We start from the raw sequence: 72089 nt of genomic DNA on the forward strand, positions 1-72089 counted from the left end.
AAAGAAAAAAAAAATATCTAGAGGGTCCAGATCCATTTTCACAGAGCAAGCAAAAAGAGTGAATCTAGAGTAGAGAGGTATTAATAACTGGCTCAGTATCAGATTCTTTAAAAATGACTATGTTATATTTTAATATTGGCTGTAGCCACGTCAAATACTGTTTTGACATGGACGTAATTACATAGTACCATAGATCGATTTACAGGAGCAGATTTTATTTTAAACAATTCTTGGAAATCAACATTCATGTGAGGTAGTACTGATTCAGCAGTCAAACAGCCTTCATTCCTGGTTCTGTTCCTACTGACTGTGACCTGGTCAAGGTTTTTCACTTCTATGTACCCATTTTCTCATCTGTAAAATAGGATCAAAATGGGTTGTTGAGGGGGTTAAATGAAGATAATATATATATAGCACTTAGATCTGTGGCTGGCATAAGGTAAGTTCTCAAAAATAGCTACTCTTCTAAATTAAGCTTTTATATCTATCAAACTGAGAGTTTAAACTTTTTGTATAATTTTATGTCAACACAATTTATTCTTCAAGGAAAATCCTTTGGAAGCTCAAAGTATTTAGAAACTTATGAGGCCATTGTCTGTTCTTTAGTTCATGTACACAACTGACCAACAACTGTGGATGTAAATGGGAGCGGATCATCGTTCCAAATGAGAATTACATTTTTGAATGTCTTAATTTCAATGCTGATTAATCAGTATTCAGAATAAATATGCTGTAGATAAATGTACATTTTAGTTAAGGGTGCTGTAGTTATATTGATGCCCGGTGTTAAAATACTTCCTAGGAGAGGTGGTTCAAGATGGTGGTGTAGGGAGATCCACAGACCCAATAAATACACAGCTACATCTGGAGCAAGTCCCTCTTGATGAGAACCTGAGAACCAGCTGGACAGCTGATCCACAACAGAGGATCGAAGGACCACACTCTGAGACAGGTAGGAGAAGCAAACACACACTCTTGCCAAAAACTTCACCCCCTGTGCAGTGACCCACCATCAGCAGGGATCTCAAAAAGCAAACCAAATACAAATGGAGCATGTACCTAAGGAGAAGTAGGTGATAGAGAGTAGGAGGTAGAAAATGGCAAAGCACTTTATGGAAGAACACCAGGATGTAGGTAGCTTGTGAAATGATAGGTTATTAAGGAATATTATGAATGACAATTATCATTTTGCCATTTGCAATTATTTTTGTGTTCCCTGGGAGGTGGCGGACATACTTATTAATTATGACTAATAAACTTATGTGTTAGCCACTTTGGGTTTGCATATTAGAAAGCTTCAGTGTATATTTTCAAAGATCCCAAACAGTTTGCTTTACTATTGTAATAGTTGCCATTCTGAAATCAGTTCCCTGGTTTTCTGCACCTTTTAACCAGCTCTTCATGACCTACATTGGTGTCCAAAAATTTTCCCTGCTCTCTTTCCATACAACTCTCATAATGGGCATCACACTATCATTTGTGGCTGGAACCCCACCTCCAACCACATAGCTTTTTTAAAAATTCTCTTTTTAGATTTCACCTCACCCACTAATGACTTAATGTTCATCAATCATCAGGCAATGTGGTAATAAAAAACTATTTTCTTTCTTCCAAACATTGACATCGGTGCTTGGATTTTTTTTCATGGTATTTATGTCATCATACCTTGGTTTGGAAGGCAGGGAGAGAGTCATGATATTAGGGGAAAGGAAAACCATATTAACTGACACTTTATCATAAAAATGGAAGAGCTTGTGCATATTTGGAATATTATTGGCAGGATTTTAAATTCACAGTTATGGGAAGCAATATATATTTATATTTTTAGCTAAAACATTTATTAAAGCAGTCTCAAAAGAGATCTACCATGATCCAAACATTCGTATATGTCTGCCAAGGAAATATGGCGTCTCGGTACCCTACATTTTGTAGAATGGTAGATAAGCCTAGCTTAAATACCCTGTCAACTGCATGGCCCTAAAGTTGAGGTCACTTTGGTTTAGGCCACCTGAAAACTTGTGCTTTCTCTCCATTGGGTATGCTCACCAAGGCAATTTCTTCCAACCAGTTTCCTTTGGGGCTGAATGTTATCTTAACCCTCTTTATGTGTTTCTTTAGCTTGGGAGGATAACATATGTATGAGGTTATGGTCTAAGGATGCTGCTTTTCCAGTATGCTTCACATTATGTAAAGTTACAGGGTCCTTCAAATTAAAAAAAAATTGCTGCATGATAAAAAATTATTTCTGTATCTAAACTAGTAATTTGCCAACTATAGTTTTAGAGATATGTTTCTACAGGCTCTTGACTTTTCCCAAATAAAATTTGAGAGTCACACATTTTGGGGGCATATTCTTATACTCTAACATCTTTACAATATTTACCATTTTTTCACTCACCATTTTACACAGGCTAAAGCACTTATTGAAATAATTTTACAAATTATTTTTTATTTCTAATAGAAAATATGGTAGGATCATTCACATCATAGAGTCATCAGCAAATTTGCTATTTGCTCTTGTAATTTATCTAAAATGTATACTTCCTCCCTAATCACTAACAGTATACTGCAACAAAAGGGAATCAGTGAAGTATGTGTGTGTGTGTGTGTGTGTGTGTGTGTGTGTGTAGAAGAAAACTTGCTAGCACTATTCTGAACTCCTTCCTGTCTTTCTAGGATATGTTCCTCAGAACTACCTGCTTTACTCAATATCATGCTTGGGCAATAACTTCAACCCATAGTTGTATTTATTGACAAGGATATTTTATCAAGAAACAAATATCATGATTTCAGAAGTTTCCCTATTTATGATCAAAATGTGTGGGTGGTTCCTAGCAGGTTAGTTTACATCTAGTGAACCATGGTATATTCAGTTGTATTTGTACCTAAGCCAATATCAAATTATTATATAGTTGCTGGCAAATTGTGAAAATCAAAAAATGTTAATTCCACAAATATATAAGACTATTATATAAGAAAATGTAAGACAAAATGTACTAGGACTAGGGCAAAATATTTTGGCATGTATTTACTACTCAACATTTGATGAACGTTAGTCCTTGCGCAACGACTGTATGTCCAGAACCATCATTGACCTTTTGCGGTTTGAAATAAGGTAGAAAAGTTCATTTGCCTCTCAAAATCTTTATAATAAAATGTCTTCCAGGATGTTCCACAAATATTTGTGTTTTCCCCCAATTGAAGTGTGCGTCTAAGAAAGTCTAAATAAAGCAACAATTTATTAAATACCCACCATGGAGAAAGCACTTGCAATTTTAGTGATGGAATTTTAGTTCTCTGTTCAGAGGATTGTCTTTATCATCATTGTTTTCAACAACATTGTTGCCTCTGGGCTCATTATTTCTATGCTTCTTATATATTCATATGTCAGGCTCATAGTAGAACTGGTCATATAGCGTGAGTTTGGTTTACAGTATCTGTGCAGTATCGCAGTTAAGACTATGGGTTTTACATACTGACTCCATAGCCAATAGCCGTAACTGTTCCATTGTATTGTTCCCGCTTATTACTCTAAATAATATATTAAATTCTTAAATTAGGCCATTACCAGAGTAAGTATTCACTAAATATTCTAGATAAATGTTTGAGACTATTTAGGCTTTTCAGAACTGAAACTAGGGGAAGTACACTGTAACCTTATGTAACTAATGGGGTAGGACTGAAAATGTGGTGACCATCCCCTAAAATAAAAAGTCCTGTGAACTTTCAGGAAAATTCAGAGTTAATGTGATGGCTTTTGAAGTTCCAAGTGAAGAATCAGAAAACTTTAGAGTTAGAATTAGGGAAACTCACATTAAGGTCTGGAGGTAAGTTGTCTAGGTACTTCTAGACTTTACATTTCTGATTTGAGGAAACCCTGATGGGCAAGACTCCCCTAGCCATTGCCATTGTTAGGAATCATTTAAACAAAATCAATGACAGTGGTCTCTGTTATGAACTGAATGTGTGTGTCTTCTCAAAATGCATATGTTGAAATTTAATCTCCAAATGATGGTATTTGGAGGCAGGGCCTTTGGGAGGTAATTAGGTCATGAGGATGGAGCTCATCAGTGGGACTAGTGTTCTAAAGAAGAGTCCAGGGAGGTAGCTTGCCTTCTGTCTGCTATGTCCAGATATGAGGAGAAGTCTGCAATTTGTAACCCATAAGAGGGCTCCTACCAGAAGGCAACTATGCTAGCACCCTGATCTTGGACTTACAGCCTCCAGAATTGTGAGAAATAAATTTTTGTCATTTATAAAATACCCATTCTATGGAATATTTGTTGCAGCAGCTCAAGCTGACTATAGTCTCTAAAATTTAAATCTGTATATTCTTTGCGTTACAGAGAGCTAATGCAGAATTTGGAAATTTTTATAGGTCAACACATTGTAGAAACTTTAAAGCTAAAATTGGCTGAAATTCTTTTCTATGGCTTTTGATTAAATAAAATTTTAGACAGAGTTAAAGCAGGGAAAGGAAATTTTTGGGAGGGGAGAGGAAAATATTTATACTCCTGACAAAATCATATCAATAATAAGTGATGTGATCTCAGGTAATTTATATTTTTTTATATCTCAATTTACATAGTATTAATGATAAATAATACAAAGTATCAGGACTGTTTTTTAGTTCAAGTTGTTCATTTAAACATTTATTTAATATTTGCTTGTTAAACATTTGTCGAGTTTCCTCTATGGGCCAGGTGGTAGAGGTACAAAGATGAGTAAGTCATTTGTCCCAGTTTCCAAGAAGAAATTCAGTCTAGTAGGAATAAAAATAGTCCCTCAGATGAGAAATGTTTGAAGTTTCGTGGGTGAAAAAGAAGAAAGAAACTGCTTAAGAAAGTCAGGGAAATCTTCAGAGAAGAGGCAGGATCTGCCCTGAATCTTCAGAGTCCCAGAAGAAAGGAACAGCAGGCAAAAGTATGGGAAGAATGAGTGTTTTTGAAGAGCAGCGAGAAAGTTGGCCATCTGGGGATAGGAAAAGTGAGGAGTGGGATCGCATGGTAAGGGAAAAAAATGAAAGAAATACATGGTCGGGTGCTGGGTTACTTAGTCACTTGAGGCTCGGACTCTTGATTTCAGCTCAGCTCATGATCTTAGGGTGGTGGGATCAAGCCCTGCGACAGGCTCCATGCTCAGCAGGGAGTCTTCTTGAGATTCTCTCCCTCTCCCTCTTCCTCTTCCTCTACTCCTCCCTCTACTCACATACTCTCTCTCCCTTTCTTTCTCTATAAAATAAATAAATAAATCTTAAAAAAAAGAAAAAAAACACACGGTGAAAGATTTTGTTAGCCACATGAGAAAGTCTGGACTTGATCCTGAAGATAATGAGGAATCACTAAAGGTATTTAAGCGCTGTGATGATTTTTAAAAACTCTCTGCATTTAAAATGTATGCTACATAATCTCTTTTATATCCTTCCTTAATTTTGTTTAAATGGCTTGCTATTGGAGTCCTCAGAGTATCACTATTTTTATACTCTTCAGGGCCTCATTGACCCTTTCCTGACTCTAAATTACTTCTATTATAAACTGCCTTTAAGTCCATGCCAATTGTGCCAAAGCGAAGATACGGTTAATGTAATCCCTGAAGAGAACTCACTCATGAAATGTAATGTATATTCCTGAATCATTCGGTATGAGGGTCATGCATTTATATTAACTGTGTAATTTCCATACTTGGCCTTCAGTCACTGCATCTGGCTCTACACAGCTGAAGATGGTTAATAGTCACACAAAACATGGAACTACCTAGGAGTATAAAAACTTAAAATTAAGAAATGTGGACAAAAAAAAAAAAAGAAATGTGGACAGGTCCAGTTGGTCAAACTGAGTTTCTGTGGGCATAAAGAATTTTGATAGTTATTTGTAAAAGGGACTTATATATTTTTAGAATACTATGACATTTTTGGATAAAAGTCTCTGAGTAAGGCATCAAGTATTATTTTACTGAATGTCCAAGGCTTTGAAATAATCTTAACATTCTTGCATATTGTAAAATACTTGGATTAATTGATATTTCGAAATTTATCTTTCCTGGGACTTGAAGGTTTCCTTGGTGCTCTAGTTTGAGATAAAATGTTTCGTATCTTCTTAGTCCATTGCCCTTTTCATGAACTTCTTAAGAATATGTATAATTATAGCTCTTGGCTGCTGATTAGACTATCTAAATTTAATTAGGATGAAAACATCTTTTTAAAATGAATTGATAGTTCATGTTGATGAATAAAATATCTGCACAACTTGTTCAAAGTTGGGCCTAGAATAGGGAAAGAAGATAATTAACACATGTGAATATATGGTACACTCTCTATATATTTAATATAAAACATACATTAGACAATTTAGAATTCCACAGGCAAATGAAACACAAATCCTCCGAGACATTAAAAGTTGTTTCATGAAAAAAGACCATAATCAAGTAAGTCTGGCAATGCCGAATTATTATGTTACTCCCCCTTTCCTAGAAAACATTAACACTTATTAGTTCTTTAAAGTCTTCTAGATTTTCTCCCGTAAAGAAACCCATTGTTTAACCTAATACTTCCAAAACTTATTTGTGTTGGGAAACTTTCCTCTCCCTAGAACATTTATTAATATCTCATGGGACTCTAGTATTCTAAGGAACATTTTCTGGGAAAAGTTGACATAGAATATAAGTAAATATAATTTATTATATACACAGAGGTGCACCCAATAAACACAACACATTGCCCCTGATGAAGTAGAGCAGGCTGTCTTGACATAAGCTGTGTACTTTGAAGTTTTATAATTGAATACAGTGCCTGGAACACAGTAGGTATTAAACAAATATCTACTGGAGTGACCTTCTTTTATCGTGTAGTCATTCACTCTCCCCACCCCCGCTCCAATGGCCAATTTCCTATAACACTCCCTGAAGCTACTTTTGCCTGTGGTCAGTCAAGCCAAGTGAGTTATTAAGACCCCTTGTAATGAAAACCCTGTGCTCAGCATATTTTAACTTGTGTTATAGCAAGGAGCTTCTTTTGATGGTTGTAAAACTCTCCTTCGCCCTGAAACCCTAGCATGCTGGAATAGATCATGCAGCCATGAAGCATCAGAGGATTGTTTTCTCAATGCTACATTATCTCCGCCCCTGTTGAAGAAGGTACTAGTCTTCAGGGCTCACTGCTCTTCTCGGGCCTCACACTTTCTCAGCATTCTCTACTCTGATGACATTTCTTCATGTAGGGTTTGATCATTCCAGGTTCAGGATTTGGGGTTCCCAAATCCATGGGAAGCCATGTGCTGAAGTCCACTCTGTATTTCCTGAAATTTAGAAGAATATAATGGCTTTTCTATCTCCCAAGGTTTTTCTTTTCCTTTTTTTCATTTGCATAAACTTAAATGGCTTCTATTTTTTAAAGTAAATTTATTTTTTATTTGTGTTCAATTTGCCAACATATAGAATAACACCCAGTGCTCATCCCATCAGTGCCCACCTCAGTGCCCATCACCCAGTCACCCCCACACCCTGCCCACCTCCCCTTCCACCACCCCTACTTCGTTTCCCAGAGTTAGGAGTCTTTCATGTTCTGTCTCCCTTTCTGATATTTCCCATCCCAAGGTTTTTCTATGAACTCCTTCAGCAAACATTTTAGTGCTGACTGACTTTTGAAACTGTAGAGGTGAGATATAGATTATTCAAAATGTTCTCCTGGTCTAATTACAAAGCATGCACATAACCAACAATCACAGTTCCGAGTGATAATAAATATGATCATAGTATGCACAGGAAGCAGTGTTATCTCCTGGAAGAGGAATAGTCAAATACCCTCAGATTCTTTGTCTTTCTTCCTCCACTGTACAACTGAAAAAAAAAAAATCCACCTTTCTTATCTCTTCTGGACCCAAACCACTATTGAAGGTAGTGGATCACACAACTAGGCTAATGGATCCCTTTAAAATTTGTGACTATGTACTCCGAATAAGGTCTCAACAACACTCAGTAATTCTGTTATGCCTTTTTTTTTTTTTTTTTTAAGGCTCAGTTTGGAATTCTTTAAGACCATTCTTACCAATTTATCTTCTTCCCTTAGACCTCCTTCTTTGGAAACCTTTTAAATATACACTCTTAGTTGCTAATCTTATTCTTTTTTTTTTTTTTTTTTTTTTTTTTTTAATAAATAGAAGATCTGTTAGTAACTTCCTCACCTTCCCACCAACCAAACTGACAGGCTACCTGCCTCTGTACTCCTTGCCCTCCTTCTTCCTGCTACGTTGGAAGAAGTGTCCCTCCTTTAATCAAAGGTCAGTGTCTCCCTCTTTTGCCTTATATCTCTACTAGTGTTTCTCTCTTCTACTCAGTTAATCTCTCTGTCTCTGCTGGGGCATTTCCACCAGTTGAACATCTTCCAATATCTCCCATGTTGAAAAAAATCAAAAGATGGTGGAGAAAAGAAGGGAAACTTGTTTTTTAAGCACTCTAACTTCTAACCCATTTCTTTGCCCCATCTCACATCCAAATTTATTGAAACAACTCTCTACACACTCTGCCTGTCCCTCCTCACTCTTCTTTACTTTTCAATCTCCTCCAATCTGGCTCTGTTTTCATATCTTCATTGATGCTGATCTTTATGCCATTAAAACCAATAAAGTCTTTTTCTGTCCTCATTTTACTAGACCTGTCAGCAACCTATAATATGACATGTAGGCCCTTATCGAGCCCTCTCTGGCCTTGGCTTCTCTATCTGTTCTCCTGATTATTTTCCTATCACATGGGCCATTCCTTCTTTCATTCTTCTTTGGTGCTCTTTCTAATGATTATTATTTTTCAGGACTTGGCTCTCCCTTTTTATTTGGCTGAACTTTCTCATTATGTGATCTCATCCATTTCCATGGTTTTATATTTCTCTGTTGTGTTGTGACTCCTTTGAGCTTCAGAATCATATCCAACTACCCACTTGAAAATATTTCATCACTGACTCAGTTTGGGAAGTATCATGAGGTGGCCTCATTTGGCATTCTATTCCACTCGCTACAGGTGTGGGAAGTCTCCCTTCCAGACCACCATCTCCCCACTAACTATCCAGGGCTTTCTCAATATTATGAGTTGCTGGGATATTGAAAAATGATTTGTGTACTTGTCCATATGAGGTAAGTCAGAGAAGAGTCAAGCAAAATCTGAAGCGCCAACAGGTGTCACTCCTGCTGAGCAGTGGCTGGGAGAAATGCCAGAAGCTATTGAAGAGATGCCTTTATTAGACATTGATGAAAAGAACAGCTTGCATAACCTCTGGGCACAGGGGATGGACAGTGATTATATAAAAAATAGGCCAGGGTACTCATCAGATGATGACTTCCACATGGTTCCTAGGTGTTTTAGCAATGCTCCTCAGTATGGCCCTTTCCTGTCCACATGGCCCATTTGGTCTAGCCCTCTTGACCCGTACCACCAACCTCTCTACTCCCATCACTGCCATCTCATTGTTCCTTTTCATCTCAGGGAATCTCTTCTTTTCTGGCTAATGGGAAAGGGAATAGGATTGCAGGGGTGGGTGAGGGCATGGTAGAGCAAAGGTCTGATCAGCCTTAAGTCTCTCTCAATCATTTTATCCATTTAATCCTGTCATGTTTTAAAAGGATCCAAAGCCAGGAAGTCTCCCTCTTTTCTCTGGATTCTACAGCCAGATCCTTACCTTAATTCAATTGAGTACAGAATAACATGGCTGTTTGAATAGAGCTTGGGAAGGGAGAAAGTAAACATCAGAAAATATATCAAACTGTTATCTCACCAAGATGTCTCTTGAGTCAGCTCAGGCTGCTATAACAAGATACCATGGGCTAGGTAGCGTAAACAACAGAAATGTATTTTCTTACAGTTCTGGAAGCTGGAAAGTCCAAAGTCAAGATTCAGTTTCGGGTGAGAACTTTTTTTCTGGCTTGCTGTCCTTAGGAGGCCTTGCTGTCAGAATGAGGGAGAAAATAAGGGAGAGAGAGGAGGAGAGAATAAGGGAGGGAGGGAGAGAGAGAAAATGTAAAAGGACACCAGTTTTATAGGCCACTCCACTTTTATGACTTCATTTAATCCTATCATCTTAAAGGCCCTATCTCTACTATAGTCATATAGGGAGTTAAGCCTTCACCATATGGATGGGGTGGAAGTCCATAGATTTGTCTAATAGGAATTTCAAGTTTTAACATGTCTTAAAACAGATCACCTTCCCTCCTCAAATCCCCACATTCTCATCCACCAAAACTTCCCATTACAGTCTTTTTTCTCAGATTTAGTAATCAGCACAATTATCTGACTACTTGCTTTAGCATAAAACTTGGAGCCATTCATTCCTGAGTCTTCTAATTTTCTTATTCTGTATATCAAACCCCAAAGCAAGACTGTGCCTTTTTCCCTATATAATTCCTTGAATTTTTCACCCCTCCACGTCTACAGTTACATCAGTGCATGCCACCATCACCTGGACTGCTATCCTCCTTAAATGATATCCCCACTTATCTTTCCACCTTACAATTCACTCCTGCAGCTTGAGTAATTTTATCAAGATGTCAATCAAATTATTACACCTTCCTACATGAAACTTTTCAATGACTCTCATTGCACATAAAATACAGTCCAATTGTTTACCTCGGTCTACAAGACTCTGGTAAAATCTTTGGGTCTTAAAGAAAAAATATTTAAATGTTACTGAAATTCAAATGGGGGAAGAAATGCTTAAATCTACTTTGTGAGAAACAGCAATGTGGAAGAAGAGAGATGATAGACAGGAGAAAGACAGCTGGTGACAGGAAGACATATATAGAGTCTATTGATACAATCCAGAGGGAAGTTATAGAAGTCAAAACTAAGGTAGAAGGTATTGAGATGAGGGAATATATTGAAGAATATTTATGAGATATAGAAAAAAAAAAAAGCCATGCTGAACTGGCATGACAATGGAAGATACAATAAGGGAGCAGGCTCCTCCCAGACTTCTGACTCTGGTACCTGAGTGCACTGCAGGATCATTCACTTAGGTAGAGTTGTAGGAGGAGGAAAGATTTGTGAGGGTGTCAATAAGTTCCTTCTGACACATGCTAAGTTTAAAAGTCTATGGAAAAATCATGAGTCATGTTCACCAGGCTGCTGGATATAGATTTCTGGGACCTATGGTGTAAAGATTTGACAATAAGAGAGGGTTCAAAGTCCAAAGGATGGAATCCTTAATTGCAGACTTTTTCAGTATATAGAGGAAGAAAAGGAGTCAGTGGAAGAGATGGAGGAGAAGGGGATAGAAATATGAATGGAAAACCAGTCTATCAGAAACCCCTAGGGAGGTGAGTAGGAGATGACAGCAAATGTTGCAAAAGAAATCAAAGAGATGGGAACTAAAACTTGTTCTTTGGGTTTACAGACAGAAGTCATGAGTGGTATTTGGAGAGTAGTTGGGGAGAGATTGTAGGGATAGAGGTGGATAATAGTGTTTTGAGGATAGAATGAGAGTTTTATTTTCAAGAAGCTTGATTGAAAAGGAAACGACAGAGCTAGAATGTTGTCTAGTGGGAGCCATACTGTCAAAGGAAGGTTTTGTTTTAGATTTTGTTGTTTTTGCAATTAGAAGAGAAGGAGCCATGAATTATGCAGACACCTGTCAACGAATGCATCTACTAACAAATAGCAAAATAGGAGAATAGGATAGTAGATGGTGAGGGAAGGAGGAGCCTTCGTCAAATAAGGTAACGCATCTCTTTAAATTTGTCCTTGTCAAATATCAGAAAGGGAGACAGAATATAAAGACTCCTAACTCTGGGAAGTGAACTAGGGGTGGTGGAAGGGGAGGTGGGTGGGCAGTGGGGGTGACTGGATGACGGGCACTGAGGGGGGCACTTGACGGGATGAGCACTGGGTGTTATTCTGTATGTTGGCAAATTGAACACCAATAAAAAATAAATTTATTATTAAAAAAATAAATTTGTCCTTGTCACCCACCAATCAATAGCATGGGGTTGATGCATATACTTTATTTCTTATTGAATAGAACTTTATGTTTTCTATGAAGTTAAAAAGTTAATGAGACATTTCTGTGTGTTTTATCTCCAAAATGCCTAAATAAATTTTGTTTTTGACTTTTGTATGGCTTATAACTGATTTATTTCCTTCTTGGTGGGTGGTCTTAGAGAGATAAAATTTGACTACACGCTGCAGTGACATTTTATTCTCCCTGAACTTCTTCCTGTACAAACTGAAGTCTATATGACTCTTATGAGTTAAACTATAAAAATTTCAAAATACATTACCACTTTTGTGCTGTTGATCACTGAAGTCCTAATCATTCCAGCTACAGCATGTTTTACTTTGTTGTTTTTTTTTTAATTAGACCTTAGACATCAATTCTTTTCTCCACAATTCAGTTAATTTTTATTTGACAACTTAGCTTGTTATAGGAGCAATTGAAAAACTCACCTAATTAAAATTTACAGATCATAAACTTTAATTCAGTAGTAAGGTTAACTTTACTCTAAGCTATTGAGTGTCAGTGATTACTTTTCCAGTGGGAGTGAAGACAAAAGCCAAACAGAACTTTTCATCTCTTTTATCGTTAGCGTAAACTATCCCCAACCAAAATACTAAAGTGAAAGCCCTAGGAAAAATCCTCGATATGAATCAAAACTGCACTACTGTAGATGGCAAAGATTCTGTTCTCAAGAAGTATGAGATGCTTTAAAAAGAAAGTGTTAAATGTAATCTTATCAGAACTAGATGGAGAGGGCTTGATCATCTTAGAAATAGTTCACTGCTTAGAAGTTTCACTAGTTGACATTAGTTCTAATTCACTAGTTCTGGTGGCCTGAAGCATTATATGCACTTCTGCTTTGGAGAAAGAGAATGGGTTAGAGGAGAGAATACTTGGGAATAGACATCTCAGAATTGCAAATCTTTTTCCTTTCTGCTTTGTGAGTGGCATCCAACCATGCTAAAGATATCTGGCCATGGCAACAGACTGCATTTGTCTTAACTGCTTCTCATACAAAACTTGGATACACTACAATGAGATTATTTTTAAAAGATAGGGGCACAGAAGTATTTTGCTGTGAATGGAATTAAGGTACCCATATCCCATTGTCCTCGGTAGACATAGTCCACTATACCCACATAATCCCGTTGTCCTCCATAGACATAGTCCAATGTAGTCCTTAATCTACGTTGTGGAAAACTGTGGGAATTTTCAGGTCTTCTCCCATTTTTTCTTTATACCTTAGATGAAATTACACAGTATTTAACACACAGTTTGGCTTATTTGTATATTTGCATGTTTAAATCCATTCATCTGTAAAATGGCATTATAATGCTACATAGTCCACAGGGCCTTTTGAAAAGAAAAATGAGATTGATCTATTTACAGCAATTAGAATTACCCAGCACAGTTTAAACACTCAATAGGTATTGGCTATTATTATTAATTATTCACTTATGCAATGCATATTTGTTAACCACGTGTCATGTTCAGGGTGCTGTGTTGACATAGTGCTCATTTATTTATTCATTCAATATTTACTGAGCATATATGATGAGTTGGGTTTTATACTAGGTGCTGGGGACACAACAGTGATTACAATAAAGTTCAGTCCCTCGTGGATTTTATAGTATAAGCAGAATGAGAAATGATAAACAAATAAGTATAGAATATAGAATACAATATCAAGAAATAAGGCTCTGAAAGATAAATTGTGTAGGATATAATAGTAAGGAAGATAGACATAGACCTTACACTCACTAATTAAACTCTAGACAAAATAAAGACAAACATGGGAATTTAAAATTAAGGAATGGAGCAGTTCTGAATGGTCACAGGGTCCAAGGAGTAGCTATGGGTATGGATGGTTGAAATGATGTTTATTGGCGGGGAGTAGAGGGTGATTCACTGATGTTGCAAAGGCCAAGAATCTGTGAACTTGGGAGTTGAATGGTTCATCCATACATACCCTGATTTGGCATTGACTTGTAACCTGGGAAAGACCTGAATAGGAACCTCCTTAAGTCAGAACATAGATGTTATTATAAAGTTCAAATGAGATATTGGTCTAGATAGAAATTCACTGTAATGGAAAAATATTTGGTTTCTAATTAAGGCATTCCCATCCCAGAGTTTTAAGAATTTTTGTTTTTTGTTATCTTTTTTTTTTTTAAGTAAAATGACAGTTTTTAATAGGCGTCTTGAAGACTTGATTGCATAAAAAGACCATAAGAGCTCCATATATTGGGAGATTGATAAATTGAATTCCTTCAGAAAAATAAATTTGGTTCAAGTTTATATGATAATGAACCCAGTTCACCATCAACCCTGACAGCATTCTTGGCCAAGCAGATTGTCAGAAAGGGTTATATAGAGTGTTTTAGACTATCTGGGGGTACCTGGGTGGTATAGTGTCTGACTCCTGGTTTCGGCTCAGGTCGTGATCCCATAGTTATGGGATTAAACCCTGGCTGGACTCTGCACTCAGCAAGGAGTCTGTTTGAGACTCTCTCCCTTTCCCTCTGCCCCTCCATTTGTGCTCTCTCTCTGAAATATATAAATAAATATTTTTTAAAACGTTTTAGACAATCTATGGTGGCCTGCTAGGAGTGTCCTCGCCTTAGACCCAAAGTTCCACACTCTAGTGTATTCCACTTATCCCCAGTGAAAAAAAATATTGACAAATGAGGACCTTTCCTCTGTTCCTGGTGATGTGCCTGTGGCCAGATGTGGCACCAGGACTCCAGCTCCCCATTTGTAGCATCTTTGAGTCGCTATATTGGAAAGATAAAGTTTGGCTCTTTATTTTTTTTAAAGATTTTATTTACTTATTCATTCATTCATATTTGAGAGAGCAAGAGAGCAAACACACACAAGCATGAGGGGCAAAGAGGGAGAGAGAGAGAATCCCAAGCAGACTTCATGCTAAGTGAAGCCTGATGGGAGTCCAACCTCACAACCATGAGATCATGACCTGAACTGAAACCAAAAGCTGGACACTCAACTGACTAAGCCACCTAGATGCCCTTAAACTTTGACTTTTAAAAGAGAGATTAGAGGCCTTGCTTTCTCAGTTCACAACTACTTCCACCTACGTCTGATGCTACCAAAAAAAAGAAGAAATGACATATCATAGAGTTTGATTCGGGGAAAGGAGGAAGCTAATAAAAAGAAAAAAAATGTGTGAAACCATAAATAAAAAGCACATAGATTGTGAAAGCTGTTCTTTTTAATGCGTTGGAGATGTTAATAATTTACTTTAGTGTTTCTTATTCAATAGGACATTTTGAATAGCAACATGGTGCCAGTTATATTACAAAGACATTTTTAGATTAATCATTGATTTTTTTAAATAAGTAATTTGTTTTTTAAATGTAGAAATGATGAACTCTTTAAAACAGAATTCATTTGTTTCAGTTTTTCAAACTAGAAACTTAAAAACTAAAGAGTTATCACAGAATCCTCATGCAGGGTAAGTTATATTGCATTGCCTGGAGAAGCACACACTGTATGCCTTCTACAGTTGACATTGCTGAATGCCTGCCGGATGAAAAACAATTGGTAAAAGAAACCATGGAACTGCCACTTTCCAAAACTACAGTAATTCATCGAATTAAAAACTGAGCTACAAAATATTAAGATCGAGTCAATATTTTCTCTATAAAACTGTACGTTTTCCTTAAAAATGAAAATACTTACAGATATGGCTGGGTTTGCCATTTTGCTTATATTCCAGCATCAGCTGTTGAGTATCAGCACAAATGAATAATCAGAGGTCCTTTATGTGAATGCTTGGCAGCAACAGAAATGCTGCTGAAATATTCAAAGGATTGAATATCTTCTTTTGACCTATATGGTTTTCTTTGAAAAAACTGTTGACATTTGTTCCGATGGTGCAAGGGCAGTTGGTGAGTAAAACTGTTAACACAAGTCAAAGCTGTGACCCCAAACCATATTAGTAGTTGTCAATTTCTTCACCACTACACATTTGCAGAAAAAAGAAGGCACCAGTTTTATTCAAGAATGTCCTTGAGGGGCCCCTGGGTGGCTCAGTCGGTTATGCATCTGCCTTTGGCTCAGGTCGTGATCCGAGGGTCCTGGGATCTAGCCCTCATTGGGCTCCCTGCTCAGTGGGGAGTCTGCTTCTCCCTCTACCTCTGCCTCCCACCCTCCCACTCATTCTCTCTCTCTCTCTTTCTCTCTCTCTCAAATAAATGAATAAAATCTCTTAAAAAAGAGAATGTCCTTGAAAGAGCAATAAAAAATATTTTTAAATTAAATCTTAACTGAGTAAATGTCCTTTAATATTCTTTCAATTTTAATATTGCATAATACACATCTTCTGCAAACAGAAGTATGTTTGTCAATAAGAGTTGCAGTCATGTGAGAGTGTCAGTTGTAAGCTGAAATGGCCACTTTTTTTCATGGAACACCATCTGCACTTGAAAGAATGGCTGACATACAAATGGTTGTTTAGACTTAGGTGTTCGATGGACATGTTATCAAAATAAACCAAATGATTTCTAAAACTGAATATAATTTTTTAAAGATTATATAGTAAAATAGGTCAACATTTAGAAGATCTGTAAAACTCAGTGAACCAGTATTTTCTGAATAATTGATAAGAATGCAACAAAATGGGATATGAATAAATGATTCACTTAAAGTACCAGAGGGATTGATAGACTGTAATGTCACAGAGTACATAAAAGTCATTGATGTTCCGGCTAACCTTTGAGAAACTACCATATGTTGAGTTTTGGTGTGCTATGAAAGAAGAATTTCCAGAATTTTCTGAAAAGGTTATCAAAATAACCCTTTGTTTTCTCATTACATATATGCATGTGGCTGGGTTTTCTTTAAATATTCACTTGGCTTCCATTAAGTCAGACATAAATGAGATTTACAAAAATATAAAACACCCCCATTTGTCTCAGTAACATTTTTTTGTTTAGAAGAAAATGAAGTTACTTTTCTTAAAAAAATGTTGTTTATGCTAACAAGGAGTGTATTTATTTTCATTTAAAAATAAATCAAAAAGTAAATATTTTTAAAAAGCCAACTAGATGTTTTTCTTACTTAAGGGACCAACATTCAGCACTGGCACAGTAAGCCCCAAAGCCCCAAAGCCCCAAAATCTTAAATGTCCACCCTTGTGATTAAAACTGTTCAGCCCCAAGGAAATGCTTCTTCATATCTCTTGACTTGCCTCTGTGAACCAAAAGGCAACTCCTCTGAATATCTTGAAAATTTGTCAGTTATGCAACTGCCAATATTGGTGATGGACTCAACCTTTAAGTAGAGGGAGGGGTTGAGAAGCAAGAGGGCTTAGGGGGTAAGAGAAAAGGCAAATTAGCTTGTCAAATCCTTCGTCTTAGCACTAACATAAGAGTCTTACAGAATGAAGTATGGCGTCATGTTAATGTTTAGTGTCTATTTCCTCCTTTATAAACTCCGTTTATGTTTTTGAAAGTAATCATAAATTTGAATAGTTATTTGTAATAATTGTACCTGGTGACTGAGGAACATTTAACAATATGACAACAGCAATATAAAATAATTTATATTATGCCTAAATCCATGTATAATGATAGACATGAGTGAAGTATGATAGTGAGTTTACATTATTGTGTGCATCCAGTTATTTCTTTAAGAGATATGGGAAGATTGGTGAAGCAGCAGTAATTTATTGAATGAAATTAAAATATTTTGTCACATTTTTTTGATTACAGGTATCTCTGATCCCATTTTAGTGTTTGAATAAAATAGGTAAGATTTATGGTTTATTTTCAATTCCTTGAATTTCTTAAATAATTTTATTAATTTTATTGCTACTACTTCAGGAGGAAAAAGTTTCTACAAACTACAATTTATATAAAATCATAATGAAGAACTACATTGGCTCAAGAAGAATTGCTTAATTTAGCATCACTTTCATTAAGACATCAATTGTGTAAAATGATTGATTCTAACAGCATAATTAGGATTTTGTTAAATTGAATGTACATTTTATGACATAAATACATAAGCAATATTTTCTTTATTTTATTACTTACCCAGATATTGCTAGCTTGGCAAATAGCATACTCAGAAGTACCCAGTAATAATTAAATTCAGTTGTTTCTATCCATTTTAATTCACATGGAAACCAGAGCTACACACATGGTTTTCAGTTTTGTTTTTAGAAAGGTATATTTGTCAAGGTTGGAGGGTAAGATGCATTTTATATAACTGTTTATTAGCTTGATTTGAACTTCTAAATATTTATATGAATGTTAGGTGGGCCTCCATTTGTATCCTGAGCTGGCCCTTCAAACATTAGAGGAGGGTGTGAGTTTCCACCGACTCATCATCTGACCCTAGCCCGCGTACAAGTGTTCATTAGAGAATGAAGATGTGGTTATCAATTTATTTCTTGAGGGCGTATTAGTAGTTTATTATGTATTCCTCCTATCCTGGCGGTGGGGACATGATGGGGAATATTCTTTTCAGTTCAAACCAACCAAGGGATACTTCAGGAATATCATTGGAGAGCATATGTCCCTATTAGGTGGTCAGAGGGACGTAATGACTGATATGTGACTCTTGCCTATTAAGCTTACAGGCTGGATCAAACAGCCTGACAGCAGAGCAAAGCGATGGCCATATTGTGAGTGAGGTGCATTTACAACAAAGGCGAGGGAAATTGGATGTTCCCAGAACCAATGTGGATCTCACAAAACAGCTGGTTTGGAGTCGTTCTAGGGACCCTACTGGATAGGCATAAAGGGAGAAGGTATTCTAATAAAAGAATGAATTACTGTAAACCAAGCACTGAGAGAAGACTCAGTCGTGGTCTCCAGAGGAGACATTTCCTATATCAGGGAAATAAAGCCAGAGTTCTCCAGCAGGCAGACCATGCACGAACCCACAATTGTCCCTCCTAAGAGAGAGGATGTGGACCTCTGTACCTAGCATGCACCAACACCAGATTTCAAATGCACCAGTCATGTGAGGAGGGTGGAGGATGGAGCCAGGATGCTATGACAATACTTTGACCCTGCCCTCCACTCCCTTCTTCCCTTACTTCTGTGACTCTGCCAAGCCCAGTGCAGTTCCAAGCTGCAGGAAAGGAGAAGTTTTAAGCTAGATTGGAGTTCTAATATCACACTGGACTGGACTTTAAATTACTTTGAAAAGGGGAATGTCCATAAATTATTTATGAGTTGTTATTAAAACCATAGGCATTCCTCCAAGATTTCACTCAAGGGCAGGGGAAGAACTATCTGTCAAAGTGAGTTTAACAGGAAGTTTGAAGAAAAAATGTAGTTGCTTTTTGCTTGTCTTCTACTGAGTACAGTGTGTTCACTAAGTACATCAATTTGAGAACGTATTAAAGGAAGCCATCCCCCGCCTTTTTTTTTTTTTTTTTTTTTGTGCATTACCTGGAAAAATATTTGGAACTTAAGGCAAATTTTGAGCTTTGGCTTATGAAAATACTAAAAAAACACCCTATAAATAGTATGACCAAGTAACTAAAAAAGCCTAGGGTGGACATTTTAGTATGAAAAAAAGCATGGCCCACATTGAAGAGGAAATGCAAAACCTGAAGAATATATGAGGTAAAATCCACAATAAACCCAAACACAATCTTTGAAGATATTTATAAGTTACTAAGAGGAACTACAAGTGCAAGTCAGAACTTTTCATACAATAGTCAAAGTTAGTAGCATATATTTCTGTGATGGTTATGTGGAGTAAAACAAATGTCACGGTTGTGTGCCTTTGGTTATCTACTACTGTGGAACCAATGATCCCCGAACTTGTTCAAAATAACGTTTTATTATCTTCCATTGTTGTGTAGATTGACTGGGCTCAGTTCTGCTCTAAGTGATGTTGTAGTTATTTTAGAGTTCAGCTGAGCTAGGACATACGGGACGCTCACTCAATGGTTGGCTGTGGAGGTTGACTGTCAGGAGGAGACTCATCTAGGACTATTGACCTGAGGGCCTCCATTCTCCTCAATATGGCTTTTCCTTCTGTCGTTGGTTTCACATCACATGTGTTCGGGTCAATGGGGTGGGGGATGAGTGTTTCTCAGGAGCAAGAATTTCAAGAGTAAGGAAGCAGAAGCTGCCAGTCTTCTTAAAGCCTTAGGTCAGGAGTCCCAGAATATCACCCCTATTGCATTCTGTTGGTCAGAGGAGTAAATAGCCAGCCCACATTCAAATGAAGGGGAAATAAACTCTGTCTCCCCTTAGTGGCATGTACAAATAGGGAAGGAAAGAATTGATGGCAGGTATCTTTGGAGACTGGAAACTATGGAGAGCAATCATCCTCAAAAATCCTTTGTTTTCATAAAACTATGACTTCAAAACATATTCAGGTTTTATAGATCAAAGAGATTGTGTAGACTTTCTGATTTAACACAGATAGTTCTCTGGCAACCAGAGTAGACAAATTAGGGAAAGCAAATGCCTTCAGAAGGCTTTCTGTTTGTTTATGTAACCTGGCTTGGGGTCTAAGATTGTGAGCTTTCTCAGTATATTCTTTAGTAATAATAGTGACTAACTTCCAGTAAGTCAAAATGTTTATTTTGACTCTTCCATCTCGAATATTCATATTTGAATTTTTCAAATCCTACTAGGTGATTGGGAGGAAATGGTTTGAAGACAGTGGTGGATATATGTTAAATATATGTATTAATTCGATACAAAGTAGCCAGAAATAATATAACATTTCAATTAAATTCACTTTAAAAAAAAAATCAAGCACAAGTATTCTCTGTATAACACCTAGTTAATTTTTTTTTTAACACCTAGTTAATTAAGGGAATAAGATCTCATTGAACCTAAGGCTGGGTCTATAGGATTTAATTTAAAAACTTATTTTCTTTACTAGAAGTTAAACTTCATATTCCTAATATTTGACAATCCGACAGAAGTATATGTTGAGCAAATTGTCAGTATTGGCCAGAATCAAAATCCTGGTAGAAACAAATGGTCTCAAGTTACTTTATGCAGGTCCCTTTATGGGGACCAGGCTTATCACACAAACAAAATCCGACACAGTATATGAAAACTTCTTTGCAGTCCCTGGTCCCTGATCTCCTCATCTCTGGATTATACCTATATGCATTAGTCAAGGTTCTCCAGGGAAACAAAACCAATAAGATGACTGTGTGTGTGTGTGTGTGTGTATTCATTCATTAATTTGTTCATTCATTCACTTACTCTGAAGAATTGCCTTATGTGATCACAGATCCTGAGAAGTGCCAGAGTCTTCTGTCTGCAAGCTAAAGACCCAGGAAAGTCAATGGTGTAATTTAGTCTGAGTTAAAAGGCTTGAGAACCAGGGGAGCCAATGGTTTATATCCCAGTCTGAAGCCAGACAAGATGAAATGAGATGTCAAAACTCAAGCAAGCAGGCAGTAAGAAATAAAAGGGCAGGTTCCTCTTTTCTATGCTTTTTCTATTCAGGCCCTTGAACAGATTGGGTATGTCCATCCACATTAGGAAGGTCTATCTACTTTACTGAGTCCACCAATTTAAGTGCCAATCTCATCCTGAAATACTCTCACAGACACACCTAGAAATAATGTTTAATCTAGATCTCCCTGGCCAATTTGTCATATAAAATTCATCATCACACTCTATGCTTCCACTTGCTGCTATTTGAGTTCACTTCTCTGTTTTTTTTTCCCTTGAATCTTGACACTTTCTTTCTTTTCTTTTTCTTTTTCTTTTCTTTTTTTTTTTTTTTTTTTTGAAACTTGACACTTTCTTGAGACAGGTTTCAAACATAATTTTCTACTTGGCCATTGGATCCCTATACATAGCACTGGAGAGTTGCCCTCTGGTTTTACACAACAGGACTTAGCCATTAGGTACTTAGTCTTTCCTCCATTTCTTTCTCCCTCTCTTCCTCCCTTCCTTTTTTTATCTCTTTCTATTTCTCTCCTTCCCCCTTCCTGATTTCTTTATTCCTCCCTCCCTCCTTGTCTGCCTGCCTTCTTTCCCTCCCAAATAACTATTCATATACTTAAGTATTTAGAGCACTAATTTTAGTATTTAGGACCTGATGACCCACAAGACAGACAAGATCAGTGTTTAAGAAAGCTACTCCCCCCAAAAAAATAAATAAATAAAAGGAAGCTACTCCCAAACACTAAATAAATAGATTCAAAATTAAATATTTGGCTCTAATTGTAAGTGCTAAGAAGAAGCAAGGATGCAATGAAAGAACTTGATTAGAGTCTTGGGACAATGTTGATGGGATGGGGGTGTGCAGTCATCTTCCTGGAGTAAACACTAACTTTGAAATCTGAGGAATGCATGCAAGTTAGTCATGTGAACCCTGATGGGAAGTGGTTTTTCAGGCAGAGAGAGTAACATGTGCTAATGTCTTAGGCAGAAAGACGTGTATATGGGGGGGGGGGGTGTGGATTTGAGGAACTGAAAGAAATTTAGTGTAACTGGGGCTTATTAGAGAAAGAAAGAGAGTAGGCAAAGATGAGGCTCCAAAGGATAGTAGGAGCTAAATAATGCAATGCCTTGTGAGTGATGATAAATCTCCTGAATGGAATGAGGTGGAGAGGGATTGAGTGTTTTGCTTGCATGGGACATAAATGACCATGGCTAACCATTAGTGTAGGGAGGAAGAGAAATGAAAGTACAAAACCTACAATTAAATGAAGCTTTGAGATAATTCTTGATTTGTGCTCACTTATTTTATAACCATTAGTGAATAATAGTTTTAAATCTTTCAAATTGAACACAACTGTTTGGTTTTTTTGTTTTGTTTTGTTTTGTTTTTGTTTTTTACAACTGTGGTTTTGTTTGTTTTTACTCTTACCTGGAGGATGCTCTGCCTCTATTCTTAACATATGAATTCCTCTTTTCAGAACTGAATTCAGAAGCTCCTTTAACTGATACATTTTTGGACTTCACATAAAAGTGAAGGAGGATCAAGAGAATACTACAGTACTGTTTGTAGTTCTCTGTTTATAAGAACACATAGCAATCAATGTTTGCACCCCCTGGAAATATGGTTCCAATTTTGTCCTTGAAATATGAGAAGAGATGTGTTGCCAGCACATATTTATTCCTGCAACACATCTTTTTATTGCTGGAGTGCACAGACATCCTATGAAGTTTTGCTTTCAATTTTTTCAAGTTTAGTTTCACTTTAATGTGCTGAACACCTGATAAATGACAGCACTTGATGCAGCACTGAGAATACTAAGCTGGGATGATATGCCAACAGAGACGGCAGATGGATACCAATTGCCATGAGCCTACTAAGAATATCAACTACTGCCTTACTTATTGGGATTTATATTTGAACATACTGGCTAACTTTCAAATCTGAACTTTGCATTGATTAGAGTCAAAACAGGGGGCCAGGATTTTGAGGCTGGGTTTTTAGAACTTGCATATTGAACTGGGTGGCTTATCACTGTATTGAATAACATAGCAGAGAAAAGGTGATTAACATTCATGACCTTGAAAGTTCATTAGAAACATGATGCACATTCATTTACCCCAAATTTGAAGTCTTAATTTACTTATGACCAACAATACGGCCTATGAATAGCAAAAGTATGGCAAATGCTAGATTTTCAAATCAATAGTCCTTGGTTGGACTTCATGTTCATGCTTTTCGTCTTCTTTTTTATTTAGCATTTCTGGAGAAATAATAGCATACAATCCAGTATTGGCACAAAGAAAACTAAAATATGAAATATATTATTTTGGTGAATTCACTCTGGGGTATAAAAGTTCCATCATGATAAATAGGTAAAGGCCATCAGAGTTGGCCTTGAATATATTTGGGTTTCCTCTTACCATTATTGTATCCAATCCTACTTCTTCTCTTACATCAACAACGTGGTTCATTATTGTTTTACAGTGTGTTACCCACACATTTGAGAATCTCAGAAAAAATTCCTTGACTTCATATCCTCAAGTTGATATCAAATTCACCCTGTCGAAGAAATGTAGAAACATTTAGAATCTGAGTGGGTATAAAGGCTTTGTTAAGTTTATCCAGCACAGTATTCCTCACTGTTTCTCCAAGTGTTGTTTACATTTCTGCACAATTAGCTATTGATGTTCAGTTAAGGTTTAAAAAAGTATCCTCAAATTTAGCTTCTCCCATTACTTTGCTGAAGTCACTTGTATGAAAGTCATCAGTAATAGCCTACTTGTAAATTTCATTGAATTTCATAATTTTTTTAGTACTCTTTGTCATTGTTGACCACTTTGCTGCCTACCACTTACCTTTTTTCCTGCCTCTGTCTTCTCTTACATAAATTGGGTTGCTGTTAAGTACAATGTATATTATGTTAAGTAACATAATATAGGCAGAAATCTTAAAGTCTTAAAGTAGTGTCTAGCACATAGTAAACACATAATACTTTTTCGCTATTATTTTATTATTATTTGCCTTCTTACCATGCCCTACTCTGTGTTCCCATGAAAGCAGAGCCTGAAATAAAGCTAGCATGAAAGTGGTTTATTGTGAAATGATCCCAGGAAGCAGTAAGGAACTAGAAGAATGAAACAAGGAAGGAGAAAAAGCCAAGATGAGGTCCTATCTATGGGAGTTTACGTAAGGCATTTGGAAACTGACTACATTTGTTCATTGTCTCTGCTACCCTGTTGGTCAGGAGAGCTACATGAACATTAACTTCCCTGTATTTTCAGGTTGAGAAACGTAGTATTGAGCTGGTTCAGCATGCCAGAGGAGCCAAGAGCTGATGGAACCAGAGCACAGGCTGAGGTGACAGGACAAGCTGTCAGGCTGCAAGTGTGCAAAGCTGGTCATAGACCACACAGGTCTGGTCACTGCTGTGTGGCTATGGTTGGACGTGTGGCCAAGAGTATTTTAAGTAGTGTTCAAGAGGTATCTAATACATTCTCTTGGAGTTTTTCTTATCTCCTTGGCTGCTTTTTCTCCCTCTGCTCACATCGGGCCTCCTTGCTTCGTAATGCTGTTTCTTAAAATCAAATTTTGTGATACAATTCACATAAATGTACTGATTTTAAGTGTACAGTTGGGTGGTTCTGACAAATACTTATACACCTGTTTAACCACCACCTCAATTGTGACCAGTGGAAGTCACAAATCGTATCCAGTTCTCCCCCCAGTTCTCTCTTACCTCTTTGTATTCAATACCCCCAGCCATGCCTTCAGGCAATCAGTGATCAATAAAGATGCTTAGCATTGTTTTATATGCACTTTGGCTATTTTTCTTATTTTGTGAAATTTTTGTTCAAGCATATTGTCCAGTTTTACTTCCATATGTTTTCTTGTTATTGAGTTAGAAGACGTCTTTATGTGTTGCGGTTATACGCCCTTCATCAGATGTACGTATTATGAATTTTTCCTATTCTGTGGTTTGCATTTTTATTTACCTTTAGCAATGTCACTTAGAATTTTGATGAAGTCTGATTTTCAATTTTTTAGTCATACAGTTCTGCTTTTTGTGTGCAATCTAAGAAATCTTTGCCTATCCTGTTACAGCAGATTTTCTTCTGTTTTCTACTAAATGTTTTATACTTTCAGCTCTTATGTTAGGCTTGTGACACATTGCAGATTAATTTCATATATTAAATGAGTCAAGAACTAAGTTGTTTTTTTTTAAAAAAAATATGGCTCTTCTATTGTTCACTACTGTTTGTTGAAAAGATTACCCTTTCTGCATTGTGTTGCCTTGGCATTTTTGTAAAAAATCAGTTGACCATATATATGTGGGTTTATTTCTAGATTCTTCTGTTTCTTTGATCTACATGTCTGCTCTTACATTAATACCACACTAACTGTATTATTGCAGTTTTATAGTAAGTACAGAAATCAGGTAGTATAAATCTTCTAACTTTGTTCATCTTTTAAAAATTATTTTGGCTCTACTTGTTCCTTTATACTTACATGAGAATTTTAAAATCAGTATGTCAATTTTCACAAAAAGCTTGCCATATTTTGGTTGAAATAACATGGAATCTATGGACCAATTGGGCAGAACTGACGTTTTAACAATAGTAAGCTTTCCTATCAATAAATGGGATATACTGGTCCATTTATTTCACACTTCTTTAATTTCTCTTAACAGTATTTTGTCATTTTCAAGTACAGGTAGTTTCTATCTTTTGATAACCTTATCCCTGGGTATTTTATGGTTATGCTACTATTGTAAATGGTATTTTATGATTTTAAATTTCCAATTGTTTTTTGATAGCATATCTTCATAAAGTTGATTTTGTATATTCTTATATATTTTCATGAATTGTATCCTACAGCCTTCCAAAATTCATTTATTAGTTCTCCTAGTTTTCTTTGCTGATTCATTATAAATTTATATGTACTCAATAATCTTATTTGTGAATGAAGATAGTTTGCCTCTTCCATTTACATCTGTATACCTTTTATTTCTTTCTCTGGCCTGATTTCCTTGATAGGACTTTCAGTATAATGTTTAATAGAAGGGATGAGAGAAGATATCCTTGGTTTGCTCTTGATCTTGGAGTGGGGGAGGAGAATTCTGTTTTTCACCATGAAGTGTATAATAACTATAAGGTTTTTTAGATGTTCTTTATCTGGTGAAGGAATTTTAATTTTAGTTCCAGTTTATTAGAGTTTTGTCATTAGTGAGTGTTGAATTTTTTTGACAAAAGCATAGGCCCAATTTCAATACTGGCTTTCCCTTTGATCTTTAATTAAAGCATTTACTTAATACAGTCATATTATTCAGATATTAAAAAGTGCTAGTTACTTCCATTCATCTTCCGAGTTTCCATTCTTTGCCCACAGATGAACACTTTTATCAATTTCCAATATAATAAGATTTCTGAATTTTTAAAATATAACTTACAGAAAATATCAATATATATTCTAATTTGCTCCATCTTTTAAACACATAGCATTCTATGAAATGGTTTTGCAAAGTGTTTTTTTTACTTAATGGACCTTAGAAAGCTTTTCTTGTCTAGTGCTGTTATGGACTGAATGTTATGTCTCCCCTCCACTTCCCCTAAAATCCCATGTGATGATATTTGAAGGTGGGACTTTTGGGTTGTAATTATGTTTAGATGAGGTCATGAGGGTGGAGCCTCCATAATGGGTTGTGTCCTTACAAGAAGAGGATGAGACCAGAGCTCTCTGTCTTTCCATCATGTAAGAATTTGGCTAAAAAGTGACTATCTACAAGCCAGAATTGGCAAAGAGGACCTTTGCCAAGAACTGGATCCCTGCTGGTACCTTGGTCTTGGCCTTCCCAGCCTCCAGAACTGTGAGAAATAAATTATGTTATTTAAGCTGCTTAGTCTATGGCAATTTGGTACAGCAGCCCGGGTGGACTAAGACAATGTGTGGAGAGATACCTTATTATCTGTTACAGCTACATAGTATTCTATTGCAAGGATATAGCATCATTTAGAAAACTAGTGCCCTTTGATTAAAATCTGGGTTGTTTCCAATTTTTTGCTGTTGTAGTAACACTGCAGTGGATAAATCATGTATGGATGTCAAATCTCATAATTAGCAACCAGTTCAAAGGGTACATGCATTTGTAATTTTGTTAGTACAAATTTGTATTAACTTGTTATTTCTCACTACTATGAAAGGATGAGACTCTTGCTGAGATGTGTTATGGGAATACTCTGTCCTTCTCTTGTCTAGATCCTGTTCTTCATTTATTGTTCTGGCTCCAAGTCATGTGCTTTTTCTCTTTTAGTTGTCAACAATGTATCTCAGAATAGGCTGTGTCAGAATGATTACACTATTTATCATGATTTTATAGTGACTGTAAAGAATTCATAATCTTTTGTTTTGCTCTTGCTTCAGCTCAATATCAGTTACATTCAGTTGTATTTTTGTGACTAATGCTGCTGGTGTTGCTAGATTACTATAGAAAACATACATGCAGAATTACAGCATAAAAAGATTTTTACTCTCCAGTTAGGCTAGAAAATACCTGCTATAAAATTAAGCTTCCTATCTTTCTTTGCACCACACTCCTTCTTTGCACTATTTCTCTCTGTCCCTGAGAAGAGGGTTATACAGTTCACTTGGAGTAGAAGGAGGAAAAAGACTGAAAAATTCAGTACTGATTTCCCACATTTTGAAAAAGAGATTGGCTCTATCTTCTATCAAAAACAATTGCGTTGGCATCTAAGCATGTTTTACTGAACTGTTTATGTACCCTGGGTGGATACCATCCCTACTTTTGTTATCTCATGAAACGGTATGATAGGAACTTTCACAAATCCAGTAGATGGGGCCTCAAATATTACTTGCCTATATGTAGGGCTGACTCTGGATTTATTCATTACATTAAAATAAATGCCAGCTTGTACTCCTTGTGTAAAAGAACTAGAAATGGTTATGTATGCTGGAAATAACACTTTAGATGGCCAGTAAATCCAAATAAAATAACACACTTTGTTAATATATTATCCTGCTGTCTCTGAAATTTATGATGATAGGCTCTTTCCTATTATTTCTATTATTCCTATTATTTCTATCTTTGGAAGCACCTCTGAAGAGAGTAAAAAAGGCAGAAGGGGAGATATATGCCAGGAGAATAGAACTCACTGTACAGAAACTAAAAGGGTGATGAAATCTCTTGAAGGAACAGAACAGTATGCAAAACGTTCTTGTGTGACTTTACCTTGAGCAAATGACAATGTGATAGAATTTAAATAATTAACAGTATTTTAAGAAATGGTGTAGAAATGTAAAGTGTCAAAATATTTCAGACCCAATGTTAGATTTATATTCCTCTCAAATAGTTTTGTTTTGTTTTGTTTTTTGTTTTTTTTTTCTCAAATAGTTTTGGATGTTGGTGTGAGGGAGCAAGGAGACATTTAAGGCTAGAGACAGCAGAGCAATAAATTCCCTCCTACTGCTTTTAGTTAGAATGAATATATTTTATTCATTTATTATGATCTTTCAATTAAGCATATTTAATTGGAATCACTTTTATATCCCTTTTGTACTAATATATTGAGTTAGTTATTGGTTTGCTGACTTGAAAGAAATACTGGTTAAGAGCAGTGGCTCTGGAGTTGAGCCCAAATTTGAATTTTGGTTTCCCCATTTATTAACTAATTGTCTCACATAAGCCCTGATTCCTCAGAGGCATAATTTCCTCCTTGGTAAAACAGACAGAAAAATACTTATTTTTTAAGGTCATTGTAAGGATTAAATGAGATGATATGTGTTAGACATTTAACGTAGATTCCTGGCAAATAATTGTTCAATAAATGATAGCAAAAATGAAAAGAACAAAAATCATTTTCCATTCCAGGATAGGTACACTAATTAAATATGAGGAAATATGCTTCGAGATTATTACTTTAAGTAAAACAACTCAACATACAGCAAAACTTTATATAGACATACATATATTGTGTATATGTACACGTGCGCACACATAGACACACAAACCCAGATACATATATGCATATGTACAAAGTAATGGGGGAAAAGCACTTTAGGTAGCAAGAAATGAATATGATTAATCCATCTATGTATGTTTTACAATTCCTTATTCTAATATTTGTATCTGTTTCTATATTAGCACATTCCAGAAGAGTAAGCAATATTTCTAGCACTGCTTATTCAGAAAACACATCTGCATGTACTTTAAGAATCCACTGGGGTTCTAGGCTCCCTGTAGGATAATGCTGTTGAGTATAACTTAGGCTGGAAATCTTTCAGGGATAGCATCATAACACGTCCCGTGACTTCATGCATTATCTGCCTGGCATTGTTCCCAGTGGGGCAAGAAAGACACACACCAACATGGCTGTCGAAACAAGTTAAGATGAATCATCTGAAAATATTTTACAGAATAGGATTAGTGAGGACAGCCTACTAATTTTCATTTAAGTGTTTTGTAATATCACTTGATATTAGGCTGTCTGTTCAGGCACATACCACCTGCAAATTCTATTTCTTTATTAAATCCAAAAAGTCTAACTTTAGAGTAGATGACAGAGAGCTAAAAGGAAATGGGGAAAACTAGAAACTTATAAAGAAGAAGTTTTTTTTTTTTTTTTTTTTTTTTTTTTTTTTTTAAGAAGAAGTTTTAAATGAGATGACTGAAATTATCCAGAGAATCACTTTTATCATCAGTAAATATGCTTTTCACCCATTCCTCTTGATTCACATAAATTTAATAAAGAGAGTAAAAAAAAAAAAACGTGTGCTGGCCTGCATTTTATTATGTCATAACGTTTGCATGGTACCGCTTCTCTGTTTCTCACTTCATCAGAGCTGTTTTTCATTTGGTTGGACCTCCTCAGCTGTGACAGTGTCGGAAAAAAGCATCTGTAGTTGTGCAATCATCTACTGAAAGCTATTCTGTTTCCATGTAACCATACGTCTCTTTGAGACCAAATGGGAGATGGTTAATGTTAATAAATAAGCAGTTTCTGCATAAATAAAGACCAGGCCCTGAAATCTACAGACTTGATTAATTATTTTTTTCTGTGCCAAGCCAAATGGACTCATAAAACAAGCGATAAAGCTGTGAATTGTACACTTAGTTACAAATGCATTCAGCATAAATATGGTTTCTATTTGTAAATACAAATATTATAGCGCTACGGGATTCAACCTTAATCCATTACAATAGAGAAAAATACAAATACATGACCCTTGTGCATAAAGCACATTTGTGCCAAAGTACTGCAGCAATGGATAATATGTTTGTCTTTGTTTTAGATGCCAAAAATGTGCTTCAAAGCCCTGGAAGATGTGATCAACTCACCTCCTCTCTGGCCTCTCACTGTTCCTCACAAACTTTAATATTTAATCTGATCAAACGGGGACATTGCATGGTGATTTTCATACTAGCTGTGTATATTTGTGTGCATTTAAGAACATGGTCTTTAAAAAAGTCATGGTACTAATTTTTAAAAGAGGTTTCTTTATACTTCTATAAATGTAGAAGCCGAGGAGTGTAATAAAGGAGGAGCTATGTTAGCTTTTATTTTTCTATTGCTGTGAGGATCATTTTTACTACTGTTTGAATAATTTGGACAAATATTCCCTTTTGCTGCAATTTTTCTCATTTGCTACAGTGACACCATAAAGTCACGACCCACCACAGTAAAAGTCGGTTGCCCTAGATTGGATTTTGATGCCATAAATTTACATTTCACTTTAGGGTCCAATAGCAGGAGAACTCAAGCTGGGAGGAAGGAAAAACCCTGATTAAGTATAAATAGCTTTGACAATCATCTGGATAGTTAAAAGGATTATGAGAAACACGTGAAAGGTAATAGATACTTTTTTTTTTTTGACAATAGAGTTCGAAGTTTCTTCTGTTCTGAATGTTCTACTCTACAAAGAGAAAATATAAACCAAAAAGATAAATTATTATATTGATTTGTGGACTTGTTTCCATTTAACAACAAAACTATGATGATAAGATTCTGGTAAACTATTGTCTTCTTTTTAAGAAGGAGATTTAGAAAGATTGGCACTTTAAGAATACCCATTTACAATTAACATAAAAATATAATTAAAAAAATAAGCAATGCCTTCAGGTTCCCACTAAGAAGCCCCATGTGTTTTGTAAAGTCCAGATAGACGTTAGCTGGTTCCAAAGGCAATTGCCTTATGCCCAGTCTGTGTTTCATACCTTCTGCATTCAACTCTCCCTGTCCAATGTGGATCCAGTATCTATGTCCCACTGTGTAAATATTCATATATTGACCCCTGAAAAGGGGGATGGTGACCAAAGCCACTTCTACACCAGTATATATTTTTCAGGCCTAAACTGAAAATTGAATTCAATTCTCAAGTCAAATGGTACCTGCCCTATGAAATTCTCTTCAATTTCTCAACTCTAAATTTAAGTCTTCCTCCTTCTATAATCCTATTACTTATGTAGATACACATGCACACTTCCATTAGAGACACAATCACACTTTAATGTATGCCATGAGTTTGGCCGAGCACCTCTTTTGTAAGATATGGAAAATGTCTTTTTATTGTACACTTGGGTTTGACAATCACCTGGGATAGTTAAGATACCCAAGTAATATGTGATGAGTAACTAATTAATTCAAAGTACTTAGAAAATTTAATTTGAAATCCTGGATTGCAGATAAGTTACTGATTTGATACACTCTTTCTTCAGTCTACATGAACCTGTTTCCAGGCCCATAACCTAAAATGTGTTGAATAGTAGAATGAAACAATATTACTTATATTGTGTTTCCAAATTCTGAGGGAATTAAATGAATTTCTATGAAAAGTATGTGAAGCCAGAAGCAAATAATAATAAAAATCATTCATAAGAAGATTCTATAAACACAAGGTATCTTAAATATTTTGGAAACACTTGGAATGGGGTGTTCAAGTCATTAGAATTTTGGAATCCAAGTGGTCTCTTGTTACTTCAAGTCTTTTTTTTTTTTTTTTTTTTTTAATAAGGAGAGTAATAAACAGGGGAAAGCGAATACATGCATTTAGAAATGTTTGGATTTAGGCAATTAATGTTCTATATGTTCTCTTTTGTTTTTGTTGGATAGGGAAATTTATATATTTATCTTCCTATTATATATATTTTGTAATTGAAAGCAATGCTCTTATTAACCATTAATTAGTCTGTTCGAACTTGCTATACCTAGCTTTAGTCTCCACAAAGGACCTAAAAAAAAGAGGAGTATAAACCACTTAGGCATCACAAGATCCCGAAATTGAAAAGATATGCTTGTCATTTTCTATTGCTATTGTCAACTCATTCCCTTGAATGTTAAATTATCTTCTTTTAGTCTTTGTTTATGGCTTTACAGCCATTGGAGTTACTTTAATATCAATGGTATTATAGTTGCCCCTACAATGCACTTACTTCTCTTAATTTGGGTTTAAAAATTTTAAGGTCCCACACATGATATTCACTTTAAGAAATGAACCATCAAAATCTTACCCATGTTTGGCTAAAAGTGGTAGAAGCAGCTCTCAAATCAGCTTAAATTAAAAAGGAGATTTATAGGAAAGATGCCAGGGTGGACCACTAAAGGAAGGTAACAGGAACTAAGACAGCCCCAAATGTCAGAAACTCTCTGCCTCTAATCAGTGCTTTCTAGGTGTTAGGGACATGGCTGCCGGAAATTCTGATGTTGTCTTTATATTGGAGTATCAAGATCAGAAAGGAAACAGATTCTCATCATCTCTAGCAGAAAAATCCTAGAGGAGACCTCTGACTGCCTTACTTGAACACATATAGCCATCCCTGGACCTATCCATGTAGCCAAAATTAAAGCAAATTATGAGTTATCCAGTCTAGGTCTCATGATGGGCTCTCTGGTCAAGATATAGGATTGTTTTGTTTGTTTGTTTGTTTGTTTGTTTGTTTTTAAAGGAGGGTGATGGGGATGCCAGGCCAACAATGGCAATAGCAACTACAAAAAGAACCCAATTATTTTTATTTCATTAACTTTTTATGACTTATTCTGTAACATCATCAAGATTATGGAAAAATAGATTTACAGTAGGTGTCAAATATCTGTAATGGTTCTATTAATTTGAAGGTGGAAATATTTCATCTGTATAGCATTTAAATATTTGCTCTAAGTAGGGATTATTACTTTTTTATTTTAGCTAAGGGTTATTAAAACAAAACAAAAAAAAACCCACTATTGAGGCCAGATGTTAAAGTGAAATTTTAATTGAAATATTAGAATGTAATGAGCTATGAAATTCTAGAGTGAGATGCCAAACCAAGATGAACATTTTCAAAGGAAATGTCTGTACAAGGGCTTCTTGATGCTCAAAATCTCTTACTCTCATTGGGAATATAAATAACAAAGAGCAGAGGGTGTGGAGATTAGTGAAAAGGATTTTTCGAACAGAATTAGGATTCCCACTTCATCTACAGTGAAGAGAGGATTTCTAACAGGATGATTCAGAGACTGGGCAATGGCCCTGCCCTTAGGGAGTCACAGAAATGTGGAGGGCAAGGGAGCGGCTAGCTACAATGGGAGTGGAAATGTAGCTCCTCTGTTGAGATTGTCCTGCTATACTCCAAGTAGGGGGAAAAGGATGCCTCAGCACTTTGTGCTCATCATATATGGTTGAGAAAGAGACTTTTCATAGATGTTTATTAGATAGCATACAGGAAGGTCCGCAAGAAGGCAAAGAAGCCTCAAAAGGGAGGTTTGGAGGGTAGGGCATCCCAAACAAATATAAAAGTTCCCCAGAAGAGAAAGTATTAGCTTTAAACATCCGCCGGTGCCTGAGAGATAGATGGCAACCTAAGACAATGGTGGTCAAATAAGAATGTTCTTGCTCCAGCTCATCCCTTGTCCTTCCTCTCATGTCTTCTCTAGAGGGAAGCTTTAATAACCACAGTTGGTGAGAGAGTGGTGTAGGAATGACGGCCCAAGGAGAAGAGTTAAGAGGGAAAGAGATACCAAATGAGTACCTCTCACCACTTTATTGGCTTCTTAGAACAGGCCTGTATGCTCCACGTCAGGATGGGGTGTAGCTCTAATTTTCAGTGAAGTTGGATACTTTGACTATTACATGGGCCTGGACATTCTGAGACCAACTCTGAGCTTTGAAACCTGGAGTCATCATAGTACTTTTTATTATCCGTAAGTAAGTGAGAAGAACAGTGACGGGGCTACTTGGGTTTTATTCCAGAGTCAAAGTGAAGAGTTCCTATCGCCGAATAAATTTTGAAAGGAGAACAAATGGGGGAAGAAAAGTGCATTTCTGATTATAATCTTTGAGTTATTTTTTTTCTTGCTTGCTTGCTAAATTTTTCTTTTTCATTTTTAAGCAGATATAAGTGCTTTAGCTGAATTATCAGGTTCTTAGGCTATACCTAGCCGAATAATTCTTGTGAAGTGGTGGACGTTTTGTTTTATCATCTTTGATATATAGAAATTCTGTTTTCTGCATTATTTGTGTCTGTGTGCATGTACCTTTTGTGTTCTTTATCATTTAATTCGTCTGATGTCCCAGTACAATATCAATTATAGGAACACCTTTGTTGAACTTAGAAATTATTTGAGAGTCAGATTCATATTACAAAAGCAATAGAGAAAAATCACCCACTAATTAGAGCTTGGAAAATATATTTTTACAGATTAAAATGAAAAACAAAATGCCATTTAAATGTTTTAATTGGTTTCAGTTTTACAACTGCAAACCAGATGGTTTCTTTTCAAGTAGTTTACAGTGTCTTTGCCGAATAACTGAATTACCAAACCAGCTGTTATTATTAACATTTACCTAAACAGAAAAACATGTCTGCTATTTGTTTGCTAAAAAAAGTACCTGCTTTGCAAAAGTTTGGCAAGCAAATCACGACTCTGCTCTGGATAGCATAGTATTTTAATAAAATAAAGGGCAGAGATAAAGGTGCACATATTCATGTATATCCTAAAATGAATGCTAATTTAAAACTTTAACTTATTTGCCAGGTGTCAGAACCAAGCAATCTCTTATGGATCCTTCCAATTTTATAATTCTACAATTGTAAAATCCATTTACATTTTTAATGTGAAGAGACTGCATTTAGACTTGCTTTAAAACCCTGTTAGTAATTCTCTTTAACTGCTTGTTAAAATATTATATTTTGGAAACAACTGGTCCTTGCATAAATTTGTTTCTGATGCAAACTGAGGCTGTCTAACTGTAAACTACTGACAAATGTAAACTCGTAGATACCAGCTGTAGTCGGAGTGCTGAATGCACAATCACTTCTCTTTAGAGTCAGTTAAGGAAGAAGACATTTAAGGGGAAGTAATGGTGAAGAATGCTGTTTCTATCCTTTTACCCGAACGATAAATTATCAGGGAAAACTCTGATTACAAAAATGATGTTGTAAACATTCTATCTTCGTCGCTTTCCAATCATAATTTTCCTTGTCACTTACCTCTTTGGTGAAGGGAGTGAAAAGTAATTTTTGTCCCACAGCTCTATGATTGCCTGGGTATTTTTATTGATCTGGGGTTAGCTTACCTGATCTCAGCAGGACTCTCTCAGACATCTCTCTCTAGTCATTTGTAGGCTCTGAGGGGGCTGGTTGGTGCAGGATGGTCAACGTAGTGCTGACTCAGCTGTCCTCCTGGTATTCCTCACATTTCCTCAGCAAGCTGGCTCTGGCATGTTCTCATGGTTCTGGTAAGGAGCAAGAGAGCAAGTCACAGTGCATAAGAATTTTTTCTCACCTCTGGTTATGCCATGTTTGATAACGTTCCTTTGGCCAGCGCAAGTGCTGTAGGTGAGCCTGGCATCAAGGAGTGGGGGAAGAATGCCCTGACTTCGAATGGGAAGCATAAAGAACTGGAGCCATCAATCAATCAATCAAACACACATTCCTATAGGTTTACAATTAACAGCATTCCTGGGTATGATATACTGTAATTTACTTATTTTTCTATCTAAGGATATTCAATTGATCCTTTTTTTTTTTTTTTTGTAATTACAATCCATGTTGCAATAAAAATCTAGGTACACACAGCTCTATCCACAGGTATGGGTATTTTTAAAATTCTGAACATACAAAAATATGTCCTCACCACTGAGCTAAGATAGCTTTTCATATCTTATCGTACTCGTTTCAATCTTCATCAGTATTTTGTTTGTTTGTTTGAAGAAACAGCAACAGCTGCAGCCCCATCTTTTATCCGTGCCTCCATTTCCAGAGGCAACCACTACCCTGAAATTGCTCTGTGCAATTCCAGTATGTGCTATACATAGCTACTATATGCATAAACCTATACTGCTTGCTTTACATTTGAACATTTTTAGATCAGTGTTATACTCATGGAAGTTTCTGCAGCTTCTATTTTTACCCAACATTATGTTTTTGAGATTTAGCCATATTGATGCCTGTAGATTTACTTCAATAACTTTTTAACGACTATCTACATCATTCCACTGCATAAGTAAACCAGTTATTGGAGGTGGTTGTATTTTTCCAAAGTTTTGTTGTTGCACAGTGCTCAGTGACCATCCTGTACACATTTCTTTGCATGTGTATGTGGAAGTTGTCAAGGGTAGAAACCCAGAAATAATTTGTTTTGTAGTGGCGCCTGGGTGGCTCAGTGGGTTAAGTGTTTGCCTCCGACTCAGGTCATGATCTTGGGGTCCTGGGACTGAGCTCCAACCCCAAGCCAGGCTCCCTGCTAAGCAAGGAGTCTGCTTCTCCCTCTCCGTCTGTGCTCTCTCGCTCTCTCTCAAGTAAATAAATAAAAATCATTAAAAAAAATTACTGTTTAGAGTATATGCATATTGTCTTGCTTTTTTACAATCTCGCCAGGAATGTATAAATGATTTGCATTTCCTCACGTCTCATAAAACTTTGATCTTATCTAATCTAGTAGTTTATGTCAACCTGATGATTCTAAAATTGTATTTTATCGTTACTTACATTTATATTCCCATGATTTTAAGCATATTCTCAATTCCAGTTTCTATCGTGTTCCTTTGCTTTTTCATATACATTTTTGGATTTACTTGTTAGGTTCCATAAAAGTCCTGTGGATTGAAACTGCGTTAATTTTATAGATTAATTTTGGGAGAAACTGTCATATTTTTATTATTCATGATTGCTATTCATAAACATGTTATAGCCCTTAATTAAGACTTTTACGTGCCTCTGAATAATACTTTACTGTATTTTCTGTAAATATTATACCTCATTTATCAGATTTATCCTCAGGAAATTTATGGGTTTTGTTACTATTGTAGATGATATCTTTTTTAAAATACATTTTTTGTTTGTCACTCAAGTATATTGACCACTACTGATTCTATATACTGAGCTTATGTAAAAAAAACTTGCTAATGTCTTTTATTCACTGAAATTATCTGTAGGTTTTCACAATAATGTTTTCTTTTTCTTTTTCTTTTTCTTTTTTTTTAAGAAATAGTGACAGTATTCTTTCATTTCCAAATGCTTCTTCTATTTCCTATTTTTTTTAATAACTCCTTTACCTTATTTAACTGGCAAGATCTTCCAATGCAATGCTGACTAAAATGTTTCTGAATTATAAGGGATTGTCTATCATGTTTAGATTGCTTATCATGTTTTGAAATTGAGTTTGTTATCTGCAGTGGGTTTTGGTAGATAGCGCTCATTAGGGAGAGAAGTTTCCTTCTGTTCCTAGTTTGCTAGTAGTTTTATTAAGTTCCACATATGTGATGAATTTTATCAAAATTGTTTACTTTTGTTGAAATATCTATATGTTTTTTTTTCCTTTAAAGTCACTGTGGTGAATTTACATTAGTCGCTGTAGAGAACAAGATGGAGTCACTCATGTCAAGCAGGGACCTGTGTCAAGCAATGACGCCAGCAGTTAAGGGCACCACAGCTACCAGATATCGTGGAGACCAGCACCAGCTGACCATACCCCAGAGCTGATAACAAGTAGAAGCAGAGGAGGTCTGCAGGAGCCCAAGACTGATTAAATCCCTTTAAAAAGAGGATTTTCGCAGCAAACTATGGCTCCTCAGACACTGACCCCTCTATGTCTGACCACTTCAAAAGGGCAGCTGCCGCCAGAGGCTTTGCCTGATTGATCTCTGAACAGAACTGAGGTCCTTCGTTGCTTGATCATAACAAGCATAAGTGCCCAGAGCTGACCTGGACTGGACCCAGGCCTTATCTCAGCCGTGCGCCCACCAGACTGACTTTGCATGGGTTCTTTCACTTACTACTCCCTGTGTTATCTTGTTTGGGTTGTGACTTGTCTTGTGCTCTGCTTTGTGTGCCTTGTAAGAAGTCAAACTAATCACGTGGTGAAATGTCACTGGGTTTGGATTCCTGAACTTGCTTTTAATTATGTTAGCCTTGCTCTATCACTGAGTAAAGCTGACACCGTGGAAAGACACAACTCCTGTGTGGCCATCATAGTGCACTCATGACAGGAGCTGTTACAGAGTTAATCACCTTACATTCCTGGGTTCAATCTATTTCTTAATAGGTTGCTAATTTTTTTTTTTTGGGCTAAGATTTTTTATTTAGAATTTTCCATCCAGTTCATAAGCCCCTCATTTTTCTTTCTTTCATTGTCTTTATATAGTCTTTATGTTAAAATTATACTCTCTTCACAAAAAATTGGAAGAACCTTCCCTTTCATCTTGCTCCTCTTAGGATCTTACCTATTTCTCAAGTTTTCAGCAATTTCCCTACAGTGCATTTGTTGTCTATTAATTCTTTTTTTCCTGCTTGTACTTGAGGGATCTGAGATTTTGTATCTTCTGTCAACTTTGGAAAATTCCAAGCCATTCCAAAAACTATTGCCTCTCTTTTATCCTCTGTTCCCTCTGTCTGGATTCATTTTTATGTTGGATATCCGCATTCTATCGTCAACATCTCTTAACTTCTCTTTAGTAATTTCTCTGATATCTTGGTTCCAGTTTGTAGATAATTTCTTAGACTTATTTTTGAGTTTAGTAATATTCTATTTAGTTTTTTTATAAAGATTTAATTTACTTATTCATGAGAGACAGAGAGAGAGAGAGGCAGAGACACAGGCAGAGGGAGAAGCAGGCTCCATGCAGGGAACCTGACATGGAGCTCGATCCCGGGACCCCAGGATCACATCCTGAGCTGAAAGCAGAGGCTCAACCGCTGAACCACCCAGGAGGCCAAATCCTCTCTTTAGTTTTTATGTGTTCAATCACTTTAAGAATACTGGTTCTTCTTTAAAGTTTTGTTCTTTAATCTCATATACTTGTGGATAATAATGCTGCTGTTTATACTTTTTGGCTTTGACTAATTCTCTTTTATTTTTTTTTTTTATGGGTGGAAGCTACATCTTCTATTTTTTAATCATTTAGTATTTTAATATACATACTTAATAAAATGCAAAGTTATACAATATTTCTACTTTTCTTCTCCCAAAGAAAATATCACACTATTTTCACTCTGATTATTCTTCCTCCTACCTCATATGTCGTTGTTGTCTAGGGTTTAATTTCCACTAAATTCTCCCAAATTGAATATTATTATTACTCTTTAGGATCGCGGTTTGTTTAGATTTACTCATTTGTATATTCATCCAAATTCTTCTTTCTGGTTTAAATTTCTTCATTCCTAATTTCTTTATTAATTCTTTATTTAATTGTTTATTCATTTAATTTCTTTATTCCATTCTTTGGACAATATCTCTATAAAAGCTATTGATCATAATGATCATTTTTTGTTTTTCCAAAAATGTCTTTTATATTGCCCTCAATTTGGAATGATAGATTGATTATAAAATTCTATGTTGAATCTTATTAGCTGCAGTAGTTTACGGTTGTTATTCCACAATCTTTTGGCTTCTATTGATACTATAGCAAATTATACTCTCTGTTTATTTTTCTTCTTTTTAAGGCTGTGGTTAATCTTGAGAGGTATTTACCATATTTCCTTTGTCTATGGTATCTGGTAGTTTTCCTAACATGTTTCTAGGTGCAGATTTTGTTTTATTTATCCTGCTTGAGATGTATAATGTTGCTCAAAAGTAAAAATTCTGTTCTGGAAAATCCTAGCCATTATGTTTGGAATATTTCTCTCTCTTTTTTTTTTTTCCATTCTGTCTATTCTCTCCTCCTGAATTCCTGTTTCCTCCATATTTAAAAAAATTATATTTCATATTTTCCATCACTTTGTAGTTTCCTCAGTTTACAAGTCACTACTTTCCTATTTTGCTGCTTCCATGCCTTATTTAATTTTAAATAATATTCTGTTAAAATTTATTAATATTCATTTTATTTTTTAAAAATATGTCTGGCTTCTTTTTTTATAATGAGTTACTTTCTAATTTAAAAAATTTTAAAACTTTTTTATATACTATAATCTATCTTTTTTTATCAGATGTTTCTGAGGGTCTACTTTAGATGACTATTACTTCTCTTGTGCTTGCTGCTGCTGGTTGGTTTTTTCACATGCTCCCTAATTTTGCATTTGAAATGTATGTACAGAGGTAAATGGGTAGAGAGAATAGTAGCTTGGATTTTTGAGGATATTACAACAATATTGTTTTTGTCACCTGCTCTGTAGTCAAATGCAAAATTTGTCTTTTGAAATACATCTTTATAGGTGTGCCTGGCTGGCTCGATCAGTAGAGCATGCAACTCTTGAATTCAGTGTCATGAGTTCAAGCATTTAATTGGGTGTGGAGCAAATGAAAAACCCCATATCTTTATGTTTGGTGTGTGATTATGATAATCGAACTAATCGTAGAATTTGATGATTAATTTTTGGTTGAAAAATTCTATCTTACAGAACATAATAACAAATTATAATAGGGGTGCTTGATGAAAATAGAAAATTGTTATATGTCATGTAGTGTGATGACAGCTTTACAGGAGTCACACAATAATTATTTCCTGCCAAAATAGTAAGGCAGTCAAAACTATACTGTATAGTTACATACTAGATAGGCAAATGTATACTCTAGTCATAATATTAGGATTTCCCCCTTTTCAGATCATGTAATTCATGGTTAGAGAGATTAGCCACTTGTGTAAGGTCTTAAAGCTAAGTGATAGACCTGTACTCAGATTCTAGTTTATTTGACTTCAAAATCCTTTCTAATCTCTATTTATATTGACTCTCAGTAAAACCTCATGCATGAAAGTCTCCCAGTTACTATACATTCCTTGATTTTTAGCTGGGCACATGGTAGCCCAAATACAAATAGCATTTTCTACCCTGATTTACATTTTGGTTCATGATATAGGAGAGTTCTTTTCAAAGAAATAGAAGTAATGTGCTATGTGTAGTTTTCAGAAACTGACCTTAAAGAAAAGGGCATGTACTTAACTTCTGATTCCTCCTTTGTTTACCTGGGACCCAGATGTGCTCAAAAAAGATTGGTTTTAAGGATATGGCCATGTTAGAAAATTAATTTTCAATAAGGAGTAAGACAGTTTTGTTTTCATAATTGCTAGTCTCATAATACTAAAAACCTAGCTGAAGTCAATTTTTAAAATGTAAACCCTTTGACTGGTTTTGATAAAAAAAGTTCAAGTGAATTACTTTTTACACTGTATTAATTTATTCTTCCAATAGAGGTCCAATGTTACCACATTAAATAAACAGAAAATTACAGAGAAAAGAAAACACCCATTAAATTAATACCCTTTCACTCACATTTTGTGATTTTTCTTCAAGCTGTTTTTTATAAACTTTATTTTTAACAAAAGACATATAAGCCAAAACACCAATGATAGAATATTTTGATTTTTTTTCATTTACCATTAGTAAGCTATATTTTTACATAGTTCCACTTGGTGGTTAAAATCATTGCTTTACGTGAGTGCCTGGTAGTGCAAGGACAGACTATGTTTATTTAACTAGACATTTTATGTTATTCCCAGGTTTTGCTGTGATAAAACTCATCTCATCTCCACTAAAGATGTAAATTTTGAGAAGTTACTTCTGGATCTCCTTTACCTTCTCTGTAAACGAGGATAGTAATAGTATGTACCTCTAGAGTTCTAGAGAAGATTAGATGTGCCCATGTACTTGATATCTAGAGTAGTCTGGGCACACATGGTAAACACTCACAAAAGTATAGTTACTTTTATCATATTTTTTGTAATGGCTTAAGATTATTGAACACAAAAGTATAGTTACTTTTATCATATTTTTTGTAATGGCTTAAGATTATTGAAGCCAGACGATGAAATATAGTAAACACTCACAAAAGTATAGTTACTTTTATCATATTTTTTGTAATGGCTTAAGATTATTGAACACAAAAGTATAGTTACTTTTATCATATTTTTTGTAATGGCTTAAGATTATTGAAGCCAGACGATGAAATATAGGTGGAAATTAACTTTATTCTTTCTCCCTCCCTTCCTCCCTCCTTCTTTTTTTTAGGTGCAAATATCAGGATTTTACTGTCTCTTGGTAATAAACTCAAAAACCCTCTATTCTGATGAGAAATAAAGTTTAATCAAGTCTCATAATTATCCATCATTACAATTCAGTCCAGGGAAATAAATAAAAACTTTAAACATTTACCCAGTTTAAAGCTTTTCTCTCCCAGTCCTTGTGCCTGAAGAGGAAGGAAGGGAGGTGTATTTTTTTTCCACTTTATCCTAGCTCTCCCTTCTCCTTGTTGTCTAATAAAAGTTGCTAAATAATAAATTATTTTGGAATTTTCTCCATTTGCTTAAAAAAATCTCCCCTCCCCCAGAAAAATGTGGCTATTTTAGAGACAGAAGAGAAGAAGTTTTACCTGGAAAGAAATAGTTTATTCTTTTTTCTTGACAACTGGCCAATTGATGTCATTTTATTTCTCACAGAATCCTTAATAATTTATCTATGGAAAGCGATGCCAATTTGAAAACTCCCTGGAGTCCCTAAATTAAGAGAAAAAAATACTGATGATTTTATGTGGGCCTATTACCAGCTGAGTAAAATTTTAAAATTACAGTATTTCTCTTTTGCCCTGTTCTGTTCCAAATAATGTTCTAGTAGCAATTGTTCTTTATAGCATAAAAAAGTTACGAAAGAATTATTGTTAACAATGTAGCTTTTGCTCCAACTTACGATTTTTAGTCCCACTTAATATTTCTTAGCAAAGTCCATTTGTTTTGGAATACTATGTCCTATTTCAAAGCAATCTTTCAATCATGGAAAACACATCAAAAAGCCCAAAGTTTTTGGGACTCCTAACAAGGACTTATTTCAAAGCCCATATCTATCATCAACACTGAAACACAGATTTGTGTCCCTATAACCACTCCATATTCAACCTGAAACATGGGATAATCAGTGAGGGGAAGAGGATTAGAAAAGATGCTCTTAGCTGAGCTAAACTTTTGAAATATGAATATTAAGAGATGCACAAGTAGGTGAAATTTTCCAGTTTCTGGAATAATTTCTTACAAACCACTGTGTTGATGAAAAACTGAAATATGGCAGGTTCCAAAATTTTATAAATGTTTGTATTTCACAAATGATGAAAGAGCTACGACAGAGGTATTTTAAAGTTATAAAAATTTTTGGCAACAGTGGTATATCTGGCAGATTAAAATTTTATTTTTTTTATTCAAGTTATTTAAATTCTAGTTAGTTAACATACACAGTAAAATTGGTTTCAGGTGTATAATTTAGTGATTCATCATTTACATATAACACCCAGTGCTTGTCACAAATGCCCTCCTTGGGGATCCCTGGGTGGCGCAGTGGTTTGGCGCCTGCCTTTGGCCCAGGGCATGATCCTGGAGACCTGGGATCGAATCCCACATCAGGCTCCCGGTGCATGGAGCCTGCTTCTCCCTCTGCCTGTGTCTCTGCCTCTCTCTCTCTCTCTCTCTGTGACTATCATAAATAAAAAAACAAAACAAAACAAAAAAAAAAACAACAAATGCCCTCCTTAATGCCCATCACCCATCTAGCACATTCCCCACTCAACTTCCTCCATCAACCCTCTGTTTCCCATTGTTAAGAGTCTCTTCTGGTTTGCTTCCCACCGCCCTCTTTTTTTCCTTCCCATATGTTCATCTGTTTTGTTAAATTCCACATATGAGTGAAATCATATAGTATTTGTCTTTCTTTGACAGTCTTATTTTGCTTAGCATAATACAGTTTAGCTCTATCCATGTCATTGCAAATAGATTTCATTCTTTTTGTTGGCTGAGTAATATTTCATCATATATATATATATATATATATATATATATATACACATACATATACATACACACACACACACCATATCTTCTTTATTCATTCATCTGTTGATGGACATTTAGGCTATTGTTGATAATGCTGTGATAAACATTGGGGTGCATGTGCTCCTTTGAATCTGCATTTTTGTTTCTCTTGGGTAAATACCTAGTAGTGCAATTGCTAGGTCATAGGGCAGTTCTATTTTTAACATTCCTAGGAAGCTCCACACTGTTTTCCAGAGTGACCACACCAGCTTGCATTCCCACCAACAGTATAAGAGGGTTCTCCTTTCTCCACATCCTCGCCAACATGTGTTGTATCCTGTGTTGTTAATTTTAGCCATTCTGACTGGTGTGAGGTGGTATATTATTGTGGTTTTAATTTGCATTTACCTGATGATGAGTGATGTTGAGCATCTTTTCATGTGTCTGTTGGCCATCTGTATGTCTTCTTTGGAAAAATATCTGCTCATGTCTTCTGCCAATTTCTTAACTGGATTATTTATTTTGTGGGTGTTGAGTTTGATGAATTCTTTATAGATTCTTTATCTGATATGTCATTTGCAAATATCTTCTCCCATTTTGTTGTCTTTTGGTTTTGTTAACTCTTTCCTTTGCTGTGCAGAAGCATTTTATCTTGATGAGGTCCTAATAGTTCATTTTTGCTTTTGTTTCCCTTGCCTCTGGCATTGTGTCTAGTAAGAAGTTGCTACAGCTGAGGTCAAAGAGGTTGCTGCCTGTGTTCTCTAGAATTTTGATGGTTTTCTGTCTTATATTTAGGTCTTCCATCCATTTTGAATTATTTTTGTGTATGGTATATGAAAATGGTCCAGTTTTTCCAACACCATTTGTTGAAGACATTGTCTTTTTTCCATTGGATATTTTTTCCTGCTTTGTTGAAGATTAGTCCTTATTATAATCAACCTAATTTTCTTAATGTTCTAATAAAATAATATGTCAAAACTTTTTGCAAACTATAAGATTCTATCAGACAGTGTTTATTATTAACACTTTTTGTAATGCTTTGCTAACAAGCACAAAAGCACAAGTCAGAAACAATCTTCTAAGTCATTCATTTCATTTAAAGTGATCCAAAAATGTTAATTCTCATGAATTCATTATCTAGTAACATATTCCATATGTATGCATTAGTACACTATACAAAAAGCAAGATCAAATTATTTTCCAAGATTGTGTCAAATACCAAAAAACATTATCCATTATTTTTTTAAGGTTTTTCTAATGTAGCTTTCTTAGAAGTACATTAATGAAATTTATTTAGTAAACATTTTAAACTATATACAATATCAGGCAAAATATGAAATATCTCATCGTTTCTTCTTTAAAGGATGTTTATTGTAGAAAACTGGACATTTAAAATAATAAAAATGTCATCCACATGCCCATTATCTAAAAATTAAGTCCATATTATGGTATATTTCTTCTCAGTGTTGTGTGTATGTGCATGCATATCATGTTTTTCAATATTTTTGGGGTCATATTCTATTTAACTTGGTACACACGCATTTTTCTCCCACTTGGGATTAACATCACTGTCTTCTAGGCTTAAGTCTTTCATAAATGTCATTTTTAATATGACCACAATAATAGTTAATTGAATGTATGTATCCCAATTTCCATATTAGATATGTTTTTAAAATATTTAAAAAATCTCTGTGTGTAAGACTGATTTTATATTAGGATTATTTTCTTAGGATAGATTCTGAAAAAAAAATTCATCCCTATTTTAAAAGAATCTTAGACATCAATAGATATCACTAACAAAAATGGCAAAAATTCTCAAAATTTATATTGTTTTTCATACATACCAATGCCTTAGAATAGCATTAAAGGGGTGAAAAATCTCTCAGTAATTTTCTTTGAACAAATTTTATTTTTGTAAACAGCAGAGTAAACAACAGCATCAAAGGGGCCTTGTGCTTTTCAAATCAGGGCAAATTTACATTAGAAGACTCCTGGTTGGGATAAAAAAGGGAGATGTATTTATCCTTCTGGTGTCAATGCTACTCCTGTCCATACCTCGTTTTTTCTACCTGGATTCCCTTTTACTTTACCTGGATTTGGACTTAGGGTTGTCATCACCCTAGACACTTTCAGTTTTGGGGGAAAATTCTAGTTTTGTGGGCTAGGGTTCCAATAGCTGTTCTGTTATTTTTCATCCTTTGAATCAACGGAATTTAATTACTAAAAAGCATAAAAGAAAAGAAGAATGTTTGGAAATCCAGGTTGTGATGAAATTTTCCAATGTTTTACTCTGTTGAAGGTGAAAGTCTGTAAAAAAAAAAAAAAAATAAGAAGTTTTTTTTTTTTTTAAAGGAAAGCAATTGAGCAGAATTTGAACACTTCTCTTATATTTTAAGATAGTGTAACATATTGGAAAATGAAAACATCAGAGTTAATGCCTTAAATTTTCCACATAAACTTTTTTACCTGGGCCATTCAAGCTCTGTGATCATTTAATTTCACATACAATAGAAATAGTAACACCCATAACAGCCATACCAATACCATACTTTTGTTTAGATTGAATACTATAATATGTAGGGACATGCTTCACTAGAGGGATAAATACAATTATTACTGTTATACCCTACATAAATATTGTTTTAAATGTGTAAAAATTAGAAAAAAGTACTCACATTATAGAAAGTATGAAAAATGCAGATAAATTGAAAGTTCTCTTTGAATCCTATTCCTTGGGTTCCACCTACCTACAAAAGTGTAAGAGGGAATTACTTGTTGGAATTACTTGTTGGTTTTCTCTAACTGCACCGTCCAATATGGTAGCTACTAATGACATGTGGCTGGTAAATGGAAATGACATTTAAATAAAGTTAATATCGTTAATCATGCTAGCCATATTTCAAATACTCAATGGCCACATATTGCTACTGTATGGGACAGAGCAGATATAAACCATATCCACCACTGAAGCCCCGGAAGAGAGCATGTAGTAGGCAGAACAAAGCTCCCCTTCCCCCTAAAGATATCTATGTCCTAATCTCCAGAATCTGAAAATGTTACCTTGCTTGGCAAAAGAGACTTTGCAGATGTGATGAAGTTAAGGATCTGGAGATGACCAGATAATCCTGGATTATCTGGATAGGCCCAAAGCGATAGCAAGGGCTCTTAGAAGATGTCGAGCAGATCAAAGTCTGAAAAAGATGTGATCAAAACAGAAAGTAAAGTGATGTGTTTTGAAAGTGGAGGAAGGGCTTTGAGCCAAAGAATGGAAATGGCCTCTAGAAGTTAGAAAAGGCAAGCAAACAGACACTCTCCCAGAGCCTCCAGAAGGAAGGCAGACTGCTGACACTGATTTTAGGATTTCTGACCTGCAATACTGAAAGATGGTAAGTTTGCACTGTTTGAATCCATTACATGGGTGGTAATTTGTTACAGTAATGCTAGGAAACTAAGATGTACAACAATAGGTATTTCCATTCCCCTCTTAATGAATAATAACTGTCTCCAATTATTTATATCATAAATAAAACTACAATAACAGTTTTCTATATGCAGAAGCCATATTAGATGGTGAAAAGTGCTATAGAGAAAAGTAAACCACAGAGAGAGGATATTTATATCAGCGGGGATATGTGCAGTGTTATGTTGGTAAACGTTTAAGAATTTCTTTTCCAAAAGACACAATAAAAAAATCCCTGATTTGTGCATTTTCCAATTCCAGTGGTGTAAATACTTTTGGCTACCAACATAACGTCACTGAACACAGTGCTAAGAAGATAAGTCAGCTTTTGCACACTGTCAGACCTGTGTCTGTGCATGTGCACATGTGTGCGTCTAGGTGTATATGTGTATCCATGTGTGAAGTTTCTATTTTAAATAGGTCTCTCTGATCCTTGTCAGAGCAGAGACTTGAAGGAAGTGATGGAGACACTTCTGTGAGTAAATGAGGAAAAAGCATTCTTGGCAGAGGGAATAATAAGTGCAAACACCTGATGGGGGAGTAGTTGGTGTATATGATGGATTTCAGGTGTGTCTGAAGGCTATCGGGGATGCTAATACGGCCGGAGGAGAGTGAGTTGCTTAATTGTGGGAGATAAGGTCAAAGAGTTCATTCTGCATTTGTATGTGTGTTTGTACTTGGCAGGCAGGTAAACCTGAAAAGTCATTGTAGAACTTTTATTTTGATGGAAATGGAAGGGGTTTGAGGAGAAGAGTTACATAATCTGAGTTAAACCTGGCTCTTCTGTCCAGGATAAATAGAAACAGTCTGAGACACAGTCAGGAGGGTGTTGCAATAATCCAAGTGAGAGATGAAGGTGACTTGGCCAAAAGGGATCAGATACTACAAACAGAGCTCACAAAATGTGTTGAAAGATTGAGTGTGGGGTGAGAGAAAGAGAGGAGCCAAGGATGATTCCAAGATTTTGGCTTGAGTAATTGGAAAAATGGAAGTGCCGTCAGCTGTGGTAGAGAAGTTGGTGTTAGGAGCAGGTTTGGGATATAGGGTATTATCAAGACCTAATTTTGGATGTGTTAAATTTAGGTGACTTAAAATTCCAGCCTAGTGGAGAATTGGATATAAAGGTCTGATTAGGGAAGAGAATTAGCAGGAGATGTAAAATTGGTACTTAAAGTCATGGATGAGATCACATAGGAAGTGTGTAGATAGAGAAGAAATCTGATGACTGAGCTCCGGGGTACTTCAGTATCTAGAGATAAAGGACACAAGGAGAAACCAGAAATGGAGAATGAATGGTTGTCAAGTAGGAGAAAACCAAAAGAGAATAGCATCAAATTAAAGAAAATGTTTCCTGGAAGGAAGAATTATAAAACCCAACAGATACTCCTTGTTAGTCAAATAAACTGAAGTCTGAGAATTGGCCACTGGAGTTAAAAGTATTCTTACTTATGTTGACATACAACAATTTTGAGAGATAAGAACAAAAGTCTGATTGCAGTAGCTTCAGGGGAAAATGGAAGTAAAGGAACTGGAGACATCAAATTTAGCCAATGCTTTCTAGTTTTTTTGTCAAAGGGCAGTAACCAAAGATGGGATCAAGAAAGAGGTTATTTTTAAAAAAAAATTTAAATTTATTTATTTTACCGGGGGGGGGGAGGGAGAGAGCACAAACAGGGGGAGCAGCAGGGAGAGGGAGAAGCAGGCCCCCCCATGGGGCAGGGAACCCGATGTGGGGCTCGATCCCAGCACCCTGGGATCACGACCTGAGCTGAAGGCAGACGCTTAACTGACTGAGCCACCCAGGTGTCTCCCAAAAAGTCTTTAAAAGGGTAGACATTACAACATGTGTACAGAGGGGAAAAAAAAAAAACAGCAAGAAAGGAAAATTCATAAAGTAGAAGAAGAGAGAATTAAAGGTCCTTAAGAAAGGGAGGGGACTGGGATCTAGGGCACACGCGGAGTGGACATCTTAGAGGATGCTTAGGGAGCAAGTGGAGCCTGATGGGTAGAGGTGGTGGTGGGAGTATCCGGAAAGTCTTTATGAGGTGCTTCTAGTTTGTTAGGGAGGCAATGACATCAACTGAGGTCAGTGAGGAAGGGATAGGAGTGAAGGAGGGAGGTTTGTGGAAAAGGATGGGTGGATGGAAGAACTTAGCAGATAGCAAAAGATTGCAGGTAATCTGTAAAGCCCACTCGAATGCTCATAAATTTAAGCTGAGACCAGACCCAGGCCGGTCTGTGTGATTTTCTTAAGACAAAATATCAAGGCTCAGTTGAAAGCACCCAACAGACCGAGATGTTAATTTAAGCCGGGTCGGTGGTTGGTCAGGCGACTATAAGGGGAAGGAAAGAGAATGGCTAGAGAGCTGAGAACTACAAGGAAATATTATAATAATGCCCAACAGGCTGCAGGAGGGAGGATAAGCAGAAGAGAAGAGTTGGTGGCCTGTGGGCAAAGAAAGGAAGAGCCTGCTAGCCCATCCAGGTGGCACGTGAGCATCACTGGATTGGGAACACTGGGAGGAGGAGTGAGCTGAACCCACCGAGGAGGGTGCAGAGTGAGAAGACTGAGGGTATGGGAGGGTGTGGGACTTCGTGGTGACAAGCCCTGGTGTGACTGCGAGGGAGAGCGGCCCACAGGGTGAAAGGTGCTATCACGGGCAGAGAGGGGGTCGCCGACACGGGGGTGGGGGGCGGAGGCGGGAGGGACCACGCGGGGACGTGGCTATCACGCCAATTGCCAGTTGTTAGGGATAATGATCATGGGCATTACACCCTGCGTGTGTGCGCACACTAACAGGGTCAACGTGACCTGACCACTTGCTCACGCCCCTCCCTGTCCGTGGAATCAGAACCTCCCCCCCACCCACATGCTCCATGCGGAGCACGATGAAGTCTAGGAACTACTTGCACTGGCAGCACAGAGGATGCAAAAATTTATTGGGACCCCTGGGTGGCGCAGCGGTTTGGCGCCTGCCTTTGGCCCAGGGCGCGATCCTGGAGACCCGGGATCGAATCCCACATCAGGCTCCCAGAGCATGGAGCCTGCTTCTCCCTCTGCCTGTGTCTCTGCCTCTCTCTCTCTCTCTGTGACTATCATAAATAAATAAAAAAAAAAAATTAAAAAAAAAAAATTATTTATTTATTCATTTATTTATTTATTTATTTATAAATTTATTTTTTATGGGTGTTCAATTTGCCAACATATAGAATAACACCCAGTGCTCATCCCGTCAAGTGCCCCCCTCAGTGCCTGTCACCCAGTCACCCCCACCCCCTCCCCTTCCACCACCCCTAGTTCGTTTCCCGGAGTTATGTGGTCTATGTATACAATGGAATATTCCTCAGCCATTAGAAATGACAAATACCCACCATTTGCTTCAGCATAGATCAAACTGGAGGGTATTATGCTGAGTGAAATAAGTGAATCGGAGAAGGACAAACATTATATGGTCTCATTCATTTGGGGAATATAAAACATAGTGAAAGGGACTAAAGGGGAAAGAGAAAAAATGAGTGGGAAATATCAGGGAGACAGAACATGGGATGCAAAAATTGTTGGGAGACGCAGCGAGGGTTTGAACGGCGTGGCATTTAAATTGCATCTAGGGGGCAGCCGGGGGCGGGGGGGGGGGGGTAGGTCACCAGGGCGTGACCCCGGGTCCCGGGATCGAGTCCCGCGTCGGGCTCCCTGCAGGAGGCCTGCTCCTCCCTCTGCCTGGGTCTCTCATGAATAAATAAATAAAATCTTAAAAAAAAAAAAACTGCCATGTAAAGTGATTGCAAAGGTAAAGGGCAGGGGCCCTACCATGAAAATACGCAGTAGTATTAAAAAAAAAAAAAAGAAAAAGGTCACGAAAAGGTCTCAAGCAAGACCAAGCGCGAGCATGTAAAGGCGGGACTTGCGGGCTCCCGCTCCCGGCAGAGCATCCCGCCCGAGTCCTTCAGGGCGCCCCCGACCTGCCGCGGGCTCCGGGGGCGGGGCTGGCGCCGGGCTGACGTCACTGCCGAGCGCCGGGCGCGCTCCTGCGGCGCGGGATTCAAACGCTGCGGGCGGGGTGTCGCGGCGGCGGGGAGCCATGGCGGTCTCGGGCGTGCTGTCCCAGAGGACGCACGTAAGGCGGAAGGCGCCCCGGGCCTTCCTCAGGCGCCTCTTCCGGCGACAGAAGCCGCGGCTACGTCTGGAGACGGGTGGCGACCTCCTGGTGAGCCGATGGCCCCGGGGCGGGGGGTGGAGAGTAAACGCCGGCGGGCGCCCCGCACCCCGCCCTCCCCCATCACCCCGCCCTCCCCCATCACCCCCCTCCCCTCCCCCCTCACCTCACTCCCATCTCCCCCGCACCCCGCCCCCTACCCCATCACCCCCCTACCTTACCCCCCTCACCCCTACCCTACTCCGCCGCCGCGCAGGGCGCTTCCGGCCGTTGGTGCTCTCGGCCCCTGCTCTCGGCCTCCGCGCGGTCGCTTTCCCCCGGGCGTGGCCGGCCGCCGCCGCGAAGGGCGGGAAGGCTACGGGGTAAGAAGTTGATTCGGGGCGGGCGGGGGGGACCCCTGGGGGCTCGGCGGTTCAGCGCCTGCCTTCCGCCCGGGCGTGACCCCGGGGTCCCGGGATCGAGTCCCGCGTGGGCCTCCCTGCATGGAGCCTGCTTCTCTGTCTGCCTTTGTGTCTTATGAATAAATGAATAAATAAAATCTTAAAGAAAATTAATTTTGGGGGGGGATCCCTAGGTGGTTCAGCGGTTTAGCACCTGCTTTGGGCCCGGGGCGTGACCCCGGATCGAGTCCCCGCAGGGAGCCTGCTTCTCCCTCTGCCTGTGTGTCTGCCCCTCTCTCTCTCTCTCTCTCTCTCTCTCTCTCTCTCTCTCTCTCGCTCTGTTTCTGATGAATAAATAAATAAAATCTTTTAAAAAGAAAAGAATTAATTTGGGAATTCTGCCCGGGTTCCGTCAACTGCTGTAAAGGGCATTGCTGACCTGCCCTTTTAGGCGCGTCCCTCCTTGCCTGCCTTTCCTGCTTCCTCCGTTGTCCACCAAGCCTGTATCTTACCCCCGCCCCCGCCACCCGGTCCCGTCCCCGAGCTTCCTCCCCGCGGAACCCCGGCTCCGGCTCACCTGTACGTCGTGTGCTTTCAGCTGTGAATTCCTTCCCCCGGACAAAGCGGAGCACCTGCTAGTTGGCGACTGAAGGCAAACCACCGACTCCTGGCTCCCACCGCCAGCAGTGCCGGATGAACCAAACCACCGCGTTGTATTTTCTGTCTTGAGATAAATGTGCAGTTTCTATGTCGAACGCCCGGAGCATATGTTTCTCCAGCAGGACAAACGCTCTTTCCCTAGGGTTTATTTTTTATTTTTATTTTTTTTTTAAAGATTTATTTTATTTATGTATTATAGACATAGAGAGGCAGAGACACAGGAGGAAGGAGAAGTAGGCTCCATGCAGGGAGCCTGACTGGGACTCGATCCTGAGACCCCAGGATCACACCCTGGGCCAAAGGGAGGCGCTAAACTGCTGAGCCACCCAGGGGTCCCCTCCTTCCCTAGGGTTTAAACCGTGAGCGGTACCTCCTTGCATTTGTCACAAGAACTTTTTTTTAATTTTTTTTTTTTAATTTTTATTTATTTATGATAGTCACAGAGAGAGAGAGAGAGAGGCAGAGACATAGGCAGAGGGAGAAGCAGGCTCCATGCACCGGGAGCCCGACGTGGGATTCGATCCCGGGTCTCCAGGATCGCGCCCTGGGCCAAAGGCAGGCGCCAAACCGCTGCGCCACCCAGGGATCCCAGAACTTTTTTAAAAAATATTTATTTATTCATGAGAGACACAGAGGCAGAGACACAGGCAGAGGGAGAAGCAGGCTCCATGCAGAGATCCTGACGTGGGACTCAATCCAGGGTCTCCAGGATCACGCCCTGGGCTGCAGGCAGAGGAGATGCTCAACTACTGAGCCACCCAGGCGTCCCTTGTTTTGACTATTTTAATTTAAACTGTAGTACAGAGGTACCTGGGTGGCTCAGTTGGTTGAGCATCCATCTCTTGACTTCCGCTCAGGTTCTGAAATCAATTTCAGGGTCCTGAAATCGAGCTCTGCATGGGGCTCCGTGGTCAGGAGGGAGTCTGCTTGAGATTCTCCCTTTGCTTTTACTTCTCCCTTGCATGAGCTTTCTCTCTAAAACAAATGTCTTAAAAAAAATCTTGGTGCATTTGAGTGGCACCACTCAATTAACTATTTTATGAGAGAGGATTAGGATTAGTTTGCTTAAAAAAATTCTGTGACAATCGAGAAAGCAATATTGTCTCAGGACCTATGGCTCATGTTTATGAAGAGGAAAAGAGTTTCCTTGTAGGTTAATAGGGTGAACCAACTCTCAAAACAGTGTGGGTTTTTTTTCCCCCTTTGCATTTTTGCTTTTCATTTTTTCAAATTTGAAGTATAGTTTATGTACAACTTAGTGATTCAACAAGTTTGTGTTCTATGCTCACCACAAGTGTAGCTGCCACTACCGTGCAGTGCTATTGCAATACATTGACTGTGTTCCCTAAGCTGTACCTTTTATACCCATGACTTATTCATTCCATGACTAGAAGCCTATGTCTTCTACACTTCTAAACCCATTTTGCCCATTCCCCCCTCTCTTCTGTGACACCCGTCAGTTCTCTAAAACAGTGTGGTTTATTGGGGAGTGACTAAAACTTTTGTGTGTGTAATTTGGGGAGATATGGAGGGATTTTTTTTCTTGCAGTGATAATTATTGACCACCCACTGTATATTGTGCTATGGACTAAAATCACTGAGGATACAATGTTGGGGAAGATAGACATAGTTCTTACCTTTATATTTCATTGAGGAAGATAGAAATTGCTGCATGGTGTATATAGTGTGTGCAGTGGTAGGAAGTTCAGGGTGCATAACCTTATTTGGACTTTTCAGAGAAGTTTAGGAACTACTAGGATGCCTGTAGGCAAGGTTTTATTTGAATACGGAAAGAAGTTCAAAAGACTTACTGTAGAGCTGTAAGTTGAACGAGGAAACTGGGAAAGCCTAGTCATTTAGTATTAAGGAATTTATTTTGGGCATATCTGGAAGCTATGTCTCTTAGAAGTAGGAAATCTAGATTAACAGGAAATTGTACCATATTATAGATTGTTTTTTGCTGCAATAGAAATGGGATGTCATTAGAAGTTTAACAAAGAATTGAATAACATGGTATTACATAATCAGAATTAAGTGCTTTCCCCTAGAGTTCTTGTGACAATTAAAGAAGACCATGCATGAAAAAGTACCAAAGGAAGGTTCCGTCCATAGGTTATCTTATTAAATTTAAATTCCCAAACTATTTTTTTCCACATATCACTAAAACTTTCTTAAACATCTGTAACCATCCACTAAAGATTTTTGCATAATATTTGAATTTAAAACACCACATTACCTAGTTATTTAATATTTAATGAACTGTGAGGGAGTGGTTGTATGTAGCACACATAGTGAATATTAGACAAGTATTGTTTTGACTGCAAAGAGTAATATGTAAAAGACTAATATATTAAAGATATTGTCTAATTGTACCTAAATGTTTATTTTAATTTCTCAAAAAGTTGAATAAAGATTATAAATAGTAGATATGATTATTTTGATATGTTGGATGACAAGTAAACTTGACCTTTATACATGTATTTTTTACATCAGTAAACTTAACATTTCAGTTAACATGTTTTTGAATAGATACTTTGAATTAAATATCGGGTTAAAAAATGTTAAATCCATGGATTGTAGAATGAGAGATGATTAACCTTAAACATAGTTGTTAAGTTGATTTTAAGTTTTGGGGAAATTACATTATAAATTTAAATTTATTTGGACTTGGGAGCAAGAATATTTGCTACTTAATAGAATCTTACGTAAGCTTTATAATTATTCTTTAAGATGATGTTATCATCTAGGGCCTTTGGTCAGCCTTATTATATCCTTGGTTCATGTATTGCAGTAACTAAGTCTCTTGTATGGAATTTAAGTTGAATTTATCTAACTCTGGGAAACGAACTAGGGGTGGTGGAAGGGGAGGTGGGCGGGGGGTGGGAGTGACTGGGTGACGGACACTGAGGTGGGCACTTGACGGGATGAGCACTGGGTGTTATTCTGTATGTTGGCAAATTGAACACCAATAAAAAATAAATTTATAAAAAAAATTAAATCGAATTCTTTAGAAAGTAAATTCACTTAAGCACACCAGTAAATATTATAATAAATCTTGGAATCTTATTTTTAAAAATCAATATTTCAGAGTATAAGTGTTTGAATTTAAAAATTCTTTTGATTTTCTTTTTAAAGGTGCATCTGAATTGTTTACTGTTTGTTCATCGGTTAGCAGAAGAGTCCAGAATGAATGCTTTTGAGAATAAGGATGGAGTCATTAAAAAAGAGCATGTACTGGCTGCAGCAAAGGTAAAATCTGACTTTCTTCTCTTGAGCAGGAATTAACTTAAAAAATATCTAGTTTATCACTTCTGTTTTGGATTCCTTATTCAGGTTATTGACTGATGTTTGCCCCCCCTCCCCCAATTATGCAGGCATCCTGGTGTATAGTTAACAGATTCGGGATGAATTAGGCCCAGAATGCCAACCAGTTATCGGCTGCTGTTCTAGCAGTGTAACACTTGCCTAGTTACACAGCAACCGAGGCAGCTGTCGACAGTTGGGGGATGCTTGGCTTTCTATGTTAATGAATTTAATTGGGGAGATTTTTTTTTAATATGTCCATATTACGGATTTCTGAATATTTCTATGAAGTATTCATGGCCATGCTTTATCATTACTTAAGGGAAATGAATGGCTCCTAATCCGTATGATTTATAGTAGGCTGTATATATTTGAGAAAGTTTGTCACCTTGAAATTTATGAAAACTTCTTGATCATTTTGAGTTTTTCTGATTACTTATTTGTTTTTCTAACTTTGCGATTTGAGTGACTTAAATCACTTACATAAGCAGAGAAAATTGCTTCTTACTGGTGTCTCTGTATAGTGTTAAGAGTATGATAGGATAGTTCTTTGCAAATATGTGTCCAAGATCATTATTTTCGTTTGATTTTAATAGATGCTATACTATAAAAAGCTTTGGGAGTCAGTTAAATTTAGATGATATACTGTATTTCTTTGAATAGTCACAATGTTATATAGAGAGGTTATTTCTAGTTACTCAAGAAATTGGCAACTGTGGTTGACTGGGGGAATGATGTGGGGAAGAGACTTATTTTTGACAGTCACTGTAGACTTTTAATATTTTTTTTTTATTTTGAAATAATTGTAGGCTCACAGAAGATGCAAAAATAATAGAGTTCCCGTGTACCTTTTATTTAAAGATTTTATTTATTCATGAGAAATGCAGAGAGAGAGGTGGAGACACAGGTGGAGGGAGAATGTCCCTTCCTCTCCTGCAGGGAGCCTGATGTGGGACTCCATCCCAGGACCCTGGGATCACGCCCTGAGCCGAAGGCAGATGCTCAACTGCTGAGCCATGCAGGCATCCCTCCCGTGTACCTTGTAAAACCAGAGAACTACAAGTATTGGACTGGGATATAGACTGATTCGATGATCTCTGTGGAAGCCTAGAAGTGTGCATGCCCTGGTAGTTTTTTTAGGGGCTTTAAATTTGCTTATATTCTAATAGGTTTCTAGACTAAAAGCAATATAGGCATTTATTTTCCTGCAGGTAAAAGTAAAGCTTAAGAGCTTGAAGAGTGTATGTGTATATTTTAAATTTAGGGTTTGTTTTCATCATAGATGTACTTAACCTAGAAATAGGTAAGTTCTTTAAAAAATTTTCTGGATATATTCTGATCTAATGCTTCCAGTCTTTTATAGCCAAAAATCTGATTTTATTTTCTCATGGGCCAAATGTTTTGAAAATTGTCAACCTAATGAGTTTTTTTAGCATAAGCTGACAGGTCTTGGTCTCTAAATTCATATAATTACAGCTCAAATATAAGAAATTTGGTGTGTTGCATTGGATTTGTATTGCTTTATAGTTGTTAATGTTTGATTTATAATAGGATTTTTGACGCTTGGAACATTCTTTAACTCCCTAGATTACTGAATTGTCTATGAACCTCAAGTTGGGAACCATTAGTCTGGGTACTTTGGGCTTACATTTGAAGAAATTGACATTCAGAAGTGACTATAAAGCCAGATTTTCAGAATTGTATGTATCCCATGTTTTCAGAGAAGCGGATTATTTTAGGGAAGTCTAGGATCTTTTATAAGGCAAATGATTCATAATCACCTTCCAAATTGAGTTTTATAAACTCAGGCTTGCATATCATGTACATAAGATGATTTAACTTTTTGTTGAGTTTTGTTTTATTTGCCTTGGGTATAATATGAATCTTCATTTTTTTCCCCCTCACAGGTAATTCTAAAGAAGAGCAGAGGTTAGAAGTCAAAGAACACATTTTTGAAAATTATATATTAGGTGGTAACAGACTGTGAAGGCACTTTTTACTTATCACTTAATATTTTGTATTAAAATATTGACTATTTGAGGGATGTGTGTATTTGTATATTTTTTTACTGATACTGGAATGTCTCAAGCACATACATAGGACTATATAACTTTTTTTTTTTTTTTTTGAGGAATTGTTTCATTCACTTTCATTGGTCTCCTTTTACTTCCATTTTGTTGGTATTACAAATGTTTTACATAACAAATGACATTTGCTATAGGAAGTAGTTTGAAGAGATGTGTTAGAATTGTTTATAAAGGATTTAGATTTAGTTACAATTAACTACAGACAATTTAATTTCTGAAGAAAGACTATGTGCAGTCAATCTAGGTACATTTTAATACTGATTTTAATTATTGCCTTCACATTAGCAATGCAATTTTTACTTTACGCAATAAATGAAATTTCTCAACTAGAAACATCCGCAAGGAGCTTTCAAAACCTTGATCTCTAAGTAAGTTTAATAGATGGGTGTTTCATTTCCCCCTAAGGAATCCTTAAGAAGTTTATTTCGTATCTGATAGTTATTTTTATTCCCCGATGGTTACATTTTGAGTAGTTATAGTATAATACCCAAACCAGGAATTTGATATTAGCATAGTGTGGGTGTAATTTTATTATGTATAGATTTGTGTAAACACAACTATAGTCAAGATAACAGAATTATTTCATCACCAGTAAGTTCTCCATCGTGCTGTTCTTTTAAAATTAACGCTTAGCCTTCTATGGACACTGACCCTCACCTCCCCCCATCCCTATACCGTGGCAATCACTAATCTTTTCTCCATCTCTATAATTTTATCATTTTTTAAATGGAATCATACAGGTTATTACTTTGGGGGATTTATCCCCCTCCCCCACCATCCCTGCATAACTTCCTTGAGATGCATTCAAGTTTTTGCATGTAGGAATTCCTTTTTATTACTGTGTCATATTCCATGGTATTTATGTACCACGGTTTGTGTAGCTATTTACCCATTGTAGTGCATTTTGATTATTTCCAGTTTTTGGCTATTATAAATAAAGCTGCTATGAACCAATGTGTATAAGTTTTTACACGGATGAGTTTTCATTTCTCTGGGATAAACGACTGGGAGTGTTGAGTGGTAAGTTTATCTTTAGTTTTTAAAAAAGAAATGGCCAAACTGTTTTCCAGAATGGCTGTACCATTTTATATTCTCATCAGCAATTTATGAGAAATCCAGTTTCTTCACATCCTCATAAACATATGGTAGTGTTAATTTTTATTTTAAGCTGCTCTGATGGGAGTGTGTCTCATGGTTCTTTCCGTTTCCCTAATGGCTAATGATGTTGCACATATTTTCATGTTTATTTCTCATCCATATTTCCTCTTTGGTAAAATATTTCCTCATTTCTTTTGGTTATTTTCTATTTGGATTGTTTTTACAATGTTGAATTCTAAGAGTAGTTTATTTTAGGTATGGGTTATTTGTCAGATACGTGGTTTGCAATATTTTCTTTTCTGTTGCCTTTTATGCTCTTAACAGAATCTTGTGGAAATCAACAGTTTTTCATTTTGATGAAGTCCATCTTAATTGGGTTTCCTCCCATCCTTTTCATGGTATTGGTGTAATGTTCATGGACTCTTAACCAAGCCCTTGATCCTGAAGATTTTCTCCTATATTATAATTACTATTTTTTACAAGTTTTATAATTTGTTATACGTTTAAGTCTCTGGTCTATTTTGAGTTAATTTTTGTATGAGGTGTGAGGTTTAGGTCAAGATTTATTTTTTTGACTGTCGATATTATTTTAGCACCATTAGTTTGTAAAGACTGCATTTCCTCCATTGAATATCTTTTGCACTTTTGTCACAAATCTGTTAGTCATACTTGTATGGGGTCTTCTGAGTTCTTTGCCCCATTAATTGTCTCAGTCCCTCCACCAATAAAACATAGTCTTTAGTTCTGTGCCTACATAATCAGTTTTGAAATCAGGTAGAGTGATTCCTCTCACGTGATTCTTGTTCAGAATCGTTTTGGCTTGTGCTCGCTTCGGCAGCATATATCCTAAAATTGGAACAATATATGGAAAACAATATGGAGAGTCCTCAAGAAGTTAAAAATATAGCTACCGTACAACCCAGCAATTGCACTACTAGGTATTTACCCCAAAGATACAAATGTGATGATCTGAGGGAGCACCTGCACCCCAATTTTATAGCAGCAATGTCCACGATAGCCAGACTGTCCCCGATGTCCAACAGATGAATGGATAAGGATATATATATAGAGAGAAAGTTAAGTGTGTGTGTGTGTGTGTGTGTATACAGCCATCCAAAAGGATAAATGCCATTTACATTGATGTGGATGGAACTGGAGGGTGTTCTGCTGAGCAAATTAAGTCCATTAGAGAAAGACAAGTTACATGGTTTCGCTCATGTAGAATATAAGAAACAGTGCAGAAGATCATAGGGGAAGGGAGGGAAAACTGGGAAGTATCAGCGGAAAACCATGAGAAACTATAGAAAACAAACTGAAGGTTGCTGGAGGGGAGTAGGAGGATGGGGTAATTGGGTGTTGGGCACCGGATGTTATATGCAACTGATGAACACTACATATGAAACTAATGATGTACTATATGTTGGCTAATTTAAATTTAAAAATTGGAGTGATACAGAGATTAGCATGACCCCTCTGCAAGGATGACAAGCAGATTCATGAAGCATTTCGTATTTTTAAATGGCTATTGGAGATAGACTTGAATACTTGTTGAAAACTGGTAAAAACAACAACAAAAAAATGTTTTGGCTCTAATAGTTCCTTTGCCTTTCCATATAAATTTTAGAATGATTTTGTTTGTATTTATTAAAAAAATTAATAATCTTGCCAGGATTTTGATAGGAATTTCATTAAACCTGTATCAATTTGGGGAGAATTGACATCTTTATCCTATTGAGTTTTCCAATCTCTGGATATGGAATGTCTGTTTATTTACATCTTTGATTTCTTCATCATTGTCTTGTAGAGTACTTTTTATCTATTTCCTTTCTGTTTAGAGAACTTCCTTTTTTGATTCTTTTAGGGTAGGGCTTCTGGCGACAAATTTTATTTCCTTCATCTGAGAATGTCTTGATTTCACCATTATTCCCGATGCATTTTTCACTGGATGTGAAATCTGATTTGACTGTTCTTTTGTACTTGGAAAATATTGTATCTTTTCCTTTTGGCTTCCATGGTCTTTGATTAAAAAAAAAAAACTGTAATTAGTGCATTGTTTCTCTGGCTACTTTCAAGTTTTTTCTCTTGTCTTAGTTTAGAAGATTGATAAGATGTACTTTGGCATGGATCTTCGCATATATCCTATTTGGAGGTACTTTGTCAGTCTGTGGGGGTTTTTTTGTTTGTTTGCCAAACTTGGGAAATTTTCAACCATTGTTTTTTGGAATACTTTTTAGCCCCATCTATCTTCTCTTCTGGATCTCTAATGACACAAAAGCAAGATTTTATTTTAAGTTCCATAAATTTCTGAGGCCTTTCTTTTGGGGGAGGTATCTGTTTTCTCATAGATTGGGTAATTTCTGTGTTCTGTCTTCTAATTCAGTGATTATTTCTTCTGTTTCTCCATTCTACTGTTGTGGTTTTTTTTTCCCCAGTTATTAATTTTTTTAGTTGTTAAAGTTCCATTTGTTTTTTTTCTTTATATCTTATATATTTTTGCTGAGACTTCCTACTTTTTTTTTATTAAGTATGTTTGTAATTATTCAAGAGCTTTTATGATGGCTGCTTCAAAATCCTTGTTTGATAATTGTAACATTTGTGCCATCTTGGTGTTGACATTTGTTTTTTTATTCAGTTTGCAATCTTAATTTTTAGTATTTGTGATTTTTTTTTATATTGAAACTTGGACATTGTGGGTATTATGTTACAAGACTGTATCTTATGTAAATCTTATGCTATCACAGGACTTTGCTGGCACTATTCTAGTGGATAAAACATGGTACTGCCTTGTTACTGCTGGTGAGGATAGAAGTCAAAGTTCTCCTCTTAGCCTCTATAGATGGCCAGTGGTGGTGAAGAAGGAGCTGTCTCTCATTACTCCTGGGTTGAGGTGGGAGTTTAGGTTCCCAACTAGGCCTTTACTGATACATCTTGGTTGGGAGAAGAAGAAACTCCTTATTACTACCATCCGTCTGTATTCCACTGATGTTTTGGGAAGGTAGTCATGTTACCCAGTGGTGAGAAGTCCCAACTGGACTAGTCTCTGATACCATCTAATGGGGAGGGGATAGAGTTTTGGGTTACCATAGCATGAGGGTAAAATATCAGATTTATGGGGTCTTCACCTATTGTGAAGGTGTGCTGTCTTTACTGCTGAGTGCTGAGTCTTTACCTGCCTCTCCCGGAGGTTTCTGATACCTACAAGGAAAGGATGGGATTCCTTGTTACTGCTAGTTATGGATGAATTTCTGGGCACAGGACGAAATTATTAGCTTCTCACTTGATCTCCGACACCACACTGGTGGCAATATTTAGAATGCTACATAATATACTGGCAAGAGTAAAAATAAAAGTCGAGGTTGTCTACTGAAGGGATAGGGGAGGAGGAATGGAAACTGCAGTTTTTATCTGTGGTATTTGGCTGAAATAGATTGTTCTTGTCTAAAATTCTGTTTTGCTAGGATATCCCTTTTCTTGTCTTTTGATTAGAGAAAGTAGGTTTTTTTTTTGGGGGGGGGGTTCAGTTTCCTGCCTCTTGTCTGTGCTTATTGGAGTTTCTGTGTTGCCACCTTCTCTAATATCCAATCTAGGATAGAAAGGGAAAAAAGAAAACCCAGGGTACTCATCACCGGTTTTTGGGGTTGTTTTTTTGGTCCCAAGTTTCTAGCTAGTCTGCTATTTTCTCTCTACTTTTCAGAGTCATATATATGTGTGTGTGTGTGTATATATATTTTTCCACGTGGGTGGACTTTATCATGAGCTATGCACATCCATCTTAGTGGCCTAATTCTCTGTGTAATTATTTTCTTTAGAGACAAATCTCTACCCCCACAATTTTTTTTTTTTTTTCTGGGATAAGGTTTTAGGGAACGGACTGTGTGTGATCTGTCCCACACACAGATCATCAGTTAATCATTTTGTTATTGCCCTATCTTACTCTCTTCTTCCATTGTACATGGCTGGACTCAGGAGAGGCCCCAGAGTGCTGCCTGGGCAGGTAGCTGCTTCTGCTGCAGCATCTTCTATTGTTACCTATGATTTCTTTGGCTCTACTTTGTCACTCTGCATCTAAGAAGTTTCCTGAACTCTCTTGAATGGCTATATCTTATCTCTTCAATTTTGGTTTATACTTTTTTATACTTTATTATTTTAGTGGAGTCCAAGGAGGGAAAGAGAGAGAGAGTATGTGTGTGTGTGTGGGGGGTGGGGGTAGGGGGGGTGGGGGGTCAGTCTTGAGCAGAAAGCCTCATGAATTCTTAGTTCAACATAAATAAAAGTAAGTTAATACTTCCAAAGCATTAATGTGCCAATATTTCAGCATCTTATTTGCAATATAAATACACATTTTTAACATAAGATCATGTTTAATATAAAGATAATTAGACAAATATTAAGATTTTTCATTAGAATGTGTAAGTTTGAAAAGACATACTAGAATATGTAATTCATGCTGAAGGGTTCTGTAAATACACATAATAGCAAAATCTTAACTTTTCACTTCACCTTAAGAGCTAGATTAGGGCATTTTGGATGCAGGACAACTATAATATATTCAGAATTATTTTTTTTTGTTATTTTTAAAATGAGGTTTTCCCTTGTGCTTGCTTTGGGAGTACATATACTAAGATTGGCACAATACAGAGGTTACCATGCCCTACTCAAGGGTGACATGCAAATTCATGAATCATTCCATATTTAAAAAAAATGAGATTTTCCCACCTTTTCTATTTCCTATGTAGTGACTAATGACCATCATAATGCAGTTGGACCCACTACCATTTCCTGAAAAGACTTTCAGATAATCTGGACTTATTCTTCTCTCCATATTCAGCTTCTATATGCAATTATCCTACCTTACCCTAACCTTGAAGTATGAAAACTCGGAGAGTGGGGCTAAGATTAAGCTTCTCCAATCGAAGGGCAAAATAGGATTCTACTTGGATGTTTGGAAAAGCTTGGAGGTTTTTGCCCCCATCATTGCAGACCATACTTTTGCTAACCAACAGGAAAATACCAGACCAAAAGAGGAGTATGTGTGCAGCCTGGGAGGTGGGGTGGGATGGGGGCATTGGTAGAGTTAAGAGTAGAGGCAATCATAGTGTCAATGTAGGCTTGGTATCTTTTCTGGGAAGTTTTTTGTTATAGGTAGAAATTTTACTATGTTGGTAAGGAGTTATAACTCCAACATGTTCACAAGAGTTAGAGATGAAGAAAGCCAGAAGCAAGACACAATGAAGTTAGAATAGTAGGAGACACTGGCTTGTCTTCTGTATGTTGGAGTAGTTGTATGCCACCCATTACACCTGAATTAGAAAAGATGAAGAGAATCTAGAATATGAGTTCCAGCAGAGGTGGGGGAAAAAACCAAGTGTTCTGTATGTTGAGGAGGGCCTGTGAGACCTTGAACAAGTACTTTAAATGGAGGCTCAATTTCCTCATCTCTAATATAGTAACTTGTTTTTGGCCCTGTACTCTCCTTCTCACTCTCTCTCTTGAACACTTTTAGGCCTTGATTGCTGAACATGAAGTGGATATAGTACCTAAGGATGGGTGCTTAGTTCACCTTCTCCTTGGTAATTGAATCTTGACATTCAATATCGAGGTGGCTGGAGATGAGTTTCATGATGCTATCTCTATTTCCTAGAAAATCTCTAGATTTTCAAGCTTTACTAAGCTTCAGAATCACCTGAGGGCTTGAAGTATAGATTGCTGGGTCTAATCCCATCCAATTTCTAATTCAGTAGATCTGGGATAGAGCTGAGAATTTTTCTATTCCCCAGGAGATGTTAATTTTGCTCATCTAGGGACTATACTTTTGAGAAAAAATTGCTCTAGATCACAAGTTCTGTAAATAAAGCTCTATTGGAATATAGATGCACATGTGTCTATTATCTGTGACTGCTTTTATGCTACAAATTATGGTATAGTTGATTAGTTGCCACAAATATTATATGTTCTACAAGCCTAAAATATTTACTATCTGGCTCCTTACAGAAAGTTTGACCCCTGTTGTAGATCACTCTTTTCCTCATCTGGCTATATTGCTTAAACACAAGTTGCCAAATGGCAGATTACTCCAGAGGCTATTTTTCTTGCTAGCTGTGCTTCTACGGTCGCCCAAATACATAAAGTTCAAATCTACCCACCTTGTTCATTTAACAAACACATGGCAATATGCTAGACTGGATATTTAAGCAAAATCCAGACCATAAGAAATGGTTGTTAGAACTTCCATTAAGTAGATAAATGAATTGCCCGGCTCTAGAGATAGATATTTCTTACTTTGTCAATTAAATCGTTCCTCTTACTTGAGGCATGTAGTCAAAATCTTGTATCCAACTAATTTTTCTAAATATTATCAATAAAACTTGATGGGCCCATTGACATGCTGCAGTTAGTTTCCTCCTTATTTATATCAGCTACATTGAATTTACTTTACCAATTAGGGATAGAGTTTTGAGATACTCTTATCCCATGTAAAACCATTTGCCTTGTTTTCTTAAGATACTGTCATCTGTGTGCAATTTTCCTTTTTGAGTCTTGGAGTTCCCTATGTCTGACCATCTATGAGTTTTCTTTGGTTAAGTTTTTGTATGATAGGTATTTTCCATCATACTTTGCAAACATTCTGTATTCTTTAAAATGTGTCTCTGGCAATTAGCATATACTTGGCTTTTATTCTTTTTATTCTTTTATCCAGTATGATAATATTAGTAATTGGAGTTTGTAATCTATTTACATTTAATACAACCCTGCTACTTTTGGGTTCATATTTACTATTTTACTAATTGTGTTCTATGTGATCCAGCACTTTAAAATTACTTTTTCTTTTTTGTTTTTTTGAATTTCATGGTTCATTTTACTTTTTATTACTCTAGTTTTACATTGTTACACTAAAGATTATAGTGTGTATTCATTGATTTATTACGCTATTTGTTAATCTATTTATGCACTGTTTTATTAGAGATTGTAACATGTATCTGTGACTAGTTGTAGAACTTTAGAACATTGTAATTCCATTTACCTTCTGTCTTTGATTATTTTGATTTTACATTGTTAAAGCACATAAGAATTACTAATTTTAAATTTTAAACCACATAAGGATTATTATTTTATATATGTTAAACCACACTAGAATTATTATTATTTGATACTGCCAGTTTTCAGTGTTTATTTATATCTATCTTCCTATCTTCCTATCTACCCTTTGATTATTTCTACAATTCCATTTTTTTTCTTTGGAGTTTTTTTGAAATTACCTGAAGAACTCCCTTCAATATTAGTGACTAGATCTTGGTAATAAGTTCCCTGTTTTTGTCTGTGAAAAAAATTTCACCTTTAAATTTGAAAGATATTTTCATTAGGTGTAGAATTCTAGATTGGCCGTTAAAACACTTTAAAAATGTTATTCCCTATTTTCAAGCGTCCATCATTTTCTGAGAAGTTCATAAGGCTTACAGCAATATGTGTCCCCACCCCAACCCCTCTTGTTAGCAAAGGTTTTCCTTTCTGGTTTTCAGCAGTGTTACTGTGATTAATTGCCCTAGGATTGTTTTGTTTGTTTTCCTTTTTATTTTGCTTGAAGTTCCTGAATTTTCTGAAAATAGGGTGGTACCTTTCATCAGTTTTGGAAGGTTCTTAGTCATTACTTTTTCAAATATCGATTCTGCCCATTTTCTTTTTCCTCTTCTGGTATTCCAATTATGTATTATTAAACTCTGTAGATATCTCTCACATTCTTTTTTTTTTTTCCTAAAGATTTTATTTATTTGAGAGAGAAAGAGAACACAAGCAGAGGGAGGGGCAGAGGGACAAGCAGACTCCCTGCTGAGTGCAGAGTTCCATGGGGCTTGATCCCAGGACCCTGATATCATGACCTGAGCTGGTCAGAGGCTTAACCGACTGAGATATCCATACGCCCCCCTTTACACTCTTAATATAAGACTTCTGAAGGTATCTCTTACACTCTTAGGTTTTTTACATTAATTTCTTTCTTTGTCCTTTAGTTTGGATATTTCTGTTCACTTGTCTTTGAGTTTCCTAATTTTGACTTCTGCTCTGTTTCATCTGCTCACAAACACATTTGGTAAGTTCTAAGTTACAGATCTTTTTTTTTTTTTAATACGTCTTTGGACATATTAGTTGTATTTTAAGGTAATTGTCAGTGAATTCCAATATTTGGGTTATCTGAGGTCTGAGGGTTTTTTTTTCTGAGTCTTTTTTTTATATCCTTTTTGTTTTTTCTCTTGGTGTTTCTTCATGTAGTTTTGCCTCATGGCATGCCTAATAAATTTTGCTCAGATGCTGGATATTTTCTTTAAAAAAAGTTATTCTCCACCGAGGGTCATTCTCTCCTACACTATGCAGACAGTGATGGCTGGTCACTTTAATCAGTGACTGCTAACTCATGGCTAAGTTGTAGTTTATAAGAGATTCAGTTCACCTCTTGTGTGTGCTTGGCCTTTCAGGTGTTTTAACTGAGAGCTTGATTATGTTTTTTAGTAGCTCTGCTTCTGGCATATCCTGAAGGCTAGTCTTTGACACATGAGAATTCCAAAAACTCTACTTTACTTTTCAGTCTTTCCCACATAGGCCTAAGAAGTCTGTAAATGCCCTAAAGAAAAAACTGACCTAGTAATCCAACATTCTAGGTCTCCATTAAGAGCTCCACTATAGCTGCCTGGAGTCTCAAACTTCTTCCTTTGTTAGAACTGTCAGATGCCTCCCAGGTAAAATTTGCTAAAGATATTAGCTTCCTTTTTTCATGTTCTGCCCTCTGGAGTCTTAGTCCTTATATTTCTTGTTGCCTTATCAGATCTCATTTGTCTTCATATAAATGGTTTCTATATGTTATGTAGTTTATTTTGTTCTCAGAAGGAACACTGGTTGGCCATAAGTTACTTCGGTGAGGGTGACCAGCTGTTCCAGTTTAGCACTGTAGATCATCCATCCCAGGAAACTCTTCATTTGAAGGCAAACTGAGACAGTTGGTCATCCTAATTCCAAGCCATCTAGAAACAGAAGTTAATAAAATTAATTTAGCATGAAACTAATATATAGGAAGGTACTTTTAATAAAACTCAAGCAAGAAAGACTACTTTTCACACTGAGGTTGTATGTTATTTACCTCAAAATTGTGGGGCAGCCCCAGTAGCTCAGCGGTTTAGCGCCACCTTCAGCCCAGGGCATGATCCTGGAGACCCGGGATCAAGTCCCACATCAGGCTCCTGGCATGGAGCCTGCTTCTCCCTCTGCCTGTGTCTCTGCCTCTCTCTCTCTCTGTCTCTCATGAATAAATAAATAAAATCTTTAAAAAAATTGTTATAGCCAGTATTTTCATGCATAAGAGTATTCTAGAAAAATGCAAATAATTATTGTTTAGAAATTATTAGAAATCTATAAAAGACCATCTAATCATGGTATATGGATGGTATATCCTGTGTTAAGGCACTGAACTCAGTGCTCTGAGGGCTTCATAGCTAGTAAGCACCATAGAAAAGTGAGAACACTGTGCTCTTGGAGACAAAAAAGTTCTATTACTAACCTCAAGAAATAACTTGTTTCATGTAGACACTATCTTGTTTTACTGATATTTACAGTTTTAAAAATTAAAATTTGTCCACTAAATAATGCTGCAGAGGCAGATGTTTTTTATTAATGGAGGTATAATTTTTTAAAAGGGTTGATTGAATATCCCATATGTGATACAATTTTGGGCAATTAAATACCTACCTTTGATAGTTCTCATGCTGTCCAAAGGTGTACTTCAGTTTATATTTTTAATTGTCATTTTATATTCATTTATGATTTTGCCAAATAGAATATAAGTTCTTCTAGAGCAAGAGCTTCTAATTATTTAGTTCCTCAAAGCCCATATACAGATTTTTATTTAATTTCTAAAAGGACTGAATTTTCAATGGGCAGGACTTGATAGAGATGTAGCTTCAATTACATATGGCCAGATACACATCTTTATATATACCGTGACCTTACCGAACCCCAAAACTAATCCAAAGGATAGAACTTTGCTGCTTGTTTTAAGAAATCTAAAGATTTTTTTTTTTAAATTTATTCATGAGAGACACACAGAGAGAGGCAGAGGGAGAAGCAGGCTCCATGCAGGGAGCCCAACATGGGACTCGATCCTGGGACTCCAGGATCGCACCCTGGGCCAAAGGCAGGCACTAAACCACTGAGCCACCCAGGTTGCCTTGTTTTAAGAAATCTAAATAACTATCTCAATTCCGCCATTAACTACACTTAAGGAAAGTTTCTTCCTCTATAAAATTAAGGACTTCAATAGTTTCTAACATTCCTTCTAACTCTTTAAAAAATATAGATAGATAGATAGATAGATAGATAGATAGACAGACAGACAGACAGACTGGTTTCTTCTGAGAAAGCCAATGTGGAGAATATTCTATTTGGATATATCAGAGCCTTAACTCGTGTTGTCTGAAATCCGTGAACCACCACAATTATAACATTTCTGAGCTCCCTAATCTCTTTAATTTCATTTGCATAAAAGCTCAAAAGAGGGAAACTTTTTTATTGATAACTTCTTAAATCTGTTGCGTTTAGTTGTTTTTCCTATGTTCTCCTTACTAATTTTTCCCGTGTGATTTTCTTTAGTAATTGTACTGAAAACAAGCTTTTCAGAGTTAAGATTCACATTCTTCTTGATTTATCTAAAGCTACATATAATGAGGAGAGGAAAATCGTTAGAAGATAGATGTTGTTTCAAGGTTATATCTCAAAAGTGAGATTGGGCCGGTTTTGGCCTGTATACTTAAATTTCATTATAAAAACCTTTGTAGTTAACATAGAAATATATTTTAAAAGAAAAATGGCTTATGTCTGTTAAGTCTCAACTTAGCATTCTTTGTGGACTCACAGGCACTGAGATCTCTTTCTTTAATGCAGTACTACTTGCAAACTGTATACTGCCAAGTAAAGAGTATTTGGGATTTGTATGTTGACTTCATAACAACTAGACCAGCTGAGGGAGGTGTTAATGTTCATATTGGAGGGATTTCATCAGCTGTCCATCTATAATGGGGTGTAATAACCAGAGACCATGAACTAGGTGGTTCAAGTGCTATATTTGGACTGCAGAGTTTTGTTTGACACGCGTAGTTTTGGTGTTTTTAATTTAATTAATTACATTTTAAAATTAAATCTCACCTGCAGATTTAACTCTGTTTTTTTTTTTTTTTAAATTGGACAATATGGCCATAATACATCCATAATCAATTGGGTCTAAATAGTGACTTCTTTAGATGACAACATTCTTTTGTCACCCCGCTGAATCAGACCTGCTTTACTTATTTATGTTAACTCTGAACCAATGTAAGCATTTGAGTTCACAACCTATTTGAAAACTTAAAAATTGGTATTTTTCTTGACATTGCTGGCCAATTTTAGTGGCATGCCCTAGCCATGACTCAGTTATGTTCTCTTTCTCAGCATGGTATTTTCCAAAATTTTCTCAAGCTTCTGGTAGCAATTAGCTTGTATCATTGGCTCCAAAGCTTGTTCTGAGTCCAAGAGTAGCAGCCAGGTCCTTAAAGAATCTGGTCTCTGGCAATAGATTAGGGCAAAGTGTTTAAACTCATCCAAGCATATCTCCCCCATCAACCATATCTCACCCATCTAAAAGTAACTCAAGTTTCAGATTTCTTGTATCTGTGTAAGTTGGATTGAAATTCATGTCCAATTTACAATTTCCTAAGGGAGTTTCTTAGACTTCCTATATATGTTGCACAGGTAATAGTGCTATACAGTATTTGCCTCTTTGTATATTCAGCACCAAAAGGAAATTTCTCAAATTGTGCTCATCTCCATAATGTCTCTTTCCTTTGTAATGCTGTACCAGGAACCCTAATGGCACACAGTTATTTGTCCTGTATTTAAGCCACTGTATCCTGACTCCTAAGAATTTGATAGGCATGGTGAAAATGCACTTTGTAGACTTAATTCTGAGGTGCCTCTTAGAGTCATCTGATAGAGTAAATTTGAATTCTAGAGATAGTCCTGAAAAATGTACTACTGTCGCTGCATCAGTCGGGCACTCAGTTTTACATTTGTTGAATGGATGAGTAACGGAAGTTACTTAAAATTGACCACTTAGCCTGGTCTTTGTTGTGTCACATTAAAAAACAGAAATCTGTTTTCAAAGGTTTTATTTTTTTTATTTTTATTTTTATTTTTATTTTTATTTTTATTTTTTTGTTTTCAAAGGTTTTAAAGGATAATGCAGATGGTAACTTTAGTCTTTCTTAAAGGCATAGTGCAGGTTTTTCTATAGCATTTCACCCAGAAAGCTTCTAAAATTTTTCTTGAGATGCATTTTCCTTCTCCTAT

The 72089-nt window shown here is 36.6% G+C and overlaps 1 protein-coding gene, 2 long non-coding RNA genes, 1 other non-coding gene and 1 pseudogene across 4 annotated transcripts; 3 read left to right on the forward strand and 2 right to left on the reverse strand.

Moving 5' to 3' along the window:
- Positions 1 to 4622: 4622 nt before the first annotated feature.
- Positions 4623 to 37460, reverse strand: LOC112644534 (uncharacterized). The gene is made up of 5 exons (XR_003126460.3): positions 37353 to 37460; positions 35939 to 36097; positions 23797 to 23935; positions 9843 to 9927; positions 4623 to 7292 (listed from the first exon to the last, which is right to left on the reverse strand). It is a non-coding gene; the product is annotated as an uncharacterized LOC112644534 (long non-coding RNA).
- A 7167-nt stretch (positions 37461 to 44627) lies between these two features.
- On the reverse strand, positions 44628 to 48080 carry LOC118353234 (uncharacterized). Its single transcript, XR_007413457.1, has 2 exons — positions 47263 to 48080; positions 44628 to 46894 (listed from the first exon to the last, which is right to left on the reverse strand). It is a non-coding gene; the product is annotated as an uncharacterized LOC118353234 (long non-coding RNA).
- Positions 48081 to 52035: 3955 nt separating this feature from the next.
- On the forward strand, positions 52036 to 58584 carry CENPW (centromere protein W). Its single transcript, XM_025422959.3, has 3 exons — positions 52036 to 52252; positions 56377 to 56490; positions 58452 to 58584. The coding sequence occupies exons 1-3, from the start codon at positions 52127 to 52129 to the stop codon at positions 58476 to 58478; spliced, it is 267 nt and encodes an 88-aa protein (XP_025278744.1). The 5' UTR covers positions 52036 to 52126; the 3' UTR covers positions 58479 to 58584.
- A 2560-nt stretch (positions 58585 to 61144) lies between these two features.
- Positions 61145 to 61245, forward strand: LOC112645703 (U6 spliceosomal RNA; annotated as a pseudogene).
- Positions 61246 to 64323: 3078 nt separating this feature from the next.
- LOC112645715 (U6 spliceosomal RNA) lies at positions 64324 to 64425 on the forward strand. The gene has a single exon (XR_003127210.1). It is a non-coding gene; the product is annotated as a U6 spliceosomal RNA (small nuclear RNA).
- The last annotated feature ends 7664 nt before the right edge of the window (positions 64426 to 72089 follow it).

The sequence above is a fragment of the Canis lupus genome, chromosome 1 (assembly GCF_003254725.2).
Source record: "Canis lupus dingo isolate Sandy chromosome 1, ASM325472v2, whole genome shotgun sequence".
Taxonomy (NCBI): domain Eukaryota; kingdom Metazoa; phylum Chordata; class Mammalia; order Carnivora; family Canidae; genus Canis; species Canis lupus.

Excerpts from the sequence above, each read along its gene's own strand:
- CENPW (XM_025422959.3), top strand. The coding sequence starts at position 52,127 with ATGGCGGTCTCGGGCGTGCTGTCCCAGAGGACGCACGTAAGGCGGAAG. Across the intron at positions 52,253-56,376 it reads AGACGGGTGGCGACCTCCTG|GTGCATCTGAATTGTTTACT; the intron begins GTGAGCCGATGG and ends TTCTTTTTAAAG. Across the intron at positions 56,491-58,451 it reads ATGTACTGGCTGCAGCAAAG|GTAATTCTAAAGAAGAGCAG; the intron begins GTAAAATCTGAC and ends TCCCCCTCACAG.